Below are 72,089 nucleotides of genomic sequence, written 5' to 3'. Positions count from 1 at the left end.
TTTCTATTGCACTGAGAAAAGGTACTAGATCCTATACAAAGCACTCCATATCTAATTATGTGTCATACGAGAATCTCTCACCACAGTTCAGAGCTTTTACTACCAACCTTGACTCTACCACAATACCGAAAAATATTCACATTGCTTTAGAGTGTCCTGAATGGAAGAATGCTGTCATAGAAGAGATGAAAGCTCTTGAAAGAATAACACTTGGGAGATTTGTGCTCTACCCAAGGGATATAAGCCTGTGGGATGCAAATGAGTTTTCACTCTTAAATAAAAATCAGATGGAACACTTGAAAGACATAAGGCAAGGTTTGTTGACAAAGGGTTTACTCAGACCTATGATATTGATTATTCAGAAACTTTTTCTCCCGTTGCTAAGTTGAATACTGTCAGAGTCCTTCTTTCTATTGTTGTAAACAAATATTGACCTCTATATCAACTAGATGTTAAGAATGCTTTTCTGAATGGAGATCTAGTAGAGGAGGTTTACATGAGTAGTTACCCAAAGCATGGTTTGAAACAGGTTTGAAACAATTACTCAGAGCATGATTTGACAGATTCACTACCTTTGTCAAGTCCCAAGGGTACAGTCAGGGACACTCTAATCATACTATATTTACATATGTTTCCAAGACAGGAAAAATTGTAATTCTGATAGTTTATGTGGATGACATCGTTTTGTCTGGAGATGATCAGATAAAAATCAGTCAACTTAAGTAAAGAATGGGTAATGAATTTGAAATCAAGGATTTGAAAATTCTGAAATATTTCCTTGGAATGTTGGTGGCCAGATCTAAAGAAGGCATCTCCGTATCTAAAAAAATACACTCTTGATTTGCTAACCGAGATAGATATGTTGGGATGTCGTCATGCTGACACTCCTATTGAATTCAACTGTAAACTAGGAAACTCTGATGATAAAGTTCCAATTGATAAAGAATAATATCAGCGCCTTGTGGGTAAATTGATTTACTTATCCCATACTCGTCTTGATATTTTCTTTGCTGTGAGTGTTGTCAGTTAGTTTATACAAGCTCTCTATGCGGAATACATGGGTAAACGGTTGATATTTAGAAAGACAGATAGAAAGACCATGGAGGCATATACTAACTCGAATTGGACAGGATCTGTTGTTGATAGAAAGTCTACCTCCGATTTTGTACATTTGTTTGGGGTAATCTTGTAACTTGGAGGTGTAAGAAGCAAAGTGTTGTGGCTAGGAGCAGTGCTGAGGTTGAATATAAAGCTATAAGTTTAGGAATATGTGAGAAAATTTGGTTCCAGAAAGTCATGTCTGATCTTCATCAAGAATGTGAGATTCCATTGAAACTCTTTTGTGATAATAAAGCCGCTATTAGTATTGCTAACAACCCAGTTCAACATGATAGAACTAAACATGTTGAGATTGATCGACATTTCATCAAAGAAAGACTTGACAATGGGAGCATACGCATTCCGTACATCCCTTCGAGTCGACAAATTGCTGATGTCCTCACCAAGGGGCTACTCAGACCAAACTTCGACTTTTGTGTTAACAAATTGGACCTCATGGATATTTATGTTCCAACTCAAGGGGGAGTGTTAGAATTAGTGGGCTTAGCTCATTAGGAGTATTGCCCTAAATATTCTTTCCTTCTTTTTTTTTTTATCTCTTTGTACTTTTCTATTTATTCTCTTTTGTATCTATTGTATTATTATAAGAAAATAATAATAATAAAAAATATCATAGTTTTTCTCCCGATACTCAGGTTTCCACATAAATTCGTGTGTTCTTTGTCTCTACTTTCAATAGTTGTATTTTCTAAATGAGACAAACAACTTACTAGGGCATGGAAATGATGGAAATGATTAATCTTGTACACGAGTTCGTCAGTCAATTTTGATGTCATAACTGAAGCCTGAACAAAAAAAGAAACAAATAAAATATAATTGGATAAGAAACTTACTAAACATGCATAAAAACACTCTAAATGGCTTAGGAGGGGTAGCAATTTGATTTTGAAATAAATAGTGAGCATTTGGAATGTGCGAGATATGTGCTAGATAAAACATAAGGGCCTAAGAGAATTACTAAACATGTATAGAATCACTCTAAGTGGCTTAGGTGGGGTAGCAATTTAATTTTGAAATGCATGGTGAAAGCTTGGAATATACAAGATGTTTGCGAGATATGTGCCAGATAAAACATAAGGGTCTAAGAGGCTTACTAAACATGCATATAATCACTCTAAATGGCTTCGGAGGGCTAGCAATTTAATTTCGAAATGCATGGTCAAAGTTTGGAATGTTCGAGAGCATGTGAGATAAAACATGAGGACCTAAGAAACTTACTAAACATGTAGGAAATCGCTCTAAATGGCTTAGGAGGGGTAGCAATTTGATTTCGAAATAAATAGTGAAAGTTTGGAATATGCGAAATGCGTGCAAGATGTGTGCGAGATAAAATATTAGGGCCTAAGAGACTTACTAAACATGTATAAAAACACTCCAAACTAATGCATACAACATAAATTCAAACTTTGATTTCTATATCATGTTTCCAGCTCAACAACCACAAACATGTTTTTGACTTGACATGAATATCATACTTTCATATAGTTTCACAAAATCTCAACATAACAGCTTGCTTAACATTATAAGGGCAAATATTTTTAACTTTCTAAGAGCCTTAAACTCAATTGAACCCTCTATTTTAGACTCGAGCTACAGAAATTTCAATGACTAAACTAATTTACAGTAAATAAATCGATTCCAAAAAGGCCTAAACCAAACTTTACTACTCAAAACTCACCAAAAGAGACTTGCTAAAAACTTTTTGAATAGGTCTGATATCAGTCCAACAATACAACATAAGAGTTCTAAAAAGAGTATAAAAGAAGTTTAGAGCATTCTTACCTGCTGAGTCTTACTCAAAACGACTTAAACCATGGGTTGGTTGGTGATCAATTTATCTTTAAATCTATAAAATTTCATATCTTTAGGTAGTGGGTAATGCAAAATAGAGGTCGATTGAAAGTGGGTTAGAGATGAAACTCACTCAAATAAGAGAAAACGCTTTGAAAGGTGGTCGAATTGGTTCAAACTTGCAAACGAGGGAGCGATGAATAACACTAGAGTATCTTCGATTCTCACCGAAGTAAGGCGGGAAATTTCAAAAGTATTGTAAGGAGAAGAACATGAATCATTGAGTTCTTTTTTTTTTTTTTACGTTAGGTGTTGTTTTACGTGGAAGAGAAGGAAAAGTAAAATTTAATGAAGGGTATTTTTGACAATTCGCCCTTAAATTGTCCTAAAAATCAACATTTTCAAAATCAATCTGAAAATTCTTTTAACCCTCCATTTTTAGCCTATTTTCGACAATTTCTCCTGAATCTTTACTACTAACACTAATGGGGGAGAAAAATTTCAAGATAATCTTTAGGAGTAGAATCAACTTTAAAGAGGGAGCCTTGCTTATAAGATGCCTTAGAAGGAGAAATACCATTTATTGACTTGAGGAAACGTTCAAGGACCTAACTTTTAAAGGTGTAAATTTTCAGAAGATCTGGGTTATTGGCAGAAACTGAGTGTTTGATGGCGTTGTTCCGAAGAGAGTAGGGGGAACATTGAGATCGCAAACCCCATTTAATTCAGACTTTAGAAGGGAAGTCCACACATTGTTGAAGGATGTTTGTTTATAATGTTCAAGTTTTTTTGGAACATGGGAAGACTTACTACCTTTGGCACACTTGAAACGGTTGGAAATATCGAAATCTGAAGAGAAAATGCCTCCTGCACTAATAGGAAGTGAAGAAACTGGTGCTGATTCTTTCTGTAATTTTTTTGCAAAGTCTGCTGAGATGTCATTTAGATTTCTTAAAATCAATATTACTTAGTGATTTACTGAAGTAGGTTATATTCCATTTTTTTCTTTATTTAATGATTCATTGGAGGGTTCTTTGAATATCGGAGAACTGAAATTCCTTGGATGGAGAAGGGATTCTATAACTTCCTTAAATTCATCAGAATACTAAAAGCCACTGAATATCTAAATGTTAATTTTTGTGGGGCCTACAGGACAAGTGTCATCTTTCAAAAGGACTGCTGGTACATTAAATTGGAGAGAAACTGAATGGAGGAGGCTAAGTGAGCCATTTTTTGAAGCATCAACATTGTCGGCTATCAGTCATTTCTCTCTTCGAGGGCTACTTTTCTTTCTCTACTATTGAAGCCTTTTCATCTTATAAACAAGTAAAAAAGATAGTTGTATTCTTTTTCGAATTTAAACACCTGAAATAAGACTTTTCTTGCAGAAACTCATTGACTAGTTTATTTTTCGACCAAGCAAAATAAACTTCTTGACCCTTCATCTTTCTAAGTGCCTCGAAAAGGTTCCTTGATATAGATGGAGCATTCTAATTGATGAAATTCCATTTTTCTGGGAGGCTATCTCCTTGGAGCTCTTTATCCATGATCACTGCATTCAATTTACATAAATCAATTGGATTGGAAAAATCGCTATGAAATAAGTCATGTTTAACAAATTTAGGAACTTTTAAGGGTTAAAAATCCCAAAAATTAAGAAAGAAATTCCATTGGGTCTCACTCTTTAGTTCTATAGTTGTTGGTAAGAAGCCATAAAAAAATTATCAGACTTTAATTCTTGCTTCAGAACACTTTATCAAATTGAGTGTTTCTAAAGCTATACTTTCCAATCCACCAAAATAGGCCCTAATTGCTTCAAAAATATTTCTTCTTCATTAGTTGAGTGGAAGGTTTTCAATTGAAAACCATCATCCAAATCCTTCAATGAGAGTTGGTATACTATGAGTGGCTTCATTCCATTTTTCAAATAGCAAATGAAATTTTCCATTTACCATGTGCATAAATCATGTCTTCAATTTTTACCCTATGCATAAATCATGATTCCATTTTTCCTTGGGTAACTTTAGTGATGACTTTATCTACAAATAAAAGATTAATAATGATGTTGGCTTGGACTAGATCTTCTAGGTATAACACAATGTCCTTCCAATCATAAAAAATGAAAAATCTGTTAAGAACCTATAGCTTTTTGAAATCTTCCTCTTAAATATCATCACTTTTACACACCCAGAATTTTTTCTCTGACTACTTCATAGTGTTGTTTTTCTTAAAAGAGTGGATTGGATTTTTGGGGTTAGGGGCCAAAGTGTGAATTTTTTTTACACACTTTTACACACCCATTGCTCTTTTTTCCTGGAGTTAAAACAAAGTGTGATTTTTTTTTTTTTGGCTTTACTTTGTCTGCATAACTTGAAGCTGACTTAGTGAGATGAGAGGCCTAAATTTTTTAAGGACTAGATTGGAGAGTGGAGTGCCAAAAGGTGTAGTTGTGCGTCATCAAAAACGATCTAATCATATTATGTAAATATATCCAGCTTAGTGCGAAATTCCTGAATATATGTGGATGAAGGATTTAATTCTAGAGGTATTTTGAGCAACACACCTCAGGAACCATCCAGAAGGCTTTCGGAATTTGGAAAGACTTGTTGTTCTAGTTTCATCGTTCCCATATTTGTTGAAATACTTCAAGTCAGGTTCTTTGATTAGAGCTACAAATGAACATTATCATAACACTACCTATCATAATCCTTCCCCCAAATACATACTATCATTACACTACCAATAATAAACCTTCCCCCAAACACATATTATCATAACACTAGTTTTGTCATAACCATAGGATTATTATAACACTAACCCTCCATAACTCTACCCTTCCCCTAAATGGCCCCTAGGTTTTAAAAGGTTACACATTAGTTTTTTAAACTTTGAATTTGATTTCAATTTAGTCACTAGATTTTAAAACGTGTCACATTTTTACATCTAAGATTTGAGTTATGTTTTAATATGATCCTTAAGTTCTAAGATTTACACATTTGACCTGGATTTTAACTAAATATTTTTTACATTTATTGAATAATAGAAAAGAGCTATAATTAATTAAGTTTCACTATTTTTCACTAGATTTTATGCAAAAGTGCAAACTCGTATATTTACCCTCATCTTCACTAAAGAGATATGTCACTACAAGAAATTGTGGCTCTTACGACGCATCAAAGCATTTGGATACATATCAAAACGTGTCAGGAAAGGATCTCTTGACGCATAGAGGACCATCGAGCAAAATGCATTGGGAGATGATTTTTCGATGAAGACATGAAGCAGCATCAGAGTGTCTCTATCCCGACGTTGTTTGAAAGCGTCGGGAGATCCTCTACCTCGATGCTTATTGAAGGCGTCGGACGTGAGTAACAACTCTGGACGCCTTTGTGCATCGTGAGATGATGTTCTTTACTTTTGTTGAATAAGAAATTTTGGAATCAATTACAAATTGCCACATCCTTTACTAAAATAATTGTATTTGGGATTAACTAAAAATTGGCATGTGTCCCAAATTAAATTTAAAGACAAATTGGATAATTCTAATGATGTCACATGTCTTTATTATGACAATTGGATCAAATTAATTATTTTGGTTCAATTAAATATTATTTACTTGGTCTAAAATTTAATTGAGTCAAAAAATAAACTTAATTTAGCCCAAAATTAAATCTGACCCAAATCCATGTGATTGAGCCCATGTGAATGGTCCATGGACCAGACTAGGTCCAAGTCCATAAAAGTCTATCAGAGAACTCCATAAATAAACGAGTTCTCTTTATTTGTGGGGTTGGAAATTTTTTACTCCAAAAGGTCTAGAAAGATTTCTTCCAAGAGCTAGAAGACTTCCCAACTCCTGAAGTCGACCACCCTTGAAAATTGAAGCTCCTTTGAAGATACAAACTTTCTTCCAAAACTTCAATTCAAGAACATCACGTGCTTCACTTCCTAAAATCAAGCGTAAGCATCTAGCCGAGAGAGAATCAGAGGACCAAATTCTAGAGATTGAACCACATCGCATCAAATCAACATAAATACAACATTAACATAAGTTCAACTCCACGAACCAAATTTTTACATAAATCTCGTGTGAACAAATTGACACGTCTGGTGGGACGTCTCTACCTCTCATATCTCTCTCGTCATCTAAATCTACAAGAAAATCAATGGCATCAAAGAAGGTTGCATCCAAATCTTCTGTTGCAAGCGACGCTTACACAGGACCCATCACCTGCAGTCATCTTAAGGGAATCACTCAAGAGCAGGATCAAGGCTTTTCCATCGCACAAAGCATTCTTAAGCAGCTAATGGGGTCTCCTAAAGCTGGAATTGTCCTTAAAGACAATTCTTTGTATGATAATTCTGATTCTGCCTCTAGCAAGTCAAAGAAGGAAGCACGCCCTGACATGATGTCTGTCATGATGGTTGATATAACGGTTGAGGCTGCCATGGCAGAGATGGAGAGGAAAATTAACCTCTTGATGAAAGTTATCGAGGAACGAGACCACGAAATCACAGCTTTGAGAGACCAGATGCGGACTCGTAAAACTGCTGAGTCAAGCAAAACTCCTTTTGTCAAAGCTGACGATAAAGAAAAAGCTGTATTGCAAGAAAACCAGATGCAACAGTCCATCTTTGTCGCATCCCTGTCAATCTAACAGCTGCAAGATATGATCACAAGTTCCATAAGAGCTCAGTATGGAGGACCACAAAAACTTCTTTCATGTACTCCAAACCATACACCAACAGAATCAATGACTTACGAATGCTTGTTGGGTACCATCCTCCAAAGTTCCAATAATTTGACGGAAAGAGCCATCTAAAGTAACAAATTGCTCACTTTGTTGAAACATGCAAAAACGCAAGATCAAGAGGAGACCAACTAGTCAGGTAGTTCATTCGAAGCTTAAAAGGAAATGCTTTCGAGTGGTATACTGATCTAGAGCTCGAAGTAATTGACAGCTAATTGGATTTTAATATTTTGCATAACTTTAATTGGATTGTCATAGTGTTATCTAAGTGTTCGTCTATCTCCTACTCTTGTATGAACTCTCCTACAACTCTTCGATATGACTTCTCATAAACTTAAGGTTTAGAAGATAAAAAACATGGAGGGGATGTAAAATATTTTTATTGTTAGAGTAAAAAGGGTTCTCATGATTGTGCAAACTTTATGATATAATGAGTGGGTTGTTGTGACTGAGGAGCCAAAAACTACGAAAATTGAAATGGTCCATGAAATTTGTTAGTTCGACACACATAATTTACTTGTTTAAGTTTAAGATTCTCTCCCTATGGGTACAAACTGCATGTCACCCTCGATGAAATTGATGGTTGGTTCCTCCGTAGACAATTGAAACATTATTTAAAACTCATGTTATATATTTTTAATAAATTGGTTGAGATTTCTAACCCAAAATCAATGGATAATTTTAAATTTTATTATTTTCAACTCGACATCAATAAATCCATCGGCTTCAACCTAATCTAAAGACCGATTTCAATTGGTTTTAAAGTTTTTCTTTTTTCTTTTTTAGTTTTTTGATTTTTTCTTGTACCTCTGACTGATTGTCGCTATTGATACTTTTCAAACAATACTTATTTTAGACTTGTACATTATAGGGGTGTACATAAGTCGGGTTGGGCCAAGTTGGAAAAAAATTATACACCAACTCAAAGTATTCAAGTTGGAAAAAAATGAACCCTATCGGTTCAATATGTAAAAGTCAACCCAACCCAACTCAAACAAATTCTGTTTGGGCTAGATTGGGTTGGCGGGTTGGTTTTTATTTTTTTCTTTTCATCTCTCCATAATTTAGACAAATTTTCATATTATTTTTCAATATGCAATGTGAACAAATTGTCACTCAAGGCGCGAGGTGACATATATATGTTATACATTTAAATTCCAAGTGTACAATGTTCATTCAAAAGGAGGGTTTACTTTTAGGTTTTAGGTCATGTATGTATGTATGTAGCATGCATGCATGCATAATAAGGTTACCCGACACAGTTTGGGTTGGATAATCCGGGTTGGTTGGGTTATTGGTTTTTGTGAACATCCCTAGTACGTTATTTTCTTGTAATTGTTTTTATGTGTTGTAGAGCCATCCAACAGCCAAAGCCTTCCATAATAAGATTTTTTCACACTTCAAAGATCTACGACGCATATTTTGAAGAGATCAAGGTAATGGACTTGAAGCTTTAAATTTTTAAGATATGATTGAAACAATGAAAAGGGGAACTCAAAAAGATTCATTTATTGATGTTGGTTGTATATTCCTCAACCATATGAAAATAATAAGTATTTTAATAATGCAACATCATACAGTGAAAGAAAACAAATTATACCTTCAAATGTCTTTAGGAAATTTGAGGATAAAGAGGGTAAAAAAGGTGAAACATTAGTTAAAAAAATAGGTGAAATTATGGATGAATTAAAACTTATGTATTTTGATACAACTACACATATTTCAAACTTGCTTCATGTTTCAGCATGAAGTTGATGGTGCTGAAAGAAGACATAGGTTGTACAATGAGATAATGTCAATTAATGGCTTATCATCATTGGAGTGCATTCGAGTCTCGAAAATTATAGTAAAGGATCAACATTTATGTATTTATATCTTCACTACTCGAGATTCTACTTTTGAGCATGAGTTCATACAAGATGTGTTAAGAAGTGAAAAAAATACTTAAGTTGAAGGGATATTAATAGATAATCTACAACTAACTTATCTATTTTGTTTAATTACTAGCTTCAGACTACAACAAATTGGACCTTTTATTTTAGTTGAAAAAAGTATTTGATATATAATATCGACTTTTCTAAAAGAAAATGGATGTTTAATATCGGTTTTAAACTGACATTAAAGACCCTAAACAATGTCAGTCCTAAACCCATATTAATTACCCAATTTTTAAAAAACAAAGTTAAATCATTTGGATATGTTTTCTTTTTACACTCTTTCCTTTTCTCACACCTTCTTCTCCAAACTTTCTCCCTGGCTGAGTGGTTACTATCCTTGTCGAGGGTTGGGGTTAGGGTTTGTGGGTTTCAGATTCAAGTTTATGGGTAGGTTTTGGGCATTGTGGGTTTCAGATTCGGTTTGTCGGTTTCATGTTCTGGGGTTTTTCGACATCATGGGTTTATGTTATTCTTGTTTGTGGGAATTCTAGATCTGACTGGGTGAGTAGGTATTCTGACATTGAAGAGGTAAGAATCTGGCATGTTTTGTGGGTTTTTGGCGTCATAATGTTTTGATCGAAACGTGAGTGGGTTTTTTACTTCAGTTCATTCCACATATGATCGTTTTTGTGGTTTTTTGACGTGGTTTCGTTGTCTCTTCTCAATTTTATTTTTATTCTTCGTGCTTTGAGGTAAAATTTCTATATTCTTATAGTAGATTTTGATCTTTTAATTTGGTGTTGTATTTTGAAAGTAGTTCATGAAATTAATTTGGAATCCCTCTTGGTTGAGGAATAAAGTATGTTGGAAATGTATGTAGAGATAGTTGGGAAATGAATTCAACTTGAATGGTGGTAAGGGAAGGAGGTATTTTTGTTCAATGAGTTTAAAATCCTTTTCAAAGTATATGTTTTGGATCCAATGATACGGTTTAAAGTAGTTAGCTAGCTTGTAAAGATTGAAGTATGTATGTTTTTTCATGCTTAGCCCTGCCAACCACTTCATTCGACTAGGAAGAGGTGTGTCGTTTAGATACCCAACACGTACCTCTCTGCGAGATAACAAATTGAACGCCTAGTAAGCGGAATTCTCCACTAATCACCATTGTAGAGTTCCAATTTTAAACTTCGAAGATATTTTCAACTCATTGCAACAGAAAAAACTAGACCGAACAACTTAGCATAAATGTCTGACTTTCAACTCTTAACTCATCTTCTAAGCGATAAGCACTTTGGGAATACAAACGTAACAAAGAGAAAAAAAATAATAGAAAACACACTCCAATTTTATTACTTAGTTTAACACTTTACAAATACATCTCTTCCTCGCAAGCCACTTAGATAAAACCTAAATACTAAGCTCTACGTCTTCCTTCACCCACTGGATTGCTACTCTTCCGTCAAGGTGTTCAAGAGCTTAAGAACACCTTTATATCCTTCTCCTTGATCGCCTAGCAATCCATCTCCTAAACAAGGCTCAATTCTTGCATAAAACTGTGCTGCAGCGCTCCTTAGACATAATAATTTTAAACCATCTGAAGACGGATCACTCGATCAACTTTCCTATACCACTACCCATCTTACCTCTTCTTACTTGGCCTCAACGCTTAATAACCTGGGGAAGGAAAACTTAAACACATTAGTTAAATACTTAGTGAGTGAGAGTTTTAGTAAACATTTTCTTTTCCCAAATGAGTCTTCTAATGCTTTATTTCATAAATCACAAAAATTGCACATTAGCTCCTTTTATTTCCTTCCACCAAAGAACATGAATTCTTCCCATCACCAAGCCTACTGCGATTCACTCGCCAATATCTTGCGATTAAGCTATTGTGGTGTTCACTCCATTCACAGCTTCTGAGAAGTTTTCAGATTCACTTCTTTCTTGTTGCATCGGTCATCCACACGACACCATTCACACTATGCATACACCAAATAAGCGCTACTCACTTGATAGGAATAAGGGTAATGGTTTGCATGCATTCATTACAATCATCGTATAGAAAGCAATCAATTTCTCTTTTCAAATGACAACAACAATAGTAACACAAAGATACAGAACACGTTATGCATAACTCAGACTCGGAAGAATCAATTAAGAAAATGTTTACAAAGCATTAGCTTGCAAATCACCCTCGTAGGAATGTTAAGAAAGATAATCCACGTAAGAGTGTTTAGTTAAGAAAATCACTCACTCGGGAGTGTAGGATTTAGAAAGTCACTCACACAGGAATGTAGGATTTAAGAACCTACAAAAGCTTTTCGTCCTTTCCTTCTCCGAGCACTTCTCCTCGTCTAGAACTCTTTTAGCAGAAACTCAACTTTTTACACTCTCTTAATGAAACTTTTAAATAACAATAATTCTCTTAGGTCCTCTTATTTATATTAACCCTTTGGACCGGTTACTTTCCTTACCTGCCAATTTAGAATTACAACTTTACAAGCATCACTTCTCCGTTTTGCCGCATTATGCAGCCAAACCAAGCTCGACATATAAGCCAACGGTCAAACTCCTGATTTAATATTCCCTCGCGATGCAAAACTTATGCATCTCAGGAAGCCAAACCTTTCTTCGCCTTATTTTCTTGGGAAGCTAAACTCCTTTTTTCTACCTCTTTCATCCACGCGATAGGCTATAACCGCCCACTTCTTTTCTAACTTCTCTTCGCATCACTTTTCCCAGTCACCTAACTCGTCCATGATAGGACTTTTTTGCTGCGCCAACTTTTCCTCTATCGCCTTCTCTCAACGCAACTTCCTTCCCTTCAAATTTTTATCTTTAGAATGATCATCCCATTCATTTTTGGAAGGATCATCCCACTTCTCGGCGCCTTTCTTCTTTAACAAGACTCCCTTTTTCAGATCTAGGCCTCACATGTTTTGTGGGTTGGGGTGGGTAATGTTGCAAAGTTTGAACCTAAAGATTTAAGTGTGTATTATTTGGTTGCAAAAGGGGAACTGCACCAAATGATTTTGATTAGAGTAAATGTCATACTCTAAATCACAACTTGATTCATTCTTCATGTGCAATGGTTTGAAATTGTTTTAGAATGAAGTTTTTAATTTGTTAGTTAGCTGCCTTCTAAAGATTGAAGTATGTATGCTTGGGGAGAGGGAGGTAATGTTGTAAAGTTTGAACCTAATAATTGAAGTGTGCATCCTTTGGTTGGGGAAGGGGAGATTGCACTAAATGGTTTTGATTCGAACAAAATGGACAAGTTTTGTTGGACGATTGCACTAAATGGTTTAGATATCGACTCTATTTTTTGGAGGGACAAGTGATTGTCCATGGATTATAGAAGTGCTTGGGATATTTACTAGTGGTTTTTGTGGGCCGTAAGGTAGAGAGGTATTGAATCTTGATAAGCTTTGAGTAAAATATGTAACTTTAAGAATGGATCGTAAGTGTAATAGAAGTACAAATTATAGTTTATGAAGTCTAATTGTAGTTTGTAGTTTGTGAAGAAGCAAATGATTATTAATATGCAACTCATGGAAGTACTAGTTGTAGTTTGAGGTTTTTGAAGAAGAAAATGATTATTAATGTGCAACTCATGGAAGTACTGGTTGTAGTTTGTGAAGAAAAAAGTGATTATTAATATTTTGGATGTGTTTGATATTTTTTTTATTCTAGGTTTGGAGGTGTAAGTGGTTCCACATGTGATATAGAAGTGTTTTTGAACATGTTGCTTTCAACTATTGTCATGTGGATTTGTGTGATTATTTGTTGGAGGATTTGTGTGTGATTTTATATGTTATATAGAAGTGTAGGATATGATGTTCTGTATTGTAGTGTTCTTTGGAAGAGTGTCGATGAATTTTAGATTTGAGTTCTATAACTTCTATTAATTTATAGGTGGAAGTGGTATTATTGTTTGTCATGCAAAGAGCAAACATGCACATATTGCAGCAAGCACACATTATGTAAATAATGTTTCACTCTATGGATGAGAACTCACCTCAATCAATCATTGTAAAGTTAAACTCTTTTTATCCTTTTAAACTCAAACCTTTTAATCCTAAATAACCAAAAATGTCTTTTTTTAATGGTTATTACCCTTGTTACCTATGGTAAGAGTATCATTATGTTATCCTACTTTCTTTTTAGGGTAAATTATATAAAAAAAAAAATACTCTTCAACTTGGTCTCGTGTCAAAAATACTTCAAAAGTTTCAAAAATACCCTCAAACTTTCAAAAGAGGTTAAAATATATCTTATTTAGTTTTGTTTCAAAAATACCCAAATAAAAACAAAATCAGATGTGAACTAAAACTATTAATATCTCGTTGAAAAAATAATTCCAAATTAAAAAATATATGTATTGTTCATAGGGGTCTTTTCAAAAATATAAAAAAAAACGGTAAATTATTTATACTATATAGAACAATTCCGAAAATGAATAAACCCCAGAGGTCCACCGTGTAAAATACAAAAAATACTTTCCCCATCAATAATGAGCATAATATATTTGGTAACGCAATTTGGTACACAATCGTTTAGATTTAACTATTGTTTGGTACACGATCGTTTAGATTTGTCTACACATTTGTTTAGATTGGGCTATCCCAAATCTAAACAATTTTTTTCAAAATTTGGTATACTATAGTTTAGATTTGGTTACAGGATCGTTTAGATTTAAAACCCCAAATCTAAACAATTTTTTTTTTCAAAATTTGGTATACGATCGTTTAGATTTGGGCTACACGATCAAATCTAAACGATCGTTTAAATTTGGCTACTCTAAATGATTTTTTTTTAAAATTTGGTATAAACGATTTTTTTTTAATGTTCTTTATACACAATCTTTTAGTTTTGGTTACCTTAATTTGCCTAACCAATTTTTTCAAATTCTTTATACACCATCCTTTAGATTTAGTTAGCTAATCTAAACGTAAAAAAGAAAAGAAGAAAGACGATACGATGCATGCAGTGAATGAAAAAAAAAAAAGAAAAAGAAGAAAGAGGAAGAAAGACGTACCTAACAAAAGAAAGAAAAACAAGAAAGGCGATAGAAAGAAATAGATTTGGTTACCCAAATCTAAAAACAAACAAAAAAAAAATGGAAGAAATAACATGAAGAGTACGGAGGAAGACGATAAAAAAATCAAAGAGAAGAAAAAGATGAAAGGGCAAATCTGGAATATTTAAAAAATGACTACATTTATTGGCTTTGTTACACGGCCTATAAATATTTTAGTAATTTGTTATATTTAGGAAAGTTGTTAGGTTTTATTTATTTATTTAAGTTGTTAGGTTTTATGAGATTGATCACAATATTTGTTTTATGGTCTAAGATATCATAAATGTTATTGTATTGCTATTGTTTTGAAAAAGGGATAGTCTACATAAATGTTCATTCTACGGGATATTTTGCTTATTGGTAGTTGTCTTTTCTATTTCTCCTATCGACATCTTCTTTTATGCAGTTTGGTGGTTACTATGGAAGTTAGGGTTGCTAATAATTGAGCTTCTGTCGTTCATTTTGTCTTAACGTTTTGGTTTGTGTTAGAAGAAGAAAAATATTACATGTATTGGAGACATATCTCATTTTCCTTACTGATTCGTTGAGAAGAGATTCTCTGAATTTACAAGGAGTTTAGTCATTCGAATAAAAGAGATTGTTGTTCAACAAAAAACATACAACAATGTGAGAGGGAGTTTCACAAGCAACTTGAGTAGAGATTGAAAAATTGAAGGTATATTCGAAACTTTTGAAAGTTTAAGATATTTTTTACACGGTAAAGTTGAGAGGGAGGTTTTTTATTTTATTTTATTTTATATTATTTTATTTTTATAATTTAGTTTCTTTCTTTGTTTCGTATGTTGTATGATTTCTTTAAATGATAAATGCAAAACATGCATCCCAACTTCATGCCTTGAATCTATCGCCAAACAACAAAAAAACATTCAATTTTAGTCTCACTGATTTGTAAATGCTACTTGGCCTTGAAGAAAATCGAGAGGAAGAGAGCAAATACCACAATTGAAATGGAATTAGAGCTCGAAGCCGCCAGATCAACAATGGCGGTGATGGTACTCACTCTGATGCCACTTCTTTTCTTCTTAATTTCTCTCCATCTCTTCCAATCCTACTTCTGGAAACCGAAAACACTAAGATCCAAGCTTCGTAAACAAGGAATCGACGGTCCTCCACCATCTTCTCTCCTTGGGAACCTCTCTGAAATCAAGAACATCCGAGCCCTAACTTCACAGACAAAGAGCAAACAACACGATTCCATTACTCATGGCTGGACTTCTATTCTCTTCCCGCATTTGGAGCTATGGCGGAATCAATACGGTGATCAAAATTCAATTTCGTGTTAAAACTTCATTCACATTTTGATTGATTGCTTAATTGATTGTAGGAGTGTATTGATTGATTTTGTACAGTGTAAAATATGTTAGGTTAAAAGGATATTTTGGAAACAAACCATACTATAGATTATTTGGTTATATAGTTAGTTTTTTCATTTCTAATATTCGTTAAATTTCAAATACATTATGACTATCATATTCATCCATAAAATATAACATTAATACAATAATATTTAACAAAAGGTGTATTTTGGGATTTTAGGGCAGAACTTTGTGTATTCAAGCGGAACGATTCAGATATTGTGCATAACGGAGATGGAGACGGTGAAGGAGATCAGTCTTTGGACGTCGTTGGGTTTAGGGAAGCCTGATCACTTGTCTAAGGATCGTGGGCCCTTATTGGGCCTTGGTATTTTGGCTTCCAGTGGCCCAATTTGGGTTCACCAAAGGAAGATCATTGCTCCTCAACTATATCTTGATAAAGTTAAGGTAAAACTATCCATTCTTTTAATTTTTCACGAGGAATCCGTGGAAACGACAAATATAAGAATGAAAATTTTCAAAATGGAAAACTGTTATTTTTTTTATTTATGGCAAAACTAACTGCCTTGAATAATTTTCAACTTTTTTCGACCGAAAATACCCCTCAACGGATGAGAACTGTCCATAATCAAATACAATATGTTCAATTTTTAACTAAATCAATAAATTATTATATTCTTTCAAAGATCCCTAAATATATTCAATTGGTTTCAATATCCCCTAATTATTCTGATTTTTACCTTCAATAATTATATATTCAAACTTTAGCTATTAAGTTTAGAATCAAATCTCAACCCTCTCTAAAATCATGCTAAATGTGATTTAATTATAGCAAATATAATGGAAATATTTAAGTTTAGAATCAAATCCCAACCCTCCCTAAAGTCATGCCAAATAAAATGTGATCTATCTTTAATTTTGCCAACCAATCGGAATTAAGGGAAATAAAAATAGAAGATTCAGCGGAAGACAATCAACTGGAATTAAGGGAAACGAAAATTTTTACTAAAAGAAGAAGGTGGAAAGCGATGGTGCGGGTGGACAACAAATGCGGGTGGAAAGCCATTTGAAAATTTGAAGAATGTTAGAATCGGAGAAAATTTGAAGAAAATTATTTTGAGAACTCGGTATTTTTTACCAATGCATGAGAAAACAGAGAAAAAATCCAAAGGTTGAAGAAGGAACAAAAGCGTGAAATGAAACAACTCACCCATACTTTGGGTGGTGCAAACCGATTAAAAATGAAGGGCGTGCAAACGGTGGAAAAGCGACGGAAGAGAAACGGATGGTGGGAAAGCGACAGTGGAAATGCGCCAGAAAGCCTTTACAAAAGATGGTTTATTTTTTCGGCAGGGAAGATTAGGAAATTGAAGGGAGTGCATAGTATATATTAATTACAGGGTATTTGTGGTTTTTCTTATTATTATATTTAGGAGTCTATATTGTAAAGTAGATAGGAGCATTTAAGGCATAGTTATCCCATTTAATATGTGGAAATTAACTGTTTTGCTATTTTGACAATTTAAAAATAAATTTGTCATTTATCCAAAGTAAAACTTAGATTTTGCTATTCTTCTCTTGTCGCCCCAATTTTCAAATACCACTAAAAGAGACGGGGGTACTCCCGACGCACAAATACGTCGGAGAAAATGCAAAGTACGTCGGGAAAGGATATCCCGACGTACAAAATGGCGTCAGGAAGAACGTCGGAAGAAATGCGTCGCGAGAGGCTTTCCCGACGCCGATTTGGTACGGCGTCGGGACGCATCTCCCGGTGTCGGGAAAACCTGTTTTCCGACGTTTTTTTCCCGACGTAATGAACGTCGGGAAATATTTTTTATATATTTTTTTAAATATTTTATTTTTACTTTTTTCCTTATAATATTTTGCTCAAACATTCACAATGATGTTCGGATTGCTCAAAAAAATTTCGCGACGTTTTGGATTAAATTAAAATAAATTAATAAATATACAAACACAAATTAAAAAAATAGAATTAAAATTATTAATACGAATAAGTTGACTACAACAAAATATAGTTCTCAATATAGAAAAAACATAAACATAATGAAAAATCTCCCAACGAGGTACCGCAGAGCTAGGGATCATGTGGTGGTCCCTGTTGTGCACGAGTTAGGTCTTCAATCATCTTTTTCATAGCTTCCACTTGTGAAGCTAATGCTTGGTGATTTCTATCTTGTACTTCAATCCGTTCCAAAGCTTCATGAAGTTTAGCTTATAATTCAATCTCTTTTTGTGTGGACTGCGAACAAGATGTCAACGAACTACTTGCACTTGCCGTTCTGCGGGCCTTCGGCTTGGGTCCCCAACCAAGGCCTTTTGAGTAGCCTGGTCGTCTACCCAACACCTGATCGCATATCTCATCTTCAGAGAGTGGCTGACTACCCTCTGGGGTAGGCTGGGATTGGAGTTCCAGCATTTGATTCTGCAACAAATTTAAAAATTATGTTAGGTAATGCGCAAAAATATATAATAAAAGTGGATAATTAATAAAGGTTAACTTACATGCGCATCCTCGGCGGCCTGTGACACGAATGTCCCAGCTCGAACGTGTGTTTCCCGGAACAATTCCACACGATCGATCGGCTGCCCTCTTCTTTCAGCGAGCTCATACTGTCGTTGTAGAAACGACTTGGACCCGCTACTATGATTGTAAGGCTGCTTCTGTCTAGCAGCCTTGTTTGTCCGTGATTGCTCCTGCATTAAAACAATTATATTGTTTATTTATTATACACATTAAAACTTGTTATCATAATTAATCATGACAAATACCTGGAATGCACGGCTGATATAATGGTCGCAGAGGAAGTGCCAATCCTCATCACATCCAACTAATGCGTTTGGTGGGTTGGCACGAGCCTTCTCCGGGTCGCTGTACTTTTTGAAATGTCTATGACAGTCGGCCCGGAACTCTTTAAAGGTCGTGAGCATCTGATGCTCAACAAACCTGTTCATTGCTTGATCATTGAAATCAAGCACAAACAATCGCTGCACATTACAAACATAACACATTAGATTGGTTAAAGTTAGATATGTTTCAAATGAAATCATATATAAATGTGTAGTGCATTTAATTACCTAGAGGTCGCCCTTGACGACCTCAATGTATTCTCTCCCAACGTCCGCCCACTTAAGACACCGGACGGAAAATGTCTTTCGCACGCACACGCCTATCGCCTAGCTGAAGCGAACGGCGTGTGGAGAAATAGGCTTCTTCGCTCCAGGGGCGATCGTCATCGGAATGCGCCCATTTATTGCAACGTGGCGCTCTAACTCCAAGAGTCGAGACTGCGCACGTCTCCTAGGAGTCGGAGTCGTTTGTTGAGAAGAAGACCCTGCTCAATAAATAGACAATAACATATAAAGTTAGAAACCCCTACATGAAATATTTGTAAGTTAAGAATGAAGAAAATTCTTAGACTCACCCGTATTGTCGCCCACAGATGACGACCCTCCCGCAATGTTATCTAAATCCTCCTCAAACTGGAGGAACATATCGTCCGTCTCCATAAAATTTGATCGTCGATATGACATAATGACTATGGACATATAAAAAACAATTGGGTCACTCCATGTCTATACTCAAGGGATAACTTATTTCTAAGTTTCATCCAACCCTTATCCATAACTGCAGGATAGCCAACACAACCTAATTATTAACAACAAAATACTTCAAAATATCTTCGCATCCTACAAACCCCTCCAAACTACAAAGGCTACCATAACTGCAGGATAGCCAACACAACCTAATTATTAACAACAAAATACTTCAAACTATCCTAACTACCATCCCTTGATACCAGCAAATTCAAAACAAAAAAGGCTACCATAACTGCAGGATAGCCATCCCAAACATAAACAAATTCAAAACAGAAAAGCTACCATAACTGCAGGATAGCCAAAACAAATCTTAACACACATATTACATTCCCAATTCAATTTAACTATTAACTCCCCTCCCCCCCCCCCCCCCCTCCAATTTCAATTTTCAATTTAACTAACCCCCTCCCTCCAATTCAATTTTCAATTTTCAATTCAAATATAAACCCCCCTCCCAATTCAATTTTCAATTTAACAATAAACCCCCCCCCCCCCCCAATTCAACCCCCATTCAATTTTATTCAATTTTCTAAAACAAAAATCCTAAACCATTCAAATTTCAAATTTCAATTCAACCACAAATTACACACACTCTATACAAAAATACATTTAACAAACAAAAATCTATTCCAAAAGAAAATCCTAAACAAATTTTCATCAAAAAAAACCCTAAACTAATTTTCATAAAAAAAAAACCCTAAAACATAAACTTAAACTAAATAAATTTACATATTTCACTTACCTAAAGTGGCAGACGGCGGCGAGGAACAACGGCGAGGGCGGTCGGCGACGGACGACGGCGGAACAAAAAGAAATTTGAACGACGACGACTCTTCTCCTTTCTTTTTCTCCTCCTCTCGGTTTCGGTTCTGTAATTCACAGAACTAAAACGAATATTAAGGGGATTTCCCGACGCAGTGACGTAGCGTCGGGAAATCCCTCAAAATGCGTCAGGAAAAGGGAAATTCCCGACGCTCATTAAACCCCTTTTCCCGACGTTTCACGCGGCATCGGGAAAAACCCCTATTCCCGACGCCGCTCCCGACGCACTGTTCACGGCGTCGGGAAAAAACCCTTTTTCCCGATGTATTCTTGCCGACGCCTTCGTGGTGCGTCGGGAAATATGGTTTTCCCCGACGCATCTTCCGACGCGTTGTTGAGGGCGTCGGGAAAGCCCTTATTCTCGACGTTCTTTATGCCGACGTGCTCTTCGGCGTCGGGAATGCTCCATTTTCTTGTAGTGTACCTTCGATTTTAATTTGCTATGATTTGGAAGGATGTTGGCTTAGGGGCATGTTTGAGAATGTTATTGATTTGGCTGAAACCGCTCTTCTTCAAGTTAAAACTGCTCTCAAATATGGTTTAAAAAATATCACTTTTATTGTATTTAAAATTAGAAACACATGTTTCACGTTCATTTTTAAAATAGCTTTCAAACATCCACTTAAAGCATATTTGGATATGGTTTTGAAAATTTTAAAATCAATTTTAATTTTATCTTGTTCTGATTCAATTTAATGTTTGATTTTACAATTTTGAACATCATTTAAATTAGAAAAAACACTTCTTTTAGAGTGATTTTGAACATAACTAAAAGTGATTTGAAGTTAACTATGATCTTAATCCAACCATATTTTCGTATAGTTAGTTTTTTGGGTTTTAAACTTATTTTCAATTAAGTAACATTAGAGTTTACAAATTATTGGGTGTCCATGATATTACTTATTAGGGAAAAACAATGACATCTATGTGATAAAGGGGATTTGTTACCAAAAACAAGATTAGCTCAATTGAGCTGTATTATGTGTTTGTGATCAATAGTTCTGTGGTTTAAATCCTTTTAGGCTTATGAATAGATGTGGAGTGGCATTATTCTTTATTCTACTAATCATAACTTTTCATTGCGTGCCAACCCTTATGGTCAAAAAGTTGTTCCAAGAACATCGGTGCTCTTGCGAGCAGGAAGAGAATAGAACACAATAGTTACTTTTTTTTTTTTGTCACATTTTTTGAACATCTAATATTTTGTTAGGTTGTATTTCTATTGACTTGCTAGTGATGGGGATATTTAAGCTTCAAATTAAATGACAAGGATGGCAGTGTAATTTTCCATAGCATGAGAGGAATAAAACGAAACTAATGTTAAGGACTAAAATAGTCGTTTAGCTCATGAACTTAAGGGCAGTTTATCAACAAGATACGTTTTAGGTTATACTTTATTCAAATTAATCTAAAAACTCTAGTTGTATTTGTACATTATTATATTTTTTAGTTCAACATATTTTAATATGAAAATGTAATTAATAAGTTTTATACTTCAATATCCAACAAGAGTTTTAGCTCAACTAACATTAATGCATACTATGAATGAACGGGTTCATGGTTCAAATCCTCAATCACCCACTTGTACTAAAAAGAGGTTCTATACCTCAATAGTTAATGCTTATATGTTAATAAACAGACCCACAATTATTACAATAATAACATATCTTAATTGAAGTTAGTGATGGCTTAAGAAGATATTCGCACCCATATAAAGAACTTAATTTGTGAGCCTAATTTGTCTATTTAAAAGATGACCCGAGCAATTCTTGAATTTACAGGGAATGACAAGTCTAATGGTGGAATCTACGAATGCCATGCTAAGATCATGGGAAATTAAAGTCGAAAATGATGGGGGACAATCCGAAATAAATGTTGATGACGATTTGAGAGCCCTGTCTGCCGATATTATCTCAAAAGCCTGTTTCGGAAGCAATTATTCTGAAGGAAAAGAGATATTTCTAAAACTTAGATCCCTTCAAGTTGTCATGTCCAAAGGAAGTATCGGTATTCCTGGTTTCAGGTATGAAATATAAAACTGCATCAATGACTTTTTTTAAGAAATGTGAATGATAGCGGCAATTTTTAGACTGCTATTCTTATTTTATATTAGTGTTAACCTAAGTATATCTCAACTGGTTAAGACATATAACCTTGACGAGAAGGTTAAAGGATTTGAACTTTCACCCTCACATGTTGAACTATAATTTAATACTAACGGTACCAAGCTATGGGCACTACTGATCTCTTTTGTGTGTGATTGATTTATTTAGCACACAAAGATGAAGATCAAACCTCCATTTTGTATTTGGTTGAGTTGGTATCTATCAATTAAAGTAATGTTACACTATGTTTATGTTTTTATAAAAACGTGAATACGTCATTGCGCTTCTACTTCTTGGTTTTGAAATTATACTCTCATAAATATAACTTGTTTGATAGGAATTCAATGCCATGTTCTTAATGAGTAATGTGGTCAGAACATTTTTTGTTTTCCCTGTCTATGGCTGTGGTTTAACTCTTCATCTTAAAGGTACATCCCCACCAAAAACAATAGAGAAATATGGAGGCTAGAGAAGGAAATCGAGTCAATAGTTTTAAATGTGGTAAACGAACGAAATGGGCAATCTTCACACGAGAAAGACTTGTTGCAAATGATTCTTGAGGGTGCAAAAAGTCTCGAAGAAGATGGCAACTCGTTGAAAATATCACGGGACAAGTTCATTGTTGATAACTGCAAAAATATATACTTTGCCGGTCATGAGACGACAGCAATAACAGCATCATGGTGCTTGATGTTACTAGCAGCACATCCTGATTGGCAAGCTCGTGTTCGTTCTGAGGTGCTTCAATGTTGTCAAGATCGGCCTATCAATGCTGATGCCATTAAGAACATGAAGATGGTATTCCTTCTCTAATTGCCTACTGATGTGAAGACTTTGACTTAAAATCAGTTAAAAAAGCTGCATTCTGATGATTTTAATCTTTGGTCGTCTTGCAGCTGACAATGGTGATACAAGAGACATTGAGGCTGTATCCACCTGCTGTTTTTGTCACAAGACAAGCAATGGAAGATATAAAATTAAAAAACATTACAATTCCGAAAGGGATGAATGTTCAAATTCCAATCCCGATCCTACAGCAGGACATTCATCTCTGGGGACCCGATGCACACTCGTTCAATCCACAGAGGTTCAATAATGGCATTGTCAAAGCTTGCAAGAACCCACAGGCTTATATGCCATTCGGGGTTGGCCCACGCGTGTGTGCCGGACAAAACTTTGCAATGGTAGAGCTGAAACTGATAGTTGGCCTCGTTGTGTCAAGATTTGAGTTCTCTCTTTCACCTTTTTATAAGCATTCCCCTGCCTTCAGGTTGGTTGTGGAGCCTGAAAATGGAGTTATTCTCCATGTGAGGAAGCTATGACCTTCCTCTTAATCAAATTTGGATATGAAAATCTTGTACAAGTTATGAAATAATACTCACAATGGAACGTGTGTTATTTAGGAGATAGTTCCAAAGGTTTGAAACATTGAATAAAATTCTATTCACTAACTATATGATTTAATCCTTCTGGTGTTTGTTCATTATTATTTCTAAAGTGGCTAAGATGTCTCTTCAATTTAAGACCTGTTTTCTCATTCTCTAGACCTAAATGCATCTAATGGCTACATGCATTTAGGTATCAAATGGCTTGTTGCCTACTCTAATTGCCTACTCTAAAACCTATTGATTATTTGCAATGGCTTGAACAAATTCTATGAAGAATGCCTTGCTCGATAAGATTTGAGACTAGAAATCCAAGAATGAAATCTCAATGCATCAAATGTGTGGAAAGTGGCCTATCAACTAGTTCTAACTCTAGAAGTCGAGAAAAAGTTAAAAAAAGAATTGCTAAAATTACGACACAATTTATAGGTGAAAGAAATAAGAAAGGATTTTCCACATGGCAAAATTTGATCGGATAATTTAGTGGGATCCACGGGAAAAAGTGATGTGGAAAATTCACCTAAATATTTTACTTTTTAAGAAAGAAGAGTAGTGGGTGAAATGGATGGACGAAATATCCTAATTGCAAAGAATCAAGTAATATTTTTGTTTATTGTTTCATTAACAAAATTATTTTTTGGAGGATCCTATGGATCAAAAAAGGAAAAAGAATCTTTTATTCCTTCGCGTTTTTTATTCACAATCCATAAGAAGCAAGATACTAGAGGGAAAACAAAAAACTTGAACAAGCTTTTTTTCTGCACCTTTGCTTGTATGAGTTTTTTTTGGTCAAATGTCAATCATTATCAATATGAGGGCAGTGTGTATACAAGAAGGAAGTTTAGCAAGGGAACTTCATATTTGTTTATATGAGAACCATGACAATTAATTGAAGTGAAACAACGCATAGCTACTGGTTTTGTTTTGTTAACCTACTTTATCTGTTCTGTTTGTTTGATATGTATTACAAAAAAAATGTTGTTCATTCCAAATTTTGGCCAAGAAAAATTTCATATTTGATCTTAATGCGGTAAATTTTTAAAAATAGCTTTGATACCTAAGCTAGTAAAATTATTGAATGGAAAAGAAGTCAAAAGTGTAAGTTCTTGGCTCATATAGAGTCATAGGTGTATCTACAAGGGACGTGATCCATGATTTATCTTAGCTCTACTAGAATTAGGATATGAGTTTCCTAATCCTATGTAGGCTATGATCAAATATTAATCTTATTTTACATGGAAAAGCGGCAATGCAATCCTTGAAGTTGGATATGAAGAAGTGATAGTTAGAGCAACTAAGTGTTCGACTGAATTAAATCGTCCGTTTTGTTACCAACCAGAGCTAGCCTTGATCAGCATTCGGCCTTTCAAAAGCTAACTACGTCCTCTAAAAACGAGAAAAAAAAATGTCAAACCATTAGCCTTTGAAAGTCTAGGAGTGACTAACAAGAAAAATGTACAAGTGCCTCATACACCAATTTACAATTGTCTTGGGCATGGAGGCTCACATGTCAAGGCTGGTTCCAACATAGGTACAAAGAAGAAGGAATCAACATCTCGCGCGTCAATTTGGTGTCACATTGAGCTTAAAGACGTGAGAATAGTCTTGGTAAGAAATTTCCTAGTGAGGCAAAGGAAGAGGGAGAAATTCGTAGTATTGTTCCTTCAAAAGAAAAACCTTTGTTACTCTCAATACAAGCCAAGGCTCGTTGAAGGTGAAAATAGGTGACGTGGCTCGTTGAAGGTGAAAATGGGTGACCTTATACTAACTAATCATGAAAATGAAGACTATCAAAATAGGAAGAAGGTAAAATTTCACGTCATCACATCACCATCATTGAAGAATCAGAGAACTCCTAAGGAAGATATGGAAGATGTCTCACAGAGTTTAAAGGATGGTGGCCAATCTACTGTAGATGAGCAAAAGAGGTGATACTTGGTACAATAAAGGAACCACGTCCAACTTTCATTAGTGCACACAATAAGAAATTCTGGATCTCCCGACGATGGACTAGACTGTTGGAAGAAAAGACATTAGGAGATAAGACATCTCCTGACACAACAATTGGAGCATCGAGGCATCCTCGTTCTCCGGACGCGTCAACTAACACGTTGGAAGATGTATATTAACTCCCGATGTCGGCACAAATGCGTTGGGAGATATATGTCAACTCCAAACATTGACACGGATGAGTTGAGAAAAGTATGTCAACTCCCGAAGCTTACCCTAACGCATCGAGAAATAGTGGGTCAAAATTAAGAATTATTTAATTCATAATTATGCATACTCCAATGTTGTGCATGTACGTGTCGAGAGAGTTATAAGTACTTCCAATGCTTTACTAAAAGCATCGGGATTAATAGGGACCTCCCAACGTTTATCAAGGTGCGTCGGGAGTTTCCCATTAAATACCCTTGTTCTGCTCTGTATTTCACAGATCTGAAGAAGAGAAGAAAAAACCTTATTTTCGAATGCAGCTCGTGCCCAAATCCCACCACCTCTCGATTTCTGCCATCGCTATTCATGCACATCTGTCTTACGGTGTCGTCGTTGCCGCCATCTCATTCTCTGGTTCTCCCTCATGTTACGACATCGGTCATCTCCGATTCTCCCTCTCATATCCTCTCTATGGCCAGCCATCGTCAGCGCTTTCTCATCTCTGATTCTCCCTCTCTACAGCCAGCCATCTCCAATTCTCCCTCTCATCCTCTCTACGGCCAGCCACATCTCTACAGTATCTTCTCATTTTTAAGGTTTAATTTAAACTTTAAACCCTAAATATATTTTTTTGTTCAAATTGATGGGTTACATGACTTAAGTTAGATTTTTCTTATTATTTAGTTAAATTCTAGTTTAAACTTTATTTTGACGCTAGTTTAAATTAATTAAGTCTTGATTGATAGGAATTCTCATTTGCTTTGTTGACAAATAAAGTTCTCTATTTTAGTTAAAAATCAATTGTGTATTAATGAGTTTTGTTGGTATTGTTCTTAGTTTCCCACTGCTAAATTAGATTTTGTTGTTCTTAGTTTTGTTGGTGTTGTTCTTATTTTTGTTATGCAACTATTAAAAGCAACCTGATTACAACAAGCATCAGACCAATATTTGATGTTGAAGGACAAACTCGGGGCAAAGTTCCTCTAAAATGCCATGTGTTTAAAATAGAAGGATTTAGATTTTAAAACTCGCGAGGCAAAAGTTGCCTTAAGATGCTCGAGATGAAACAGAACCAATTTAGATTTTAAAACTTAGGAAAAAGTTGGCCCAAGATGAAATATATTCTAATTTTGTAAATTAAAATTTGGTATTTCAATGTAATATTAATTTTGTGTTTGATATTGAATTTAAATCGAATTGGAACTAAAAAAATGTCATAGATTACAAAAAAAAAAAAAAAATGAAGATAATAATTGAAAAGAAAGTTGTTCACATGAGATTTCTAAAGAAATTTGGTTCGAGGAGTTGAACTTGTGTTGATGTTATATTTATGTTGATTTGATGCGATGTGGTTCGATCTCTAGAATTTGATCCTCTGATTCTCTCTCGTCTGAATGCTTACGCTTGATTTGAGGAAGTGGAACACGTGATGTTCTTGAAGTAGAAGTCTTGGAAAAAAAAAGGCTTGTATCTTCAAAGGAACTTCAATTTTCGTGGTCGACTTTAGGAGTTAGGGAGTCTTCTAGCTCTTGGAAGAATTCACTTAGGAGTCTTCTATAGTAAAAAATTTCCAACCCCACAGATGAAAAGAACTCTATGGGCTTAATCACATGGATTTTGGTCATATTTAATTTTGGACTAAATTAAGCTTATTTTTTGGCTCGATTGAATTTTAGACCAAGTAAATAATATTTAATTGAACCAAAATAATTAATTTGATCCAATTGTCATAATAAAGACATGTGACATCATTAGAATTATCCAATTTGTCTTTAAGTTTAATTTGGGACACATGCAAATTTTTAGCTAATGCCAAATACAATTATTTTAGTAAATGACGTGGCAATTTGTAATTGATTCCAAAATTTCTTATTCAACAAGGGAAATTGCCAAAAATAGGTTAAAAAAGGAGGGTTAATTGACTTTTAGGATAGTTTTTGAAAATGAAGAGTTTTAGGACAATTTAGGTGTGAATGGACAAAAATGTCATTCATTAAATTTCTCTTTCTCCTTCCCTTTCCTTTTCCCTTCTCTTCCACATAAAAGCTTTAAGCTTTCGCTTTCCCTTCTCTTTTGCATAGAGTTGTTTCCTTTTCCCTTCTCTTTCGCGTAGAACACCTGAAGTAAAAAAAAAAAAAAAATTGCTCTGCTCCGATACTTTGCTCTGCTCTAGTGTCGTTCGAAGATACTCCGACCATTTGTCGCTTACCGTTCGTCGATCCTCTAGTGCATTTCGTCGCTCCTCCTTTTCGAACCATTCAATCAACTTTGAGCGTTTTCTCTTATTTCGGTGAGTTTCATCTTTAGCCCATTTTCAATTTATTTGCTGTAAATATTTGGTTTAGGTATTTGTTGCGAGTTTCATTCGTAAATGTCTAGTTTAGGCTATTTTGGAATGGAATTATTTGCTGTAAATTAGTTTAGTCAAAGTTTGGTTTAGGTTCTTAGAAAGTTCAATGGGTAGTGAAAAATGAATTGAAGTAAAAGATTTAGTTTGCAAGAGTGCACTTGCAAGGAGTTTCAAGTTGAGCAACTACATGCTCACATGCCATTGCTGCAGCACGGGATCGCAATATAAATGTTTATAGATTATGTGCTAATTATTACACCAATGAATGTCTGTTGGCAGCATATGCGGAGGCTGTCTACCTAGTTGGAAATCAGTCAGATTGGAAGACAAGCGAAGACTATGTACATATGATTGTTTTACCTCCGAAAGTAGTCAAAAGAGTTGGTCGACCGAAGAAAAAAAGGATTCCAAGTGTTGGTGAAGCTCCAAAATTGCATAAGTGTGATCGATGTAAAGAAATAGGTCACAACAGATTAACGTATACCAATACAATTTCATATACCGAGAAGTCGAGCATACAAAATTAGAAATTTCTCTACCAATATACTAATTATTACACTAATTAATGAATGTTACTTTTCTTTTAGTTTGTTATTTATCTGTCTGGATGTGTTTTCTTAATGATGTCTCCAAACATTCTTACTTTATGTGCTTCCAGATAGATGAAGAAGACAAAAATAACAATTGGCTTATTCATTTAGGAACACAAAAAACACACGTATTGACACAGATTTTAATTTGTTTAATATACAAACTGGTTTCACGATCGTTTAAAGTAACTAAACGATCGTTTAAAGTAACTAAACGATCGTTTAACGTAACTAAAAGATCGTTTAACGTAACTAAACCATCATTTAAAATAACTAAACGGTCGTTTAATTGTATTAAACGATCATTTATATATTTCACACGACTGTTCGTTTAGTTTGTAATTCTTTAATTTATATATTTTTTAATTCTTTGCTACTCAGCTACTTTAATTTATATATTTTTTAATTCTTTGCTACACAACTGCTTTCATGATCGTATATACATATTTAAAAGATCATTTTGACTTAATTAAGCGATCGTTTAAAAATAACTAAACGATCGTTTAACGTAACTAAACGATTGTTTAACGTAACTAAACGATCGTTTAATTGTATTAAACGATCGTTTATATATTTCACACGACTATTCGTTTAGTTTGTAATTCTTTAATTTATATATTTTTTAATTCTTTGCTACTTAGCTGCTTTAATTTATATATTTTTTTTAATTATTTGCTACACAGCTGCTTTCATGATCGTATATACATATTTAAAAGATCATTTTGACTTAATTAAGTGATCGTTTATATAAAGCACACTGATATCTAAAAGAATATTAAGCGATTTCCTAAACATACAGGTGAAGAATATTAAGCGATCGTTTATATGTATCACACTAATGTAGAAGATCGTGCATATATCTTTAAGAGATCATTTAGTAAAGTCTAAACGATCTTCTTAATAAACATAAAAAATATTAAGCGATCGTTTATATAAACCACACTAATATCTAAAAGAATACTAAGCGATCGTTTATATGTAATCACACTAATATCTAAAAGAATATTAATCTTGTACGCGGGTCCATCAGTCGATGTCGATGTCATAATTGAAGCCTGAACAAAAAGGAACAAATGAAATAATAATTGCATAAGAGACTGACTAAACATGTCATAACAGCAATACTAAACATGTCATAACAACATGGTGAAAGTTAAAATAAATAGTGAAAGTTTGGAAGGTGCGAGATACATGTGAGATAAACCACGAGGGCCTAAGAGACTTAACAAACATCAATAGAATCACTCCAAATGGATTAGCAGGGGTACCAATTTCATTTCGAAATAAATAGTGAAAGTTTGGAATGTGCGAGATGTGTGCGAGATGCGTGCGAGATAAACCATGAGGGCCTAAGAGACTTATTAAACATCAATAGAATCACTCCAAATGGATTAGCAGGGTTACCAATTTCATTTCGAAATAACTAGTGAAAGTTTGGAATGTATGAGACGTGTGCGAGATACGTGCGAGATGTGTGCAAGATGTGTGCGAGATAAACCATGAGGGCCTAAGAGACTTACTAAACATGCATAGAATCACTCTAAATGGATTAGAGGTGCACTAATTTGATTTTAAAATAAATAGTTAAAGTTTGGAAGGTGCGAGATATGTGCGAGATAAACCATGAGAGGCTAATACAAACTAAACATGCATAGAACAATACAAACTAATGCATATAAACATGCATAGAATCACTCCAAATGGATTAAAGTGAAAGTGATCAAAGTGAAAGCCAGAGTGGTTTGAGAAGCATCCATAGCGGCATGAAATTGCTCACAATATAAGACAATAATACACAATAGATAGAAAGCAATGTAGATAAAAAAACTCACTGCTAAATAAAAGAGCTTCAATTTCACTTCTAAGAGGTAGCCAATTCAGATTTAAAGAAGGGATCCCAAGAAAAAGAAGCAAAATGCCAACTATATTTAACTTCAATTCATTTCACTACCCATTTAACTTTCTAAGAACCTAAACCAAACTTTGACTAAACTAATTTCCAGCAAATAAGTCGATTCCAAAAAAGCCTAAACTAGACAAATGAAACTCACAACAAATACCTAAACCAAACATTTACAGCAAATAAATTAAAAATGGGTTAGAGATAAAACTCACTGAAATAAGAGAAAAGGCTCAAAGTTGATTGAATGGTTCGAAAAGGAGAAGCGACGAAATGCAATGGAGGACCGACGAACGGCAAGTGACGAACGATCGAAGTATCTTCGAAGAGCAAAGTGTAGGAATAGAGCGGGAAATTTCAAAAGCCAACAAAAGGAGATTTTTTTTTTTACTTGAGGTGTTCTACGCGAAAGAGAAGGGAAAGAGAAACAACTGTATGCGAAAGAGAAGGGAAAGCGAAAGCTGGAAGTTTCTACGTGGAAGAGAAGGGAAAGGGAAAGAGAAATTTAATGAAGGGAATTTTTGTACATTCACACCTAAATTGTCCTAGAACTCTTTATTTTAAAAAACTATCCCAAAAGTCATTTAATCCTCCTTTTTTAAGCTATTTTTGGCAATTTCCCCATTCAACAAATGCCCAATTTTGAGACTTATGTGTATGGGTGGGTGAATCTCGGAAAGATAAATTTAAAGTCCAAATACGAGCTTTTTTTTTTTTTTTTTTTTTTGCTCAATTTGACATCAAATTAATCAAACTATGAATCTAGTACATGAGTTTGATTTAAATTTGAAATAAATGTTGGAATATGATCAATCCTTAATTTGAGAAAAGTGTAAAGTTTTATCCTTGGCATACTTTGATTCAAGAATAAAAACTAAATTTGATGATGATTTTTTTATAAAATTTGAAACCATATTTTAATTTGAGATAAGGATTAGGTTTCTACCATACCCTAATTTGATGCACAAAAATTTGGAAGGACCAATTTTAATTTTGGAAATGGCTAAATTTAATTTTGAGATAAATACAACACTCAAATTTGAGATAATGGAGGTAAAATCTAAATTTTGAAATATTTAAATACGCTTAATTATCTCAAAAAGTAGAATTCGAGATTTTATTTTATTTTATTTTAAAATATGTCTGAATATCTCAAAGTGAAATCTAAGATTTTATTCCAATATAAAATAGCATAATATAATTAAATTTTAATTTTATTTTATTATTTTAAAATTTTAAAATAATTTCAAATCCTATTAGGAAGGACATAAACCTTATAAATAGACTCATAGCTTGATTATTCTTTCCTCATCAAGCAGAATAAAAGTATGAGGAGGAAAAAAACTTCTCTTCTCCTTCGTTTTTTTCCTTCTTTTTTAATAATTTTTTAACGCTATGCTCCTTTTTTTAAGAACTAAAGTTGTCGTGCCTCTTTTTGCATCCAAAAGCGTCTTCAAAAGGTTAGGATTTTTTCTTCTTTCCTATTCTTTATTATTCTTTATTTTCTTCTTTTTCGCAATCATTTGAAGAGGTGACTCCGTTGTCAACGATCCAACTTCTACTAGGGGATGATCGAGCTTTTGCCGTCAGATCCACTGTCCTGGTAGGAGCGATCCAGCGCCTTCGTCGTTTAGAGAGGTGACACCGCCGTCAGCTATCCAACTTTTACTAGGAGACGATCGGGTTTTTGCCAACAGATCCACCGTCCTGATAGGAGCAATCGGACGCCTTCGTCGTTTGGAGAGGTGACTCTGCCGTCAACGATCCAACTTCCTTTAGAGGACAATCGAGCTTTTACCGTCAAATCCATCACCCTGGTAAGAGCGATCGAGCGCCTTCGTCGTTTGGAGAGGTGAATCTGTCGTCAGCAATCCAACTTTTACCGAGGGACGATAGGACTTTTGCCGTCAGATTCACTACCCTAGTAGGAGCGATCGGGCGTCTTCGTCGTTTGGAGAGGTGACTCTGCCGTCAGCGATCCAACTTCTATTTCGGGACGATCGGGCTTTTGTCGTCAGGTCCACCCTCCTAGTAGGAGCAACTAGGCACCTTTATCAGGAGAGGGGACTCCGCAGTCAACGATCCAACTTCTATAGAGGGACGATTGGGCTCTTTTCGTCAAATCCACCGCCCTGGTAAAAGCGATCGGACACCTTCGTCGTTTGGAGAGATAAGTATGTCATCAGAGATCCAACTTCTATTGAGGGACGATAGGGCTTTTGTCGTAAGATCCAGTACCTAGTAGGAGCGATCCAGCGCCTTCGTCGTTTAGAGAGGTGACTCCGCTGTCAACGATCCAACTTCTACACGGGGACGATTGGGCTTTTGCTGATAGATCCACCGCCTTGGTAGAAGCAATCTGGTACCTTCATCGTTTGGAGAGGTGACTGCCGTAAGGGATCCAACTTCTACTAGGGGACGATCGAGCTTTTACCGTCAAATCCATCGCCCTGGTAGGAGTGATCGAGCGCCATTGTCGTTTGGTGAGTTGACTCCACTGTCAGCAATCAAACTTCTACTGAGGGATGATAGGGCTTTTGTCGTCAGATCCACCGCCCTAGTAGGAGCGATCAGATGCCTTCGTCTTTTCGAGAGGTCACTCCAACTTCAGCGATCCAATTTCTATTGGGGGACGATCAAGCTTTTCCCGTCAGATCCACCATTTTGGTAAGAGTGATCGGGTGCCTTCGTCGTTTGGAGAGGTGACTCCGCCGTTAGCGATTCAACTTCAACTGGGAGATGATCGAACTTTTGCCATCAGATCAATCGCTCTGGTAGGAGCGATCAGGAGCCTTCATCATTTTAAAAGGTGACTCTGCCGTCAGCGATCCAACTTCTACTGTTAGACGATCGGGCTTTTTACCGTTAAATGCACCGCCCTAGTAGGAGTGATCAGGCGCCTTCGTCATTTGGAGAGGTGACTCCGCTATCAGTGATCCAACTTCTATTAAGGGACGGTCGGACTTTTACTGTCAGATCCGCCGTCGGGTAGGAGCCATCGGGCACCTTCCTCGTTTGGAGAGGTGACTCTGCCGTTAGTGATCCAACTTCTACAGGTAAACAATCAGACTTTTGCCGTCATATCCACCGTCCTGGTAGGAGCGATCAGACACCTTCATCGTTCGAAGAGGTGACTCCACCATCAGCGATCCAACTTCTACTCGGAAACGATTGGGCTTTTGTCGATAGATCCACTACCCTAGTAGGAGCGATCCGACACCTTCGTCGTTTGGAGAGGTGACTCTATCGTCAGCAATCCAACTTCTATGAGGACGATATGGCTTTTGCCGTTAGATCCATCGTTCTGGTAGAATCGATCAGGAGCTTTCGTCGTTTAGAGAGGTGACTCCGCCGTCAGCGATCCAACTTCTATTGGGGGACGATTGGACTTTTACTGTCAGATCCATCGTTCGAGTAGGAGCCATTAGGCACCTTCGTCGTTTGAAGAGGTGACTCTGCCATTAGCGATCCACCTTCTACTGGTGGACGATCGGACTTTTGCAATCAGATCAACCCCCTGGTAGAAGCGATCGGACGCCTTCATCGTTTGGAGAGGTGACTCCACCGACAGTGATCCAACTTCTACTGAGGGACGATCAGGCTTTTTTCGTCGATCCATCGCCCAGGTAGGAGCCATCGGACATCTTCGTTGTTTGGAAAGGTGACTCCATCGTCAGCGATCCACCTTCTACTGGTAGACGATTAGACTTTTACCGTTAGATCCACCAACCTTATAGGAGCGGTCGGGCACCTTCGTCTTTTCGAGAGGTGACTCCGCCTTCAGCAATCCAACTTCTATTGGGGGACGATCTGACTTTTCTCGTCAGATACATCGTCCTGGTAGAAGCAATCGGGTACCTTCGTCGTTTTGAGAGGTGACTCCGTAGTCAGCGATCCAACTTCTACTAGAGGGCGATCAGGCTTTTACCGTCAGATCCACCGCACTAGTAGGATCGATCGAGCAACTTCGTCGTTAGGAAAGGTGACTCCACAGTCAACAATCCAACTTCTACTAGGAGACGACCGAGCTTTTACCGACACATCCACCGTCCAGGTAGTAGCGATCAGGCGCCTTTGTCGTTTAAAGAGGTGACTCCACCGTCAGTGATCTAACTTTTATTCGGGAACGATCGGGCTTTTGTCGTCAGATCCACCGCCCAGGTAGAGCCATCGTGATGGAACAAAAACATCAGAGAAACATGCAACAGCAGAAGACTAAGATCATGCTTTACTCTATATGCATCTAAACGATTGACCTAAATGAAGAATAGATAAGGTAAACGATGAGCTTACCTTTGTAGTTCTTAACTTCTTCTTCGTCCTAAAACTTCTTCTTGCCTAAAGATCACGAGTAAAGGACAACCACTATGTTGACCTACTAATCTCAGAACTAAGAACCGAGTTGTGGTACTCGTTTTTATGAAGGAAAACTTAAAGAGATGGCTGAAGGAAGGTGTATCATTTAGAGCTTTTTCATGAAATTTTCATTATACTCTTCTCATTTTGTAAATGGAAGTTTATAAAGAAAATTACATGCAAAATGCATGCAATTTACTTCATGAAATCTCAACTCCTAATTAATCCATTAACTATTAATGGAATTAGTGGCTTATGAATTCATTACAAGCTGCCACATTTTCCACTAACATTTAGTAATAAATATATTAGTCAAAGGGCAATTTGTTCATTTGACCAATTAAGTCAAAGTCAAACTTTGACTTTTCTTAGTCAAAAGTCAACTTTTTGACTTTTTTCTATTTTATCTGTCTTGACTAATTCCGACCTCCTGAGTATGTACTCGCATTCATTTTTCTAAAATTCAAATCATATTTGAATATAAATTCGGTCAAGTTTTGTTTTTCAAAATCAAAAGTCAACATGTTGACTTTTATAACTTTAACCGTTTCAAAACTTTCCAAGCTTCTAAATATGAATCCATATTCATTTTTTTATTATTTAAATCATATTTAAACATAAAGCTTAAAGTTTATATTTACCGACTTATATCATATATACTTATCGGTTTCTCTCTCTTTACCTAATTCGAACAATTCGAGTTATTCCAACATATTGTTCTAAGTTGAATCCATATGAGCTAGTAGGGGAACCTAATGGACTTATAGATCATGGGCTCCAACTATTCGAGATTAACTGGCTAATCTCTTTTAGACCAAGCTTAATCAACATTCGTTAACTAATGAGTCATTCCACTAAAGACTCGTAGTTGCACTACCCTCACTATAGATATATTTCTGTCTACCTGATATAACCATGATGGTTAAGTTGATCCTTCACCGGTTGTTCGTAATCTTGGCTAGGTCAAAATACCGTTTTACCCCAAAGATTACATCTTGCTCCTTAAGACCCATTGATCCACTATTGAACAATTGGTTTAAGGTCCAACCTATAAACCTAAATCCTTCTCGGACCAATGAGAAGGGGGGTCCCTTGTTTAAGACTTGGATTCAGTCCTTAAGAGAACAACTCATCTACTATCCCAAAAGTGAGTAGGAGTGAATTCTGTCTTGCACCCTATGTCCCTAGCTATCCACTCGGTCTTATCCCTGAAATGGGAGGTTTATTGGGCCAGCGAAGATGAGCTGTCCTCACCTATGCAAATCTAAGGATACTACCGAATGAACAGAAATTCATAGTTAGCTCAGGATTAAGATCAAGTTATCTAGGTCATTATAATTGAAATAGTCAGTTTATATAGTTTACGGCGTTATAACTAAAAGTGACTATTTCGTGGTTCCAGTCTTATGCAAATCATTTACATAGAATGCCCTCACTTTCATGTCTCCACATGAACGATTCAAGATTACATCGTTTGTACTAAATACGGAGCGGGCCGCATCCGTAGTGTTTTTCCATAATAAAGCGCTCAACCTTATTCATACACTATAGACTATTTGGGCTATTAACTCGAACTTAATCCATGTTTATGTCTCTACATAAAGTTAAAGTGTATTGAAAAACTGAGTAAAATAGCCTCGAGACCTTAATTTATTGATTTTAAGATTAGAGTATTCAATAATAAACTTATTAAATCAAATAACAAAGTACGAGTTTTAGGACATAGATTCCAACAAACTCCCACTTGGACTAAAACTTCTAGTAGGATAAACAAAGTTAGAATTTTAACAATGAGAGAAGAATATATATGAGTACAATAAACATATATATATTAAACTAGGGCACATTCCTAATAAGTTTCCCACTTGTCCTAGTTTACAAACAACGTAAACCTAAACCATGTAGGTGGCTCTCAAACACTTTAGTCGTGAGAGCTTTTGTAAACTGAGCAGCCATGTTTTTCTCAGAGGAGATTTTTGTTACTGTAACATCTCCTCGATGTACGATTTTCCTAATAAGATGGTACTTTCGTTCAATGTGCTTTCCTCGTTTATGACTTCTAGATTCTCGTGAATTTGCTACTGCACCACTGTTGTCACAGTATAAGGTGATTGACAAATGCATATTTAGAACAACTTCCAAATCTGTTAAGAACTTTTTAAGCCATACTGCTTCATTTGCTACTTCACAGGCTGCTACATATTTAGCTTCCATAGTGAAGTCGATAATACATGAGTGTTTTATGCTTCTCCATACTACTGCTTCTCTATTCAGAGTGAAAATTGATCCCGATGTAGACTTTCTAGCATCTTTATCAGATTGAAAATCAGAGTCAAGTGTATCCAGTAAGAATCAGATCCTTAGAGAACCATACACAAGCATGTAGTCTTTCTGTTCTTCTAAGATATTTTAGAATATTCTTAACGGCTATCCAATGATCACATCCAGGATTGGACTGATATCTACTAACCATCCCTATTAAATAGAAAATGTCAGGTCTAGTACATAACATTGCATACATCAGGCTCCCAACAGTAGAAGCATAGGGAATGTTACTCATATCCTCAACTTCTTGAGGTGTCTTTGGACATTGTTCTTTTGATAAATGAATTCCATATATGTATGGCAACAGACCCTTTTTGGAATTCTACATCTTATATCTTGACAACATTTTGTCTATATAAGATGTTTGAGACATGGCTAGTCTTTTGTTCTTTCGGTTCCGAACTATTTGGATTCCAAGAACGTATTGAGCATTTCCCAAATCTTTCATTTGGAATTGCGTAACTAGCCATTTCTTAATATCAGTTAGATGACCTATATCATTCCCAATGAGTAGAATGCCATCTACTTCTATTGGAGGATGATAGGGCTTTTGCCGTCAGATCCACTGCTTTGATAGGAGTGATCGAGCGCCTTCATCGTTTGGAGAGGTGACTCTGCCGTCAGCGATCCAACTTCTATTGGAGAATGATAGGGCTTTTGCCGTCAGATCCACCACCTTGGTAGGAGTGATCGGGTGCCTTCGTCGTTTGGAGAGATGACTCCACCGTCAGCGATCCACATTCTACTGGTGGACTATCGGACTATTGCCGTCAGATCCACCACCTTGGTAGGCGCGATCGAGCACCTTCATCGTTTGGATAGGTGACTCCACCATCAGCAATTCAACGTCTACTAAGGGATGATCGAGTTTTTATCGTCAGATCCCCCGCTCAGGTAGGAGCCATCGGGCATCTTCATCATTTGGAGAGGTGACTCTGCCGTCAGTGATCCACCTTCTACTGGTAGACGATCGAACTTTTGTCGTCAAATCCATCGACGTGGTAGGAGCAATCAAGAGCTTTTGTCCTTTCGAGAGGAGACTCCGCCTTCAACGATCCAACTTCTATTGGGAGACGATCGGGCTTTTTACGTCAGATCCATCATCCTAGTTAGAGCAATCGGGCACCTTCGTTATTTGGAGAGGTGACTCCGCAGCCAGCGATTCAACTTCTACTGGGTGACGATCATACTTTTGCCGTTAGATCCACCATACTAGTAGGATCGATTGGGCAACTTTGTCGTTAAGAGAGATGACTCCGCAGTCAACGATCCAACTTCTACTAGGCGACGATCGAGCTTTTGCCGACAGATCCACTGCACTGGTAGGAGCGATCGAACGCCTTCGTCGTTTGGAGAGGTAACTCCACCGTCAGCGATCCAAGTTCAACTGAGGGATAATCGGGCTTTTGCCATCAGATCCATCATTCTGGTAAGAGTGATCATGAGCCCTCGTCGTTTGGAGAGGTGACTCCATCGTCAGCGATCCAACTTCTACTATCGGACGGTCGGGCTTTTACCATCAAATGCACCGCCTTTGTAAGAGTGATCGGGCGCTTTCGTTATTTGGAGAGGTGACTCCGCAGTCAGCGATCCAACTTCTATTGGGGGATGATAGGGCTTTTGACGTCAGATCCACCGGCCTGATAGGAGCAATCAGGTACCTTCTTCATTTTAAGAGGTAACTCTGCCATCAGCGATCCAACTTCTACTAGGGGACGATCGAACTTCTGCCTTTAGATCCACCGCTTTGGTAGAAGCGATCGAGCAGCTTCGTCGTTTGGAGAGGTGACTCCGCCGTCGGTGATCCAACTTCTACTGGGACGATAGGGTTTTTGTCGTCAGATCCACCGTCCTGATAGGAGTAATCGGGGCGCCTTCGTCGTTTAGGGAGGTGACTCCACCGTCAGCGATCCAACTTCTATTAGGGGACAATCGGGCTTTTACCGTTAGATCCACCGCCCTGGTAAGAGCCATCAGACACCTTTGTCATTTGGAGAGGTGACTGGCAAAGTTATATATATGCATGCATGCATATATATATATATATATATATATATATATATGGATTAATAACCAAAATATGGTTATTTTTAAAACTTATTACCAAAATAAGTTTGTTTGAAAACTTATTACCAAAATGATGTTGTTTACGTTTTTTTATTTTTTTTATTTTAATTTTTTAGTAGGGTGAGTTTTGAAAACTCGCCATTGTTGATTTAAAAAAAAAAGTTAGTAAGACTCGCCCTCATATATTTTAAAAGAAAAAATAAAAATAAAAGGGCAAGTCTCGACTCGCCCTTGTATATTTAAAAAAAAAAAGTAGAAAACATCTCGGATCATAATATTATTATGTTTGTATTTTAGCGTTTTAGGGTTTGTAATTTGTTAGAAGAAAAGTGGAGATATATAAAAAGAATAATACATGAGAATTGATGTATGTTGGAATTAATATTTGGAACATTGTAATGAATAGTTAGATAGCAATTTTATTTTGTCATTCAACAAGTGGTTCGTGCCTATTATTTAGCTCATCCAATTAAGTCGAAATTATAAATCATTATTAATTGAACCCTACATATGTATATATTCAATAGAAAAATATATATTTGTCGTTCAACATATGAATGAAAACCTTGAAGAATTAGAAATTAATCAAAAACCTTGGAAGTTTCTAATTATTTTTTGGCTCGTTTTGGGTTTCGTATTATAAACTTAGATGATCTGGTATACCGTGCCTGAAGGGATGAAAGCCCTTTATAGCGGAATAATTACAGAAACCCAATTTTAATTGGAACCTTAAAAATACCAATACATTGGCAAAAAAATTACAAAAATAATTTTTATGGTTAAACATGGTTTGAATAAAAATACAGAGAAGAAAACTCATGCTCGTTGACGACTCTGAATCTACCAATCACCAATTTGGCACCACCACTTAGAAACCTTACTATTCTCTAATTGAGATGGTTTGTGGGAACCAAAATTGGAAGAAGGGAATTTTTCTCTAGGAGGAAATTTTTTCAGAGAGAATGGAGAGTCTTCTTCTTCGCAGAACTCACCCGTTGTGTTTGTTACGCAAAAAATTCTCACTTCTTCAAACGAAAGAAGTGGGAAGTTGGAGATAATAAATGGGAACATGGGAAAACCACCCACGTTCCCTATTAACTTAATAATAATTATTAAATTAATATATATTAAACCAATTAATTAATTTAATTTAATTTAATAATTATTTAATTTAATTTAATAATTATTTAATTTAATTTAATAATTAATTAATTTAATAATTAATTAAATCATATTTAATTAATATTTTCATTTAAATCATATTTAAATGAATATCTCTCGCATAACCTATAGTTTTAATTTAATTAATTTAATTAATTTAATTAAATCAAATTTAATTAAATCAAATTAAACTAAACTATTAATTAATTCTCCAATTAATTAATTTTTAAATTAAATATCTTATATTTAATTTAATCCATAATTTGAATCATATTCAAATATAAATTTCTCTCATAACCTATAGTTTTAATATGTATTATATACACATTAAATTTTAACTTATAATTTTAATATGAATCTAATTCAAATTAAATTAATATTTGAACTAATTCAAATATTTTATTCTCTCGTAATTTAATTTTGAATCATATCCAAAACTAAATTTATATAATAAAGTCTAATTAAAATATAAACTTTATATTATAATGTATCAGTATACATTATATTAATTCTCAAAGTAAATTTGAACATTTCAAATTACAACTAATATAAATAAATCACATTACTCTTTATGAGCTAGGAAGGGGACCTAATGGACCTACAGATCAGAAGCTACAACGATATGAGATTAATTAGCTAAACTCATTAACTACATTAATCAATATTCGTTAACTGTGTGTACACTCTACTAAAGACTTACAATTGAACTCTTCTCACTGTAGAAATATTTCTGTGTCCACGGATATAGACTAATACCAGTAAGTTAGTCCTTCACAAGTGTTCGTAACACCAGCTGGGTCAAATCACCGTTTTACCCCTGGGTTACCTCTAGTCCTTAAATACTAGTGCTCCTCTAATGAACAACCTGTTTATGGTCTAACCACTAAACAGAAACCCCTCTCGTGCCATAGAGAGGGTAGGGTCCTTTGTTCAAGTCCCGGAGACACCATTTAAGGGATCACATATCTACTTACCCTAAAGGTGAGAAGGAGTGAATTCCATCTTGTGTGATTATGTTCCTAGCTCCCCACTCGGTCTTGTCCCCAAAATGATAAGCATATTGAGTCGACAATTTGGCCACTCTCATCCGTACAAATCAAATGACAATCCCTCGCAAACAGGAGTTCATAATACACTCAGGATTAAGACTAAGTCACCTAGGTCATCCTAATGAAATAGAAATCCAACTAGTTAATGGAGTTACATCTGGTGATTACTATTTCGTGGTCTAATCTTATGCAAACTCATTGCATATGATACCCTCACTTGCTTGTCGTATACATGAACACATTGGATCAATGTGTTTGTATCAAATACAAAGTGAGCTATATGCATAGTGTTAACAGGATAAAGTACCCAACCTTAACCCTATACTATAGACCCTTTAAGCTGATCTTGAACATTGATCACCGTATGTCTTTACATACTATTCAAAACTCATCAAACAGCTTAGGATGTTAGTTTATTGGATTTAGGTTTTTAAGACAAAACTAATAAAATAATAAATAACACTTATTGAAATCATAATAATAAAACACTTTATTAATGGCAGTCAATTGATTATATTTACTATCTACGAGTTTTAGGACATAAAACCCAACACTGTATGCATCTCTTCACCATACAAAAAATCAAAATATATTTGTCTATTAATTGGAGGCCGTAAATTCGTAGTAAGTGCTTTTGATTGTAAAATAATTAAATATGAATCAAAATGTTTAATACAATAATTTAACAATTTTCATTCAAAAAAAAAAAAAAAAGAATCAATGTGTTCCATAACCTGGACGTTGACGATTTCTAGCTGGTTGTCATCGACTACTCTAAACTCTTTGTTGTTGTATTTCCTCATGATTCTCTTGTTGTTGTTGCTCATCTGATTGCTCGGGTACCGCTGGATTCTCTTGTTGCTGTTGCTCATCTGATTGCTCGAGTACTGTTGCAGGCACTTCGTAGTACAAATATTCATTATGTTCTCCACGACCACGCCTGTGACCATGCATGTATGAAGACGATGGATCGCTCCCTAAATCATAGTATTGTTGCCCAAAGTCCGTTGATGATGGACCTGCCTCTGAATTGTAATATCCTCTTCCAAAATCTGACGATTAACCGACTCCTGAATCATAATATGTCGTTCCAAATGTTGGTATCATCATTACTGGACTAACGTAACTATGCTCCCTTTGTGTCTGTGTCTGTGTCACGGGAGGCACTTCTTCCACATGTTGATCAACTTCTTCCAATTGATCGGACTCTTGCACTAGAGGACGTCTCCTCTGAACTGGAGCAAGTACAATAGGATGTTCTCCATGTACTGCTCGTTATCGTTGCATATATTTAGAACCTATTGTAGATCATCTACAACATTCCGAAGTCTAATATTGTTTGATCTCTGTAAAATATTAAAATGAATTAGAAATCATTGAAAATAAATTTTCACTAAAAACAACTATACAATATTTAAATGTATACCAGATGACTCATAGCAGCTTCTGGTGGGTGATATAGAGCTTGGTAATGTTTTTGTACCAATGGATGTATTCTTGAGTTACATCCATATCAAACTGCTCAATTGGAGGTCCCGTAGCAGTATACCTTCTGCGATTATGCCATCGCATCACTAAATGAGCAACTCTATCTGACCAATCAGCAGTCCTCAGGTCAATGTTGTGCAACAGTGGTTCAGTGTTACAATCACGTGGAACAGCTTGTTGAATACCGAACTGTCTAAGTACTCTATCAGGATGATGCCACTCACCAATGTAGAAACATATGAGAGGACTAGTCATCCACCATATGTCGTGACCATTTGTACAAAAATGTGGCAAGCTATCTATGACAGTTTTGTACGGCTCCCAGACAATCTGAAACAAATTGTATGAAACAAATAACATATCTATACTGATAACTTAAAAAAATATGGAACTTGAAATTCAAGTTCACCATGACGTACCTGACTAGGTTGAAGAAGATCAAACATGTACCTATACTAAGAGACTACATGTGTAGCGGATCTTGTCACACAAAATTGATCTCTTCATCTGTATTGTTGAACTAATATTTTAGATTTTAATTGAACTACGTATAAAAAGTTACTATTAATCTAAATTAAATTGAAATAGCATACCTTGAACCATAAGCTCGACCATGTAATTGATTAGCATTGACATGTAGGAGTTGCAGAGCCACTATTGGGAATCGTTCTCGAGCCCATATTTGTAACAGTATTAGTAGTCCATCTATTTCACCAACATCTTGTTTGAATTTCTTACATAATTGTCTATACAACCATGCCAAACAGGCTCCACCCCAAGAATATCGCCCCGTGTGGTGCAGATTAGCTAAGAATGGTAGGAACATTAGGTGCACATAACAAGTTGATTTATCTGCGAAAATACTTCCACCCATCAACTGTAAAATATATGCCCGTGCATAACGTGTGATAGTTTCCTCATCGGTATCGTTAGCCAATTCATGAAACTTTGCCCCCAACCATGTTAAACTCAATCTCTGCCCCCTAATTTGTTTAGGAGGTGGGATCACACCAAGTAACTCTTGGCAAACATGCAACCAATCATCATGCATTTGACCGGTAACGGGCTCGCCATCAGCCGGTAATCCCACCAAAACTTCCACATCCTGCAACGTAATTGTGCACTCTCCAACCGACATGTGAAATGTATGCGTCTCCGGTCTTCATCTCTCTAGAAGTGCAGTAATCAGATGTCAGTCTAACTGGATGAACCCCAATCTGGCAAGCCCATAAAATCCTGAAGCACGTAGCAGTGGAAGTATGTTGCGGTGTAGTGGGATAGTACGACGGACAACTAAGGATGTTCAAAAAACTCCGTAACCCGACCAACCCGAACTACCCAACCCAAACCGTAAGGGTTGGGTTGGGTTAGAGAATTGAAAGAAAAAAGATGGGCAGGGTTGCCGGGTTGGGAATTAAGGGCCGGGTTGACCCAACCCAACCCGGTTTTTGGGTATATATATATACATAACTAAAATTGATATTTTTATTTTCATTTTAGAAGAGAAGCACCGAAGCAGTCGCAAGACCCCATCCCCCTTCGCGAATAGCGGTCGCGCATCCCAACTTCGCAGTTCACACGATCCCTTCGGCGTTCATCCCAACTTCGCAGTTCGCACGATCCCTTCGACATTCAGTTCCGGCGGCCTTCACAACTTCACTTCCGGTGGTTCTTCGTTTTCATCTCGCAACTTCCGGTAGTTCTTCGTTCTCATCTTGCAACTTCCGACAGCGTTCAGATCGCAGCTTCAATTTCTTTTCATCTCCTGCATTCTGATCGGCGTCTCTCCAAGGGTTCTTCATTTTGTCCAAGGTTTTTTCTTTGTTCAGACCTAACTTTCAATTTCTTCTAATTGTTTTGTTTTATTTTTTTTTCTTTGGAAATTACTGTCGAAAAACCTTGGGCATTTTAAGCATAATCTGTTAGATTAAACCAGTAAAATTGCTTTTTAAATCTTCAATGGTGAAATGATAATCAAGACTTTCTTGTTGCATTTTGGGGTTTGGTCTAGTTTGAGAAGCATTAGAGAACCATATTTCTCTGAAAGAGATGCTAATGAGCGATGTGGGAGGTTGCGTATGTTGGTGTTTTTTTTACCACATCTGATGACCGGCTATGCCCTACGAGATGTTGTATGTTGGTGTTTGATGGTGGTAAGTTGCTGATTAATGGGTTTTTGGTGGATAAGAGTTTGAGTGAGAAAATAAGGAAGAAGAGGAAGATGAGAGGAAAAGAGAAGGGATTGAAGTGAATAATGGTGGTTTGTTCATATGGGGATTGAGTAAATATTATTTGCTGCACAAATTGGTGGAGATTTTTGTAGTATGTTGAATCCATATCTGAATTGTATACAAGGTTATGATATGAAGCTACATTTTTTTGTTTTTCTAATTTTTGGTTTTTATATTTGATTGATCCGTAACACTTTTTTTCCACTTTTTTTTAACAGTGCCTCAAATATTTATATTTGGGTTTCTTTAAAACTTGTCACCACGGACACGATTTCAGATACTGCGGAATCACCATTGTCTAACTTTATGGTAAGTTAAATATTTTGATGGTTAACACTTTCTTTTCATTGTATTTTGGTGTTGGAATTACAAATGTATATATTTAATTGGTGTATGTTGGTATTTGAAGTTTAATTGGTATTAGAAGTTAATGTGTATGTTGGTGTTAGAACTTAGAAGTTTAATTAGAATGTTAATTAGATGCTGATTTCATTTATTTTTATATAGATGGATAGCAGTAGTGAGAATTCGAGTGCTACCGGTAATAATGAAATGCCTTCTCCCCTTCCTCCTCCCCCTCTTAATACAAGCCAAACTACACAACATGTACCACCTTTACCTCCCAAGTCTAAAAGAAAGAGACCTAATAAACAAACTTCTTCCATGTGGGATCATTTCACAAAAATGGAAGCAAGTGCTAAAGACGGAGCTAGGTGCAAGTGTAACTATTGTAGCAAGGATTATGCATGTGATAGTATTAATTGTGGAACTAGCACTTTGTGGAAGCATTTAAGAAATCAATGTAAAAAGTACCCGTACAGAGAAGAAAATAAAGGACAAACCACATTAACTCTTGTACCTAAAAATGATGGGAAGGGAGCCAATGCTAGTAATTTTGTGACTACATTGTTTAGCCAATCAGCATGTAGACTAGCATGTGCTAAGATGATAATTATGAATGAGTTGTCATTCAAATTTGTTGAGATTGAGGGTTTTAGACACTTTTGTAGTATTGCATGTCCTAAGTTTGATGTTCCATCGAGAGTAACAATAGCTAGAGATATATATCAACTATATCTTGAAGAGAAGAAAAAATTGAAATCATTTTTACTTAGAAGCTCTCAAAGAATTTACCTTACTACGGACACTTGGACTTCACTACAAAATGTGAACTACATGGTCATCACGGCACATTTCATGATTATGAATGGGTTTTACATAAGAAGATTTTGAGTTTTTGTCAAGTTGCTAATCATAAAGGGGAGACTATAGGAAGGGCAATTGAAAGTTGTTTGTTAGAGTGGGGGATTGATAAAATCTTCACTATAACTGTTGATAATGCAAGTTCCAACGATGTGGCTATTTCATATGTTAAGAGAAGACTTAAAAGTTGGAAATCCATTGTTTTAGATGGAAAGCTATTGCATATGAGGTGTTGTGCTCATATAATTAATCTTATCGTAAATGATGGATTGAAAGATATGAATGATTCTATTGCTAGTGTTCGTAATGCTGTGAGATATGTACGATCATCACCTAAGAGAATGGAAAAATTTAAAGCATGTGTGAAGCAAGAAAAAATTCAGTGTAAGGCTCTTGTTTGTTTAGATGTAGCTACTAGATGGAATTCCACATATTTAATGCTTGAACATGCAATTAAATTTGAAAAAGCTTTCAAAATTTTAGAGGAAGAGAAAGAGGACTCAGATTTTGTAGAGTATTTTAAGGAAGATGATCGTGGAAATAAGAGATTGGGGCCCCCAAGTGCGTCTGATTGGTTGGCGCTAAGTGTGTTTATAAGGTTTTTGAAAGGGTTTTATGAAACCACTACAAAAATAAGTGGATCTTCATATGTGACTTCTAATGTTGGTTATAAAGAGATTAACAAAGTTCAATTTGTTTTGAAAAAATGGAGCAACAACAACAACTCTGTTCTTAGTTTGATGGCTATGAATATGAAAACAAAGTTTGATAAGTATTGGGATTCGCTTGAGAAGATGAATAAGTTGATGTTTGTGGCTATGGTGATGATCCTCGGTACAAGTTAAAGTACTTGACTTACTGTCTTTCAAATGTTTATGAAAGGGATGTTGTTAAGGATGTAGTTGAGAGCGTGAAGATATATTTGTATCATCTATATGACTTTTATAAATCCTAACTCAACCCTTCTACTCAAATTGGTCATAGCACGGATGATCTTAAGCAATCAAACAATGTTACTATGGAAGTGGAGAACGATGAAGAAATTGATCCGTGGATAACATTTTGTGCTTTGAGAGAAGAAGAAAGCTCAATGGAAGTGGAGAATGACTTGACTTCTTATTTTTCTGACAAGGATGTAGTAGATAAAGAGGAATTTAATATTATGTATTGGTGGAAAATGAATGGGTACAAATATCTCATTCTATCAACAATTGTTCGTGATGTTTTGACGGTTCCAATATCTACGGTGGCTTCTGAATCTGCATTTAGTATAGGTGGGAGAATTCTTGATTCCTTTCGTAGTTCTTTGACTCCTAAAACAGTTGAAACCTTGATATGTACGCAAAATTGGATTCGAGGCGGCTCGGTGTTATTAGATCTTCATCCACAACTTGAAGAGTTAGAGACTTATGAGAATATTGAGATAGGTAATTGATTGCTTTCTTTGTTTTCGACTAACATGTATTATACTAAATATATTTTTAATTTACTTTTGCATGATTTATTTTGTAGGGAACCCGTCATCCTCTATTATTTTGGACTAATGAATAGGATTTGGAAAAAGAGCATATCGATAATTAGTGTAAGTTTTTATAGCATTATATGTTATTACTTACATTATATGCAATTCTTATGTGTTTGTATTTTTTTTTTTTTCAAAAGAACCATCACTCAAAATCATCATCGTCGTGGCATATTGTGGAGGCCAAATTGGAATGTTTTTTTATTGAACCTTGAACATATTAATGTATTTTTAGTAGACATTATTTAATTTTGAACTTTTGAATCATTTTTCAATTTGAATGGACATTATTAGACATTATTGATATTCCTATTTTATGTGATTATTAATTTTTGTATGACTTTGAATTTTTGAATGTATTTTTAAATTTTAATGGACATTGCTATTTGTGTGATTAATTTTTTTAATGATTTTGAACTTTTGAATGAATATTATTGTAGACTTCAAATTTAAAAAGAATATGAAAATTTGGGTTGAAAGACTATGAAAATGATGGAAATTAAATTCTTACCAATATAAAATTTTAAAATACAATATAATTAAAAAAAAGACCAACCCGCCAACCCAACCCGGCCCAACCCGAATTTTTAGGGTTGGGTTGGGTTGGGTTGGGTTGACCCTTGAATATTGAACCGATAGGGTTCAAATTTTGCCAACCCGGTCACTTTGGGTTGGTCCACATTTTTCTCCAACTCGGCTTATGTACACCCCTATGGACAACTGTCTCACGTCGTCTACAGTTTATCTCGAGCGTATTATGATCATCCCACACAGTTTCTGATCGGTGAATGTTCTGATCATATAAAACGTCCGGATCAATTGGTCTTTGGTTTAATACATTATCTACACAAAAAAAAGTACAAATCAATGGCATTAAAGAAAGATGTCTAACTATCAGGTGCCTGTCTCCTTAACAAAGTACACCTCCATCGGTTATGACCAAGTTGACTACAGAATGAGCATCGTTGTTGAGCACTTTGTTCTGTCCAATCCATCTCGTTGTGATAACGTGAACTCTTTGATCTACCTGATTTTCTCAACAACGATGGATCTGGCAGTAAGACAGGCATACTTGTAGGTGTGATCCAATAATCTTCATGCGGTACAGGTTGAAACTGAGGCGCATAGCATGCAACGTAAGTTGATATTTTATAATAGTCCTCAACAAAGTCTTCATAGTTCATGTTAAACCGTGAACAAACTGCCATAAAATGCGACCATGGAATACCAAAGGCTTGTCACTTATTATACGAACAGTACCGCTCTGAAGCACTTAGCCTCAATATTTGGATATTTCCTTCTTTAGAATTTAATTCGTGACGTCCAGTTTTTACATGAAATATGCCTTCAGATCGATCATATGATTGTACTTCATGCTTACTGGATCTTACAGACCATTTTAATATTTTCTCAAGTGCATACCTGAAAATTGATGCAATTAGTATAACATGCACACCATAAGATCTATTACCAACTGTAAAGTTTAAAAATCCATACCCGGTATATTTATCTCGACGTTCCAACACAACTTTTATTTCCTCTCTCCTTTTTAAGTAACTCACACATTTGAAGAATGTAATTTGAGCTATAGCATTTATCGACAACATTCGAGCTCCTTTGAAAACTCCGTTCATGCACTCCGATAGATTTGTCGTCATCCACCCATACTGAAATCCTCCGTCATGTGCTTGAGTCCACTTCTCTATAGGAATGTCATCAAAAAAACTCATGCATCTACTGTTTATTCTCATTAGATCCTGAATGGCTTTATCAAACTTTCAGATCTGAAATTGACACCCGACACGGTAAGCATAATTCTTCAATGGTGTGAATTTATAGCTTTTGTAGAAATTACTGACAACATGACGTAAACAGAATCTATGATGACAATTCACTTCTGCCCATCCATTATCTAGATTGTTAACCGCCGATATAATGCCAGCATGTCGATCGGAAACTAAACATACCTCGTCGTGGGTCACAATTTGTTTTAGATGTTGTAAAAACCATCCCCATGAATCTGCAGACTCTTCTTCAACAACAGCAAATGCTAATGGTAGAATATGACCATTCGAATCAATAGATGTAACAATTAATAAATTTCCTCGATACTTGCCATACAGGTGAGTGCCGTCGATTTTGAATAAGTGGCCTACATCTACTAAAGGCTTCTATACAGGGACCAAATGCCCAAAATACCGATGATAAGATGACATGGCCTTCGATAGGTGTGGTTGTACCCTCCATTCAAGAAGTGTTCCAGGATTGGTATGCTTCACCATATATAAGCACCTAGGTAATAATTTGTACGACTCATCCCAATCGCCAAACACTTTGGCTACTGCTTTTTTTTTACCATCCCAAGCCCTACGGTAAGAAACATGATAGCCAAACTTTTCCTTGATCATGGATTGTAGTGACGCAACACTTATTGATGGTTTTTCTCTGACAGATTCAAAAAACTCTCGTGCAAGCATTGAAGAATCCAATTGCACATGACTTTGACTAAGTTCTGAGTAAAAGCAAGTATGTTGGTTAGATAACTTTGTGATCTCAAATAAACCATGAGATTTTTTCATTATTGCACGAAGTCTCCATTTGCAACATTCGTTCGACTTCTTACATCGGATGACCCACTTTGTCGGTGTAGACTCTACTACTTCATATGGTGCGTGACTCTTAATAGCAAAGCACTTAACCATATGTTGCATCATTTCTTTATTTTCACAAATCATTCCCGTGTACAATTTGGTGTTGTCGGTCACCATCGGAACTATGATTGGATCGTGTTCTTGAATGTCATCTACTGCATTCATGTCTAAATCAGTGAATGTATTGGATGGAACTCCATATTCACAGCCATTGAAATCCATCTCTTTAAATTCGTCATCAGTTTCTGTTCTAAACTCTGTGTATTCGTTGGTAGCTACCATTTCTTTTTCATGGCACACTAGTGGTGCATCTGACTCTAGGTCAACATCAACATATTTCGGTTCTACATTTAAGTTTATGGCCAAATCTACCATACTCACAGTCACATACAGATGCACCATGTTTGGAAACGACAGTGCAATTGAAAACATGGTGTTCATTTCTTGTTCGTTTGAAATAGGGAATGACATAAACCTTACTGTTTCAGATGCGGTTAAATTAGGGTGTCTATATATTATCTCTATCTGGCTTGAACCCATATCTACACCAAGTGATAATCCTACCATTTAGAGGAATTGTTCGAACACAATTCTACTATTTGAATTTATGCTAAAATTTCCACATGGAGGTTGATCGTAATCAACCCTATCAACACCGTCAATCATATGGTCATTTGTAAACAACAAAAATGATACATATTTGTTTGTCATTTTCTATATAGAAATAAAGACAAACAATAAAAATAATTAATTATTATAAAAACAATACTAGAATCAATACTAGAAAAAGCAGTTATATACAATATCATAATATAAATTAAACTTAAACATAATATACATATGATAATTAGAAAAAAAAAACAGTTATATACAATATCATAATACAAATTAAACCTAAACATAATATACATATGATAATTAGAAAAAAAAAACAGTTATGTACAATATCATAATACAAATTAAACCTAAACATAATATACATATGATAATTAGAAAAAAAAAACAGTTATATACAATATCATAATATAAATTAAACCTAAACATACATATTAAATAAATTCGACAATAACACAAAATCTGATAATATAATACAATAATATATTCAAATAAAAGTTACATTTACAAATAAATTTCATACCTAGATTTGTGAAAGAGGAAGATAGTGAAAGATATGATGGAGAATGAAATATATTGATAAGATGAGTTTTTTTTTTAGAATACCCGAGAGGAGGTTGAGAGGAGAAGAAGAGAGGAGAAACTTTTTGTGAAGGAAGAATGGAGGGTACGTAAAGGAGAACGAAGAAAAATCAGATATTTAAAAGGGTTCAAAAATGATCTCCACCGTTACTTTTTCTAGCACACTATCCATATCCACCGCTGCTTTTTCTAGCGCGTTGCATGCATCACGGGTCCTAAAAGGGCGAGTCTTTTTTCTTTTAAAATAGAAAAGACTCGCCCAATTTTCTTTTTTTTTTTCTTCTAAAATACAAAAGGGCGAGGACTCGCCCTATTTTCTTTTTTTTTTTCTTTTAAAATACATGAACTCGCCCTCCTAAAAATGTTTTTAAAAAAATAAAAAATCGTAAACAACATAATTTTGGTAATAAGTTTTCAAACAAACTTATTTTGGTAATAAGTTTTAAAAATAACCATATTTTGGTTATTAACCCTATAAATACATGCATACATAAATATATACATGCATATATACATGCATCCATAAATATATACATGCATATATACATACATCCATAAATATATACATGCATATATACATACATACATAAATATATACATCCATATATACATACATACATATATATATGGAGTCATTTCAAAAATATAAAAAAAGCGTCAAAATATTTACACTATATACAACAATTCCAAAAACGGAAAAAGCCTAGAGGTCTACCGTGTAAAATATCAAAAATGTCTCATCAACCACACCGTCAACAACGCGCACGTAATATATTTGCGATCGTTTAGATATGGCTACAATTTATAAGCAATCGTTTAGATATAGCTATAATTTATACACGATCGTTTAAATATGGCTACAATTTATACACGATCGTTTAGATATTGCTATAATTTATCTTTTCAATTCCACCGTTCAATTTTGTTACACGATCGTTTAATTTGGTTACATTTAAATTTGGTTACACGATCGTTTAGATTTGACCTAAATCTAAATGATTTTTTTTTAATTTGGTACACGATTTTTTTAATTCATTTGGTACACGATCGTTTAGATTTCTTTACATGATCGTTTACTTTTTTTACACGACCGTTTACCTTTTTTTACACGATCGTTTACCTTTTAGTACATGATCGTTTACCTTTTTTTACATGATCGTTTACCTTTTTTACACGATCGTTTACATTTGGCTACTCTAATCCAAATGTTTTTTTTTTCAATATTCTTTATACACGATTTTTTTTACACAATCGTTTACTTTTTTTTAAGCGATCGTTTACATTTGGATACTCCAATCTAAATGTTTTTTTTTTTCAAAATTCTTTATACACAATCTTTTATTTTTGTTTTATACGATCGTTTACTTTTTTTACACGATCGTTTACATTTGGCTACTCCAATCTAAATGTTTCTTTTTCAAGATTCTTTATACAGGATTTTTTATTTTTTTACACGATTGTTTATTTTTTTACACAATAATTCACTTTTGGCTACTCCAATCTAAATGATTTTTTCAAGATTCTTTATGCATGATCTTTTAGATTTTGCTATTTTTTATACACGATGTAAAGAAAAGAAAAAAAATAAAGACGATGGAAAAAAAATCGCAGCGAAAAAAGAAGAGGAAAAGTAGAAAGACGATGGAAAAGCAAAAAAAAAAAGAGGAAAAGAAGAAAAATGATGAAAAAAGAATTGAAAAATAAGAAAGATGATGAAAAGAAATTACAGAAAAAAAATAGGAAAGAAGAAAGACGAAGTCGTAGGAGGAAGACGATGAAAGAAATAGTAGAAGGAAGATGAATCGCGAGGAAGAAAAGAAGATGGAAGGGCAAACCTGGAATATTTAAAAAATGGCTAACTTTATTAGTTTTGTAATATGGGCTATAAATAGTTTGGTATTTTGTCACATTTACAAAAGTTTCCATGACCCACAAAGTTCTTTTCTTTTTGCATTTTTTTAAAATTTATTTTGACGTTTCTCATTTTCAATTTTTTTGTTTTCTTTTACATTATTTTTAGCTTCTTTTCTTTTTCTAAAGAATTGTTTCTCAAAATTTTTATTTCTTTTCTTTTTCTCTCTCTTTTTTTCTCTTTCACGTTTTTTTTTTCATTTTCTTTTTTTTAATTATTCTGTCACACCTTTCTTTCAAGCTAAATTTTTTTTCGCATTTTTTCTTTTATTTTTCTTTTAATAACTTATCTCATTTTTTTCATAGGAGTGAACCTATAAGAGTGTGCAGATGGAGCGCTTGAACAAACTTGAAGATGAAGCACACCAAGCTTGATTGAAGATGGAGAAGCGAGACTATACCAACATATCAACTGAACACATGGAAGAGGATGATTCTATCGACTTTAACCACATTAAACATGAAGATGATGATTCTATCGACTTTAACCACATTAAACATGAAGATGATGATTCTATCGACTCCAACCACATTGAAGATGAAGATGGTGATCCTATCGACTGCAACTGCATTGAAGATGAAGATGATGATCCTATCGACTGCGACCACATTGAAGATGAAGATGATGATCGTCTTGGTTACGCCGCATTGAAGATAGAGATGATGATCATTTTGGTTGCGTTGCATTGAAGATGAAGATGATTATCGTCTCGGCTGCGTCGTATTGAAGATAAAGATGAAGATTGTCCTTTCAGCCACGATTGCATTGAAGATGATGATCGTCTCGATAGCGTCACATTGAAGATGAAGATGAAGATGATCCTCTCAGCAGCGATTGCATTGAAGACGAAGATGAAGATGATCCTCTGGCTGCAGTCACATTGAAGACGAAGATAAAGATGATCCTTTCGACTGCGGTCGTATTGAAGGTGAAGATGATGATCCTCTTGGTTGCAACATATGACAGAAGATGAAGATCCTCTCGAAAACAACACATAAAAGAAGAAAATGAAGATCCTATTGGCAGCAACGCATTAAAGATGAAGATGAAGATCCTATCGACAACAATGCATCGAAGATGATGATGATGATGATCCTCTAGGCTGCAGCATATTGAAGATGATGATGATGGTCCTTTTGACTGTAACACATTGAAGATGGATGGTCCTCTTGGATGCAATACATTGGAAATGAAGAAGATGATCCTCCTGGTTCCAACACATTGGAGAGGAGACAAAGCTCGCTCCCTCAATCAAGCCTAAAGCCTTCGAACTTAAGCTTAAAGAAGTAACATGAAGCTTTTGATCTTAAGGAAGACGAAGCCTTCTAATATGTATATAATGAAACATCAATGAAGCTTTAAAGTCTTGGGGAAAATGAAGCCTTCGAACTTGAATATCCCAAGACTTAGACCAGAAATAACAACAGTGCCTTTAGGAATTGGGAAGACCCAAGCAGATCCCCTTGAAGAATATTTAAATGTCCACTTTAAGAGGGTAGACAATTAAACACCCTTGCGATCTTCTTTTCATGAGCCAACTTTAGAATCAACTTCTTCAACATGAAACACTTTTCAACAAGGTGACTAATGACTCGATGGTACTTATAGTATTTAGGATCATTTACTTTTCTTGCTTGTTTTGGTCGTTTGCATTCTGGCAGTTGAATAAGTTGCTTCTCTAGCAGTTGGTCTAACATGTGGTTGACTTTCTTGCATAATTGACTTCACTTTGTCAACATTCTTGATAGTGTGTGTGAGACTGGATTCAGCATTGTCACGACTCTCGATGTGATTCTTTAGCGATGCAATCTCGAAATCCCTTTCTTCAACTGCCTTCATGAGCATGTTAACCTTCTATTCGAGCGTTGTCATTCTATCTTCGCTTGTATCCCCGTTAGTCACCATAACTAACATTATATTTGGATGAGGCACCTCCTCGTTTGAGCGTCTAGAGGACGAGTTGTGTTTATCAATCACAGGATTTTCTGTAACGCCCCGAATTTTCGAGGTAAATTCTATCATTTTGTGCGATTTTTTTTAATTTAAAATTTTGGTGTAAATTCTCGGTTTCCTTCGAAGAGGATAGAAAAAAGAAATTAGGGATACGAATTTCTTTAAATTTAATATTTTGTAAATTGATATAATAATAATATAATATTAATTATATTATTATTAATATTATTTATTATTATTATTATTATTTAATATTAATATAATTATTATTATTTAACATTAATAATATCATTATTATTTAATATTATATTTATTTTTGATATTATATTTATTATTTAATATTAATATTATTATTATTATTATTATATATATTTATTTATTTTTTAAAAAAACTAACCCTAGCGCGCCCCCCCCGACATCTCCTTCTTCTTCTCCTGCGTTCTTCAACCGACCAACCCAACCGCCGCCTTACATCCATTTGCTCCTCCGTCCGCATGTCCTCGCCCGCCTTCCGACCACACACAGCCATCTCTCCATCCATTTCTCTCCGTTCTCTGTCCCCGTCTCTGTCGTCGCCTCCGTCTCAGCGTTGAGTAGCAGTCGTGGCTACCCCCCTCCATTTCTGATCTCCTCTCAGGCTCACGGGGCCAGCCACCGGCGTGCGCCCTTCCGTCGATCGTCCGCCGTGTTGAAGTAGAGCCGGTCGTCGAACTCCTTCAAACCGCGGAGCGTCCCCGTCGTCGAACGCCCGAAGACCGTCGCTCGTGGTTGCCCCAGTTTCAAGCTGACCCGACCTGAGAACCCGCATCAAATCTGACCCGCAATTCAAGCCGCAAATCCAAGCTGAGCCGAGCCACGAGCCGAGCTGCGAGCAAAGTCGAGCCGAGGACTGAGTCGAGCCGCTAGCCGAGCCAAGCCGAGTTGAGCCGTGAGCCGCGAGCCGCGAATCGAGAGCCAAGCTGAACTAAGCCAAGCCGAGCCGAGCCGAGCCGATCACCTCCAAGCCAAGCCGAGCTCCCTGTTTACCGAGCCACCTAAGCCTTCCTTCCTCCACTTCGGGTCACGGTGAGTCTTCAGTAAGGATTGTTTTTTATGAATTTCCTCATGGTGCTATAATCGATACGAGTTTAGATGTTCAAGTAAGACATGGTCCTACTTTTCGTTCCTTGAAGGTATTAGGGAGTTGACGCTCAAATTCTCGGGTTTCGTGGCAGGCTTATTTGGAGATAGTTTTCCTTTTCTCGGGTAAGTCAACAGATGTTGCTTAGGACCATTTAAAAATGACTTCTACTAGTATCATCGATTAAAACATTTGTGTTTTCGTTTAGGTGATCCGTTGAGTGTGGGCCGATCGAGGGGCATAACCAATGTCAGGTAAAGGATTTCCTACTACTGGACCTCGAATCGAGGCTGGAAACGTAGTAATCCACAGGGGATTACATGTTAGTAACTGTACTGAATGAATTGATGCATGTTTGACTATTAAGTATCGCTGTTATGCTTTTGTCTGATGTAACGGTAACGTGACCGCTAGTAGTAGCTTGTGTGCCATCGGTTGTAAGGAGTTATTTACGGATAGAAACCGATGCCCGGATGTTCTGTATATTGTAGTTATGTAATGGGCTACGTTGTGGACTGAAATTGTATGTCGATGGACTTTAAAGTCTTAAGGTTAGGTATGTGGTAGTTTATTGTCTGGATATTGATCATGGAGTTATATCGTGGAAAGACTATGGGTCCGATTCTGATTTGACTGGTTGATTGGATCTAAAGAATATCACAATGATGTGTGAATTGGATACGCATGTAGCAATTGAGGCTATGGTTGTTTAAACCTATACTCTCTGACTGACGAAGTCTATGACGAGATTGCAATATGAACGTTGTCAGAGCGTGATTGTCATAGACAGTTTAGTATGAACTGAGGGGTAACGGTTAGCTTCATCTATGGGGTAGTGTACCTTACTGATAGGTGTATCCTTCGGGATCACCAGACTGATACGTGCATCCTTCGGGATCACTAGACTGATATGTGTATCCTTCGGGATCACTAGACTGATACGTGCATCCTTCGGGATCACGAAACTGATATGTGCGTTCTACGGAACCACTAGACTGTTTACGTAGGGTACCCTTGAATAGAAAGTTAACGGTTGTTCCCTAACGGGCCCAGTAGTGGGTCCCTTACTGGGTATATTTTATAATCACCCTTTTTCCTCTTTGACTTTTTAGGTAAGGGCACAGTGAGAGGCAGACCGACGAGGGGTAAGAAGGATGCATGAAGCCCATATGGACGCGTCTGGTTTTCTTTATGCTTCCACTGATGTATTTTGTTACTCGTTATTTTCATTGTCGGGTCGAGTCATGTTTAGAATATTTGGTTGTGATTTTGTTGTTGATGAGATGAGTACTGTATTTTGGAACTCTCGTGATTTTAATTTAAAATAGGGCCCGAAAGTGTTTTGTTTGTATTATATCTAAAACGTTTTTAATGAATCGTAACCGGTTCTTTATGAGTATCTGTTATGTGGTCGAGTCTTGGTACTCAGTAGTGACCTCAGCTTAGTCCGGAAAGTTGGGTCGTTACATTTTCTTTGATTACAATTCCACCTTTTGGTGCCTTTGACATTTGTTTCCAAATATTCTTTGTGACCTCAAAGGGTGGCATATCCTTAGATAATCTTGTCTCCCTTGAGCGGCTGCGAGTATTTGGTCGCTTACTAATGTCGCTTAGAGCTTTGAAAGTGTTGTCTTCAAATGTTCTTCAAAAAGAGAAAGAGATGAAAGGTAGAGACGGTCCCACTGGAGGTGCCAAACTTTTCACACGAGATTTCTGGAGAAATATAATTCATGGAATTAAACTTCGTATATTGATTTATGTATTGTGGATACAATCTCTAGTATTTACTCATTTGATGTTTTCTCTTGAATACAAAATAGAACTTAGACTTCTTAGTCTTCAATCTTCAGGATGTTGTGGTTGTAAGTTAATTCGAGCTTCAATTTTCTGTCATCCAAGGAAAGTTTAATCTTCTAAAGCTTCAATCTTTCAAAAGATGATGATCTCGAGATTGATAAGAATTTGCACGTCTTGAGAACTTTTAAAAGTTTGAATCTTCAATTCTTTAGAGCTTCAATTCTTGCTTCAATCAAAAGATCCCTAAAATGAATATGACAAATGTCTCTATTTATAAAGAAATTTCATGGGATTTATGTAGGCTTAGGCTCCTTTACTTGTTGGGCTTAGGCCTGAGTCATTTGCTTGTTGCGCTTGGACTTAGGCCCATTTTCTTGTTGGGTCTAGGCTCGGGCCCATTTGCTTGTTTTGCCCAATTTTTATATTTAGAGCATGAATTAGGTTGGATATAAGAAAACTTAACTACCCAAGTCCAATCAAATTATAATCATCATAATTTGTTGTGATGACGTGACACAATTTAATTGGTCAAAAATTCTTATTCAACAAAATTATCTCTTCAAATAATCTCTAAAATTCAAACTACATTCTCGAATAATTTGAGAATATTAAACAGGAACAATTATCTTAAAATTTTGGGATGTCACAAAAAAAATAATGGATAGTATACCATATATAGTAAAGTTGGGTTTATATACCAAATGTCAACCTTAAACTCTATGCCTATATAGATTCAGATTTTGAAGGGATTTAAATAAAAGAAGATACCTAACAGGGTATTGTGTTTCCTATTTAGCACTAATCAACTAAGTTAGAAAGCCACGTTGCAACCAGTTGCTTTATCAATCACATAGGCAGTGTTCATTAACTTTCGAAAGTAATAAAGGAAGCTTTATGGCTAAAAAGACTTCTAATTGACTTCGAAATCCAACAAACAACAGTGAAATTTTCTTGTGATAATCAAAGTCTCATACATATCTCTGAAATCTAGTGTGTCACAACAAAACAAAATGGGTTGATATAAATTTTCGTTTTGTTCGATATCAGATTGAGAAATGAGATGTAGATATGTTTCAAAGGTGCATACCTCATATAATGCAGCCGATATGTTTACGATACCAATCATAATTTCATTGGTGCTTTTAAGTTTCTTGGCTTTGACCTACAAAAGAAAAAGGTTTTAGAAGGTTAGATTGAATGGATATTTAAAGATTTTGAAGAAATTTATTGGTTGGTTTTAAGGTGGAGACTAATAAAATGTAAACCCAAATGTTTTTATTCCCTTAACAAACTCTCTAAAATTATGTAGTCAACTCTTCAAGCTACGAAAGGGAGATTTAGATATCAGAGGAACATAGAATAGTTTTTACAAACTTAGAAAAGAAAGAATGGTGCAGTCATTTAAAATTTTTCAAGATTCAAGTATAGCATCATTTGGTCCAACCACTCTTTAAACTATGATTCTTCATTTTATTTTTAAAAAGAAATACTTTAATTCTTAATCAAATTAAAAAAATCTAAAATTTTTAATACTATTTTTTTAATTTTCAAAATCAAGTACGATTATTATCTATATCAACGGAGAGAAGTGGATTAAAAAACAAAGAAATTATAAGTAGAAATAATATTTATAAGTGTAGTTTTCAAGAATCAAATGATTATCAATCAGGGGTCTAATGTTATGTAATTTTAGGTCCCATTTTTTTTACAATACATAGGGGTGGAAGAATCGAATCTCTAGTTAACTTTAAGGTTGATAGTATAAAATATGTCAATTAATAGTACAACCTCTACTTTTAGGCCACATTTGATAATTAGTGTTTAAACTCAATGGCAATATTTGTAGTCTTACTATATGATTTATAATTTTAAGAATTGTTTTTTAACTTTTAAGCTTAGGGTTAAAGTGTGTTATCTATTTAAATGAACATTTAAGAATTTTTGTGTGGGGGCGGCGTAATAAATTTAAATGTGCAAAAGTAGGATTGCTATTTTATGAGTTTAGGCATTAAGTAGGCAACTAAAGAAATATATATATATATATAATGTTTTCTTTTTTATTCTTTCCTTCTTTTTCTAAATAATGGTCTAAAATCTAAAGATTTTGAAAATTTTGAAAAGTGTGTTTTATTTGAATATGAAAATCATGAGTTAACATTAAAAAATATGTAAATTGTAACTCATGGATAGACTTTAAAATATAAAATTAATAATTGTGATAGATAATTAAGAAGAGCGAAAATTATGAATAGGAAAATGATGGTTTGTGTATTACAGAACAAAAGAAATTGATTTATTTACCTTATCACCAATTTGAAAACAATGCTCTATTCCATCTAAAATTGAAATAGGTGGTTAAATTTCTAAATGATAAAGAAACAAATAGAAAGGAACATGGGGATGAAAAAGGGTTGAACAAAACTCTTGTACAACAATAGGAAAAATGAAGATGTTACAAGTTTCTTGAAAATGTTGTTTCATCTAACTCTTCTATAAAAAGTTTTGATATTTCAATGATCATTAATTTATTTTTTTTTTATTTATTTATTAAAATTATTTAACTAGAAATTTTTTTTTTTATGACTTATATTTATGATATTGTTTGTGTGTCAATAATTAAATATAATTAAATGATCCTTAATTTATTTTTATTTATTTGTTTACAAAAATTATTTAACTAATAAAAATTTGTTTTTTTATCACTTATATTTATGACATTGTTTGTGTGTAAGGGTGAAAGAATTTAATTTATATATGACTTGAGAAATTTTTATTTAAATATTCTATTTGCAAAATTTGTGCAAGAGTGTGTAGTGTTATTTAATGGGTCTTTTCAAAAATATAATAAAGCGGCAAAATATTTACATTGTATAAAAAAATTTCGAAAATGAAAAAAAGTCTAGAGGCTCAATGTGGAAAATACCAAAAATGTCTCATCAACCACGCTGTCAACAATGCACATAATATATTTAGTAAACGATCATTTATATTTGGCTATTGTTTGGTACACGATCGTTTAGATTTGATCATTTAGATTTAGTTACATGATTGTTTAGATTTTGGTAGCCAAATCTAAATGATTTTTTTTTCAAGATTTGGCTATCCCAATCTAAACAATTTTTTTAAGATTCTTTATGCAGAATCATTTAGATTTGGCTATTTTTTTTGTACACAATCATTTAGATTTGGCTACCCAAATCGTCGTTTTTCCAGTCTTTTATACACTACAAGAAATTCTAGATCTCCAGACGTCGTTTTACACCGTCGGAAGATATGGCGTCGGGAGTTCGGGTCTCTCTTGATGCACAAATTGAGGTGTCGGAAGAGGGAAGAATTTCCGACGCTTTACTTAAAGCATCAGGAGAGGCAAGAATTTCCGACACTTACTTAAAGCGTCGAGAGTTCTCGGATATATTCCGACGCTTTAAGTAAAGCGTCGAGAGTTCTTGGATATATCCCGACGCTTTACAAAGCATCGAGAATTCTTGGATATATCCCAACACTTTAAGTAAAACGTCGGAAATTCTTGGATATATCCCGACGCTTTAAGTAAAGCGTCAGGAATTATTGGATATATCCCAACATTTTAAGTACAACGTCGGGAGTTAGCCTTTACAAAACTCTTCCCTCTTCACAGATCTACAAAGAAGGAAAAAGGGATGGGTAGAAATGAAGTGCACTAGAGTTGTCCATTGCTCTATCCGCCACTGCCACTACCTCCATCTTCGTTTCTGTCACGATCTCTTGGTTGGAGGTAATTCAAAGTTTAAAATCCTAAATACAAACTCACTTTGAATTTGTTCTTGATTTCATTTTCTATTAGTGAGTTTCCTTTTTTTTAATTGTAACTCTTCCAATATTTCTTCTTGATTTCTGTTTTTGTTATATTCAAGAGTTTGGAATGGGGTTGTAATTGCTCTTCATGTTCTTGGCAACAATGGTGAGTTTAGACAGGTAAAGTATGGTTTTTTTGTTTACTTACTGCTAATGTGTCTGCAAAAAAAAGAGATGGAAGTTGAAAAAAAGGAGATGGAATGGATGATGCATTAAAGACGATGATGAAATGGAGGTTGAAGAAGGAAGTTGAAGAAGATGATGAAATGGATGGTTACCAAGCAATGGAGATGGAGATGGAAGGTATTTTTTTAAAAAAAAAATAGAGAACTTCCTGATGCACAAAATAAAGCGTCGGGAGATCCTAGACATATTCCAACGCTGTATACAACGTCAAGATATGTGTAGGTACAACGCTAGAATATGTCTAGGATCTCTCGACGCTTCATTTTGGTGCGTCGGGAAATTTTGTCCCCGATTCATTTTGCCTAACTTCCGTTCCGACATGCATTTTGGTGTTGGGAAATCCTTTCCCGACAATTTTGCGTATATCTCCTAACGCTTTTGCGCATCGGGAGATCTCCCTTTTCTTGTAGTGATATTTATTACACGATTTTGAACAATCAAATAAGAAAGCTTGAAAAAAAATAATACACGATAAAACAAATAACAGTTAAAAAAAATAATACACGATAAAGCAAATACCAGTTTGAAAAAAAAAAAGAAAAAGAAAAGAAACAAACAAAGATAGAAGAAAAGAAAAAAAAAGCTTTTATATTTATTACACGATTTTTGAACAACCAAATAAGAATGTTTGAAAAAAATAATACACGATGAACCAAATAACAGTTTGGAAAAAGAAAAAGAAAAGAAACAGACGATGGAACAGACGAAGATGGAAGAAAAGAAAAAAGACGATGTAACACACAAAGAGGAGAAGAAAGACGGAAGAACAAATCTGAAATATTTAAAAATAACTAATTTTATAGGTTTTATTATACGGACCGTAAATATTTTACCGGTTTGTTATATTTATGAAAGCTTCCCCTTTAATTATCTATAAATTAGTTTTCAAATTTTATTTTAATTTATAACCTACCATAGAATTAATTAATGTTAACAAAATATACTTTTAATAGTTTTGCAAATAAAAGATAAGCAATGTTTTAGTGGCAGTGATTGGATTAAGTTTTAAGGGCAGGCTTATTTCAGGGACCTACAACCTAATTGAATTTTACCCTTAGTAATGTGCAAAACCTAAAACAAAATCTTTTATAATTCTCTATTTCGGCAACCTATTTTATGGAAATATTTAAATTGATTTCTCCCAAATTCAAAAAATAAAATTGTACAACCTATTTTACGATCATTTTTAAAAATATTTTATGATAATTTCCAAATTCAAAATTGATTTCTCAGTAAACCTAATTGAATGTTTCCATCAAGTAAAATACCAATTTAATTTTCAATTTATTTCAAAAGTACCAAGTAATTATTTTTTAAATTATTTTAATGTTTTTTAACTATTACTATTATTATTATTATTATCTTCTTATTTATTATATTTTATATTCAAATGTGAGAGATTGATTCATCTCATCATTTTTTTTTCACAACAGAATTGAAATTTCCAACTCCATTAAGAAAAGGAAATTTCCACAAACAAAAAACTTCTAAAATATATATATGGTAGAAAGGAAGTGAAACAATTTAATATAAATATAAATATTAATTTTATAATTTTCTTGATGGTTGTTGCCCATTAAAGAAGGTTTTTCTTTAATGGTTCATCCCATCAAAAAAGATTTTCCTTGATGGTCGTTGTCCGTCAAAGAAGAGTTTCTAAAAGGTAGGCCCATCGACGAAATTCATTCATTGATGGGTAAAGCCCATCAAGACAAATCAAATTGTTTTTCCATGATTCCTTGATGGACAATGTTTGTCAAATAATATGGTATTTTTTTATATGTATTGTCCATCAAACAATTCTTTTCTTGACGGTTTAAGAATGTTAATGGAATCTCAAACAAAAAACTTATGTATTTTACCATTTTTGCATGTGTCTACAAAATAAAAGATTTTTTCTTGACGGCCAAGACCATCAAGATACCTATTGCATCAAGAAAACTTTTTTTTATGGTCTTTCATCGTGGTTATCAAGAATCAAAATTTATGTGCATCACGAAAAACCGAGTGATAGGTTGTAAAATCTAAAAAATGTCTAACAAGCAATAAGTGGGTCAACTTATAATTTTGTGTTTATTATATTCCTAAGATCCTTTGATAATGTTTTTAACCATGTTTAATATCAATTAGGTTTATGTTGTATTTTCTTACTATTTTTAAGACAAGTTTACTTATAACTATGTATTCAATTTTGTTCCATGTTTTTCACATTCATACATTATGATATTATCTCCAAAAGATTATGTTGTATTATTTAATTAAATGAAATAACTTAATTAACATCTAAAACGTGTTAATGACTAAAAATTTGTAGTTTTAATAGCTCACTTTTTACGGTGTTAAAAGAAATTGTCGTACTAATGTAAAAAGAGTGAAAAGAGCCAAGTACTATTACACTTTAATTTATTTTAAATAATTTATTAGGGCCTCTTAAAAAATATAGCAAAGCGGCAAAATATTTACACAGTATAAAACAATTTCGAAAACGAAAAAAGCTTACAATGGAAAATATATATATAAAAAAAAGTCTAAGTCAATCCAAATCCAAACGATTTTTTTCAAGATTATTTCACGATTCTTTGGTACATGATTGTTTATGTAACGCCCCGATTTTTTTTCGAGGTAATTTTTATCATTTTGTGTGAATTTTCGGAAATTTAAAATTTTAGTGTAAATTCTCGGTTTCCTTCGATGAGGGAAGAAAAAGAAATTTAGGGTTATGAATTTCTTTAAATTTAATATTTTGTAAATTGATATAATAATAATATAATATTAATGATATTATTATTATTATTATTTCATATTATTATTATTATTTAATATTATTATTATTATTTAATATTATTATTATTATTTAATATTATTATTATTATTTAATATTATTATTATTATTTAATAATATTATTATTATTTAATATTATTATTATTATTTAATATTATTATTATTATTATTATTTAATATTATCATTATTATTATTTAATACTATTATTATTATGGACGCGTCTGGTTTTCTTTATGCTTCCGCTGATGTATTTTTGTTACTCTCTATTTTCACTGTCAGATCGAGTCACGGTTAGAATATTTGGTTTTGTGATTTTGTGTTTGATGATTTGAGTACTGTATTTTGAAACTCCCGTGACTATGATTTAAAATAGGGCCCGAAACTGCTTTTGTAATATTATAAAACGTTTTTAATGAATCGTAACCGGTCCTTTATGAGTTTGTGTGTCTTGTGGTCGAGTCTTAGTACTGAGTAGTGACCTCAGCTTAGTCCGAAAAGTTTGGGTCGTTACAGTTGGTATCAGAGCCTAAGTTTTAGGTTCTGTAGACTGACTTATGATGTGAGTCTGTGTTTTGTGTCCTTATGGCTAAAACGATCCTTGCCACTCGTCAGGTACGCTCTCATGAAATTATATGTATAACTTTATATGCATTACCTTACCTAAGTTAAACTGCGAAGTTAATTATCACATATGACTAAAGGGATCATTGGTGGTTGTTAGGAAATGTCGCCGAGGAGAGGTGCACGTAGAGGTGGCCGAGGAAGGGGTACAGGACGTGTTCAACCTGAGGTGCAGCCTGTAGCCCAAGCCACCGACTCGGCTGCGCCAGTTACTCATGCGGACCTCGCTGCTATGGAGCAGAGGTTCAGGGATTTGATTATGCAGATGCGGGAGCAGTAGCAGCCTGCCTCGCCAGCTCCTGCTCCAGCCCCTGCTCCAGTTCCAGTTGTGCCCCAGGTCGTGCCGGATCAGTTGTCGGCAGAGGCCAAGCACTTAAGGGATTTCAGGAAGTATAATCTCACGACATTCGATGGGTCTTTGGAGGATCCCACCAGGGCTCAGCTGTGGTTATCGTCTTTGGAGACCATATTTTGGTATATGAAGTGCCCTGAGGATCAGAAAGTTCAGTATGCTGTTTTCATGTTGACAAATAGAGGTACTGCATGGTGGGAGACTACAGAGAGAATGCTAGGGGGTGACGTGGGTCAGATCACCTGGCAACAGTTCAAGGAGAGTTTCTATGCGAAATTTTTCTCTGCTAGTTTGACAGATGCCAAGCGGCAGGAGTTCCTGAACTTAGAGCAGGACGAGATGACGGTGGAGTAGTATGATGCAGAGTTTGACATGTTATCCCACTTCGCTCCCAAGATGATAGCGACTGAGGCGGCCAGGGCTGATAAGTTTGTTAGAGGCCTCAGACTAGACATCCAAGGTTTGGTTTGAGCTTTCCGACCCGCCACTCACGCCGATGCACTGCGCTTGGTAGTGGATCTCAATTTACAGAAGAGGCTAACTCGTCTAAGGTCACAGTAGAGGTTCGACCTCGGGACAGAAAAGGAAGGCTGAGCAGCAGCCTATTCCAATGCCACAGCGGAACTTCAGATCAGGTGGTGAGTTTTGTCGCTTCCAGCAGAAACCTTTTGAGGTAGGGGAAGCTGCCAGGGGGAAGCCGTTGTGTACCACTTGTGGGAAGCACCATCTGGGCCGTTGTTTATTTGGGACCATGACTTGCTTTAAGTGTAGGCAAGAGGGGCACACAGCTGATAGATGCCCGATGAAGATTACCGGGAATGCACAGAATCAGGGAGCAGGTGCTCCACATCAGGGTAAAGTCTTTGCTACCAACAAAACTGAGGCTGAGAGGGCAGGCACAGTGGTGACAGGTACGCTTCCAGTATTGGGGCATTACGCCCTAGTTTTGTTTGATTCGAGTTCGTCACATTCTTTTATATCTTGTGCATTTGTGTTGCATGCCCGCTTAGAGGTAGAGCCTCTACACCATGTTTTATCAGTATCTACTCCTTCTGGGGAGTGTATGTTGTCGAAGGAAAAGGTGAAAGCATGCCAGATTGAGATAGCAGGCCATGTGATTGAAGTAACGCTGTTAGTCCTGGACATGCTCGACTTTGATGTAATTTTGGGTACATGCCAGCATAGATTGTTCCCGTAAAGAGGTAGCGTTTAACCCTCCCTCGATGGCCAGTTTTAAATTTAAGGGAGAAGGGCCAAGGTCGTTGCCTCAGGTAATCTCAGCCATGAGGGCCAGCAAACTGCTCAGTCAGGGTACTTGGAGTATCTTAGCGAGCGTGGTGGATAATAGAGAGGTCGATGTTCCCTGTCATCAGAACCAATGGTGAGGGACTATCCGGTTGTCTTTCCTGAAGAACTTTCAGGGTTACCTCCTCACAGAGAGGTTGAGTTAGCCATAGAGTTGGAGCCGGGCACGGTTCCTATATCCAGAGCCTCGTACAGAATGGCCCCAACAGAGTTGAAAGAACTGAAAGTGCAGTTACAGGAATTGCTTGATAAGGGCTTCATTCGACCGAGTGTGTCACCTTGGGGTGCGCCAGTTTTATTTGTTAAGAAGAAGGATGGATCAATGCGCCTATGCATTGACTATAGGGAGTTGAACAAGGTAACCGTTAAGAACAGATATCCCTTGCCCAGGATCGACGACCTGTTTGACTAGTTACAGGGAGCTACAGTGTTCTCTAAGATTGATCTTCGGTCGGTATATCATCAGCTGAGGATTAAGGATGGTGATGTACCGAAGACGGCCTTCCGTTCCAGATACGGACACTATGAGTTTATTGTGATGTCTTTTGGGTTGACGAATGCTCTAGCAATGTTTATGGACTTGATGAACAAAGTGTTTAGGGAGTTCCTAGACACTTTTGTGATCGTGTTTATTGATGACATCTTGATATATTCCAAGACGGAGGCCGAGCATGAGGAACATTTACGTATGGTTCTACAAACCCTTCGGGATAATAAATTGTATGCAAAGTTCTCGAAATGTGAGTTTTGGCTAAAGCAGGTGTCCTTTCTAGGCCATGTGGTTTCTAAGGCTGGAGTTTCTGTGGACCCAGCTAAGATAGAGGCAGTCACCAGTTGACCCTGATCTTCCACAGTCGGTGAGGTTCGTAGCTTTCTGGGTTTAGCAGGTTATTATCGGCGGTTTGTGGAGAACTTTTCCAGTATAGGTACTCCTCTTACTCAATTGACCAGGAAAGGAGCTCCTTTTGTTTGGAGCAAGGCATGTGAGGACAGTTTCCAGAACCTTAAACAGAAGCTAGTTACTGCACCGATTCTTACTGTACCTGATGGTTATGGCAGTTTTGTGATTTATAGTGATGCTTCCAAGAAGGGTTTAGGTTATGTATTGATGCAACAAGGTAAGGTAGTCGCTTATGCTTCTCGTCAATTGAAGAGTCATGAGCAGAATTACCCTACACATGATTTAGAGTTGGCAGCAGTGGTTTTTGCATTGAAAATATGGAGGCATTACTTGTATGGTGAAAAGATGTAGATCTTCACGGATCATAAGAGCTTGAAATACTTCTTTACTCAGAAGGAATTGAATATGAGACAGCGAAGATGGCTTGAGTTAGTGAAGGATTACGATTGTGAGATACTGTATCATCCAGGCAAGGCAAATGTGGTAGCTGATGCTCTTAGTAGAAAGGTATCACATTCAGCAGCACTTATTACCCGACAGGCCCCATTGCATCGAGATCTTGAGAGGGCTGAGATTGCAGTGTCAGTAGGGGCAGTCTCTATGCAGTTAGCCCAGTTGACGGTACAGCCGACTTTAAGGCAAAAGATCATTGATAGTCAGAGTAACGATCCTTATTTTGTTATGAAGCGTGGCCTAGCAGAGGCAGGGCAAGCTGTTGAGTTTTCCATATCCTCTGATGGTGGACTTTTGTTTGAGAGGCGCCTCTGTGTGCCATTAGATAGTGCGATTAAGACACAATTATTATTTGAGGCTCACAGTTTCCCATTTTCCATGCACCCGGGTAGTACGAAGATGTATCAAGACCTGAAGCGGGTTTATTGGTGGCGTAATATGAAGAGAGAGGTGGCAGAATTTGTTAGTAAATGCTTGGTGTGTCAGCTAGTTAAGGCATCAAGGCAGAAACCAGCGGGTTTATTACAACCCTTGAGCATACCGAAATGGAAGTGGGAAAACGTGTCCATGGATTTCATTACAGGACTGCCAAGAACTCTGAGGGTTTTACAGTGATTTGGGTTGTGGTTGACAGGCTTACCAAGTCAGCGCACTTCGTTCCGGGTAAATCCACCTACACCGCTAGTAAGTGGGCACAGCTGTACATGTCTGAGATAGTGAGACTACATGGAGTGCCAGTGTCGATTGTTTTTTATAGAGATGCCCGCTTCACTTCCAAATTTCGGAGGGGTTTGCAGACTGCTACGGGCACGAGGTTAGACTTTAGTACAGCTTTCCATCCACAAACTGACGGTCAGACTGAGCGTCTGAACCAAGTTTTAGAGGATATGTTGCGAGCGTGTGCATTGGAATTTTCAGGTAGCTGGGACTCCCACTTACATTTGATGGAATTTTCTTATAATAACAGTTATCAGGCTACTATTGGCATGACACCATTTGAGGCCTTGTACGGCAAATGTTGTAGATCCCCTGTTTGCTGGGGTGAGGTGGGTGAGTAGAGATTGATGGGTCCTGAGTTAGTTAAGTTTACTAACGAAGTGATACAGAAAATTAGATCACGTACGCAGACAGCACAAAGTAGGCAGAAGAGCTATGCTCATGTGAGACGGAAGGATCTTGAGTTTGACGTGGGGAACAAGGTGTTCTTGAAATTAGCACCTATGAAAGGTGTCTTACGATTTGAAAGGAGAGGAAAGTTGAGTCCCCGTTTCGTTGGGCCGTTTGAGATTCTGGAGCGAATTGGCCCTGTAGCGTATCGCTTGGCGTTGCCACCATCACTCTCGACAGTTCATGATGTGTTCCATGTTTCTATGTTGAGGAAGTACGTGCCAGATCCATCCCATGTAGTGGATTATGAGCCACTAGAGATTGATGAAAACTTGAGCTATACAGAACAACCCGTGGAGGTGCTGGCTAGGGAGGTGAAAATGTTGAGGAATAGAGAAATTCCTTTGGTTAAAGTCTTATGGCGGAATCACCGGGTTGAAGAGGCTACATGGGAGCGAGAAGATGACATGAGGTCCCGTTATCTCGAATTGTTCGAGGAATAAAAACTTTCGAGGACGAAAGGTCCTTAAGGAGGGAAGAATGTAACGCCCCGAATTTTTTTTGAGGTAATTTTTATCATTTTGTGTGAATTTTCGGAAATTTAAAATTTTAGTGTAAATTCTCGGTTTCCTTCGATGAGGGAAGAAAAAGAAATTTAGGGTTATGAATTTCTTTAAATTTAATATTTTGTAAATTGATATAATAATAATATAATATTAATGATATTATTATTATTATTATTTAATATTAATATTATTATTATTATTATTTAATATTATTATTATTATTATTTAATATTATCATTATTATTATTATTATTTATTATTATTATTATTATTTAATATTATTATTACTTAATATATATATATATATATATATAATAATAATAATATATTTTTTTAAACAAACCCTAGAACGCGCGCGCGACGGCCCCCATCCGCCTCTTTTCCTTCTTCTTCTTCTTCTTCCTCCGTTCTTCACCCGACGAATACCGCCGCCCGCCTTCATCTTTTCTCCTCCGTCGCGTCTCCGCCTTTGTCTCCGTCTCTGTGGTGGTCATCCGTCTCCGTCCGACGCGTCATCGTCTTCCGTCCACGAACGGCCAGCCGCGGACGGTCCTCCAAATCAGCCATTCCGACCGTTCGCAAGCCCGCCGCCTCCGACGCTCCCTCTTTTCCTTTCGTGCATCCGAGCAGGTCATCGACTCCTCATCTCCGACCATCGACCGGCTGCGTACGCCCAGTCGTCGCCGGCTTCGGTTTTTCGTCTGCCCCTCTCAAACCGGTTCGCGCTGCAAACCCGACCCGAGCCACCCTTTCTTTCAAGGACCGAGCCGAGCTAGCCGAGCCACCATCCGTACTCGAGCCGAAAACCAAGCCGAGCCGCGAATCGCGAGCTAAGCCGAGCCAAGCCAAGCGGAGGACCGAGTCGAGCCGCGAGCCGCAAGCTAAGCCGAGCCGAGCCGCGAACTGACCAACCCAAGCCGCGAGCCGAGCCGAGCCGATCACCTCCAAGCCAAGCCGAGCTCCCTGTTCACCGAGCCACCTAAGCCTTCCTTCCTCCACTTCGGGTCACGGTGAGTCTTCGGTAAGGATTATTTTGATGAATTTCCTAATGTTGCTATAATCGA

The 72,089-nt window shown here is 35.8% G+C and overlaps 3 protein-coding genes across 4 annotated transcripts; 2 read left to right on the top strand and 1 right to left on the bottom strand.

The window, feature by feature from the left end:
* Positions 1 to 15,435: 15,435 nt before the first annotated feature.
* Positions 15,436 to 23,954, top strand: LOC103496900 (cytochrome P450 714C2-like). Its single transcript, XM_008458938.3, has 5 exons — positions 15,436 to 15,896; positions 16,176 to 16,402; positions 22,180 to 22,421; positions 22,932 to 23,301; positions 23,400 to 23,954. The coding sequence occupies exons 1-5, from the start codon at positions 15,587 to 15,589 to the stop codon at positions 23,823 to 23,825; spliced, it is 1,575 nt and encodes a 524-aa protein (XP_008457160.2). The 5' UTR covers positions 15,436 to 15,586; the 3' UTR covers positions 23,826 to 23,954.
* Positions 23,955 to 46,069: 22,115 nt separating this feature from the next.
* On the top strand, positions 46,070 to 47,610 carry LOC127149540 (zinc finger BED domain-containing protein RICESLEEPER 2-like). The gene is made up of 2 exons (XM_051085320.1): positions 46,070 to 46,606; positions 46,789 to 47,610. The coding sequence occupies exons 1-2, from the start codon at positions 46,070 to 46,072 to the stop codon at positions 47,608 to 47,610; spliced, it is 1,359 nt and encodes a 452-aa protein (XP_050941277.1).
* A 1,172-nt stretch (positions 47,611 to 48,782) lies between these two features.
* On the bottom strand, positions 48,783 to 52,213 carry LOC103496991 (uncharacterized). Of its 2 annotated transcripts, XR_007820872.1 has the most exons (3): positions 52,077 to 52,213; positions 49,785 to 50,071; positions 48,783 to 49,709 (listed from the first exon to the last, which is right to left on the bottom strand). XR_007820872.1 is itself a non-coding variant. In XM_051084562.1 (2 exons), exon 1 carries the CDS (start codon positions 51,503 to 51,505, stop codon positions 50,459 to 50,461), a length of 1,047 nt encoding a protein of 348 aa, XP_050940519.1. In that variant the 5' UTR covers positions 51,506 to 52,031; the 3' UTR covers positions 48,783 to 49,709; positions 49,785 to 50,458. The 2 variants fall into 2 exon arrangements, 1 of the variants encoding a protein (XP_050940519.1); XM_051084562.1 differs by lacking the exon at positions 52,077 to 52,213 and having other exon boundaries at positions 49,785 to 52,031.
* Between the last annotated feature and the right edge of the window lie 19,876 nt (positions 52,214 to 72,089).

The sequence above is a fragment of the Cucumis melo genome, chromosome 5 (genome assembly GCF_025177605.1).
Source record: "Cucumis melo cultivar AY chromosome 5, USDA_Cmelo_AY_1.0, whole genome shotgun sequence".
NCBI classification, from domain to species: domain Eukaryota; kingdom Viridiplantae; phylum Streptophyta; class Magnoliopsida; order Cucurbitales; family Cucurbitaceae; genus Cucumis; species Cucumis melo.
Note: the sequence above shows the minus strand (reverse complement) of the source record. Positions and strands in the feature narration are given on the sequence as shown.

Coding starts and splice junctions, on each gene's coding strand:
- LOC103496900 (XM_008458938.3), top strand. CDS start 15,587: ATGGAATTAGAGCTCGAAGCCGCCAGATCAACAATGGCGGTGATGGTA. Junction 15,897..16,175: donor GCTATGGCGGAATCAATACG/GTGATCAAAATT, acceptor TTGGGATTTTAG/GGCAGAACTTTGTGTATTCA. Junction 23,302..23,399: donor CCATTAAGAACATGAAGATG/GTATTCCTTCTC, acceptor GTCGTCTTGCAG/CTGACAATGGTGATACAAGA.
- LOC127149540 (XM_051085320.1), top strand. CDS start 46,070: ATGGATAGCAGTAGTGAGAATTCGAGTGCTACCGGTAATAATGAAATG. Junction 46,607..46,788: donor AGTTTGATGTTCCATCGAGA/GTAACAATAGCT, acceptor TTACATAAGAAG/ATTTTGAGTTTTTGTCAAGT.
- LOC103496991 (XM_051084562.1), bottom strand. CDS start 51,505: ATGGTAGGATTATCACTTGGTGTAGATATGGGTTCAAGCCAGATAGAG.